We start from the raw sequence: 71872 nt of genomic DNA, 5'->3' as shown, positions 1-71872 counted from the left end.
ATTTTGCTATTAAGGAACGCTGATAACTTTCTAATATGGCGAAAATGTCCAACCTCAGCAAAACAGGGCCTGAGGGAGCACTCCGGGGCATGCATGGTAGGAAGCGTTAAACAGGCTCTCACCCGGACATCCATGGCGTTCTCCCCTACATATCTCTGCCTTATTATGCAAAGTGTGAGTAGCTGTCAGTAATACTTTACTAAGAGGGGATTCTACCTTTCTCTGGGTCTCAAAAAGTTCACTGTTGACTTTGGTGAAATGTTCATGTGTGTCACTGTTTCATGCCCCACCGTATAAATATATATAGGTTTTGTATGAATGATATATAAATGCTGTAGGCTGTTATGGGCACAGGAGCTTAACTCTGTGACAGTGCAGGCATGTGTCAACAGGAGTGTGTGTCATAGCTAGAAGGTTGGGTGTGTGTGTGTGTCAATGCCAGTGTGACAAGTTGTAATTTCTCAATGTCAGCCTCTGTGTATGTGTGTGCACATGAGCATGTGTGTGTGTATCAGTGAGCTGTGACGTTGAGGTTGTCAGGAGATGCGCTCCTGCGATTCTGACCTTTCCTCTGAATAGACAGATTATAACAACCTTTGATCAGTAAGGGGGAGGAGGAGGAGGAGGAAGAGAGAGAGAGAGAGAGAGAGAGAGAGAGAGAGAGAGAGAGAGAGAGAATGGGGAAGGTAAGTGGAGAGGAGGGGGGGATGGAGAGAGGGAAAGAGAGAAAGAGGCATATATAAATAAATAGAAGGATGGAGAGAGATGAAAGAATAAAGAAAGAGAGGGGTTGAGAGGGACAGAGATGGACAGATGGAGAGATAGAGAGAGGGAAAGAAGAGATTGAGGAAATGAGAGAGACAGACAGAGAGAGAGAGAGAGAGAGAGAGAGGGATGGACACAGGGGAGGTACAGATGATGAGAACGAGATGGACGATGACAGAGAGAGACTTCAGGCCTGGCTACAGGGGACATGAGCATCTCCTACTGCCCGCTTCACCTGTCACTCACATGCTCGTAGTGCTGCAGAGAGACCACACATGGAAGTGGCTGAATACAGTAGAGGAGAGGCTGTCTAGACTTGGATGCCATTATAATGGCATCCAGGTCTCTAATTTCTATAATGTGTCACTCTCTCTCTCTCTCTCCCCCTCTCTCTCTCTCTGCCCCCCCCCCTCTCTCTTTCTCTCTCCCTGTGTCCCCTCTCTTTCTTTCTCTCTCTCTCTCTCAATCCCTCTCTCACTCTCTCTGTCTTCCTCTGTCCTTCTCTCACTTGCAGAGAATAACAAGCCCTTCTGCTCTCTCTCTCTCTCTCGCTTCCTGTGTTTCCCCCCCCCTCTCTCTCTCAATCCCTCTCTTTCTCAAACCTCTATCTCACTTTCTGTCTTCCTCTGTCCCTCTCTCACTTGCAAGGAACAAGCCCTTCTGCTGTGTGCGATGCTTTTCCAGTAATGCAAAACAATGCAACTTATCCATGTCCCAATTTGAGCTCCAGCAGGCTCTCCCCGCTCTTTGCGTGAGTGTTTAAGCCGTACGCTGCGTTCTTATAGAGCACTGCTTACAAAATGGACCCTGGCCAAATGGATTCACACGGCCGTAGTGACGTCCCAGTGGTTATTCAGAATGAGCTTTGTGGGGTTGACTGATTGGTGAGTTCCTATGTGTGGGGCATTTCTGGAAATCCCTCTGCCATGCATATTATAGTGGATTTGAGAAGTTTCTAAGTGCAAGAATTTTTCCCTTGTTTGTGTTGATGCGCTGAACATTTGTGATGTGGAATTATGAATGAGTTGTATATAAGGAGGCTGGTGTTGGACCCAAATTGTCATTCATCTGATAAATGTGCGGTGGGGTTGGGCGAGTTATACACACAGTAAATGATTGAACAATGATCTCTCAGCTGAACATGACTCAGAGTACAGGGAAGTAGATGTGTGTGTGAAATTACATATTCAATATATCGCCGTAGGGGAATTCATGCATTGTGATTAGGTTGTGCATTTTCAATTTGCACTTTCATCTGGGTGGGAGATTCCAATGTTTCTCTTTTCATTTTCTATATTACAATGAGCCGGTTTATTACTGTGCACTTTACCAGACACCAAGGATGAATGTATTAAAGCATAAAAACATCAGAGACTTTTGCTCATTAAACTTTAAGACACCTCTCCTTTAATGTCTCCCCTCCCGCCCGTTGGGGGGTCTGTTACATCGCAGAGCCGATCATACAACGCACATTATATTCCACCGTTCAAATGTGGTGTCCATAACAAACCATAAAAAAGACCATAACATGCTAGGGGATGTTATTATTCTGCCGACCGCATCACATGAACGACATCTGCTGCATTAGATTGCTTTGGTCTGGGGAGAGTGTTCCCAAACACGCCCGAGGAAGGATTTGCGTTTGCTCTAGCTGTTACTTTGGATTTTCCTCTGCCTTATATTTTTGCAGTGTTTTTGGTTACATAAGGAGACACCTAACTAACAAACTTACTAACTAACTTACCTAATAACTAACTTACTAACTGACTAAGAAAGGTGAATGGGAGGGACGTTGCAGCCAGTGGCGTCACTAGGCTGTTTTATTTGGGGCTAAAGCCCCGGATTTTATTTAATTAGCCCCGAATAAAATTTTTGGCAAAAACAAATAAAAGAATGCAAGATTTATAAGTAGCCTAGACCTTCTAGATAGTCCTTCTGGCAAGAAAATAAACAGTTTAAAAACATAACCAGACTGTTTACCACCTCAAGTGCATTAACATATCCTATCCCCAGTCAGATCCATATATATATATATATATATATATATACATATATATATATATAAGTGCTGTGAAACGATTAAAATACTTAATCGCGATTAATCACACATTTTTTTCTATTCTAAATATCCCCTGATTTTGTGCTGCTAGCCTTTTAGTGAGGTCAGAGTGTTGAGAAGGACAGTAATAAAATATATTTGTAAGATGGACATAAGAAGAGAGACCCGCATTGAATTCAACCCGGTCCACTTGACATCGGGTAGGTGCATGACAGTGGTAGGCCTACCGTAAAACTTCAATAGCCCAGGCTTCTATTTGTTTCAATCACTGAACTTTCGAACAAAACTCTTGCAACAAAGATGGGAAATACTATAACATTTATTATTTAAACCAGGATGAATATTCCTACCGTACGTAGGCCTATACACATTACCAGGCTATTGAATAACGCCTACACACACACACACACACACACACACACACACACACACACACACACACACACACACACACACACACACACACACACACACACACACACACACACACGGTGGCGAAGTAGTAATTGGGAGAGTCGGGAGAATTCACGGTGGGCCGTTAACGTTCCGGGGCTGTAGGGCTGATTACTGCGGGATAACAATATTGCGTTTATAAATATAAATATAAATTATAAATATTGGGTTCCTTGCAGCGCCGTCCGGCAGCCTAAGCTGTGCGCCCGCAACCTCTCACTCACTCGAAAGACGCAACACTCACAAACTGTCAACGTCGCAACCAGGTCGATTTTGTCTAGAGGGGAGTAACTGAGCAGCCCCTCCCGAAGTGGTACATCCCAGGTGGGCCTTGAACTGCGATTGGTCAGAAAGACGTAACAGCTAATGAAAACATTGAACTCTCGTGCAGGCTCGAACAGAGTGACATACAAACACACACACACTTTTAAGGAGTTTTTCACCCGCTCCGTATCCTTGCTTGTGTAGCACTGTAAATCATTACAAGCAACTAGGGCTAGATTCTAGGTTCTAAGGAGCAGTATGTGACTGTAAGTTAGTAATGACACACCAAGACTGAAAGGTAAGTTTGTGGTTAACTGTGGTTAATTTATGTAGCAAAAAAATGGAGAATCCATACATCATTCGGCATATAAACCATGAAAAATAGAATAAAACAAATATGTAAAAAAAAAGAAGAAAGTATTTTCCTCTTTTGTTTCACTTTGGGTTGATTTACACCTATTTAGGTCAATAAAATATTTCCAACTTTGCACCTTTAAGTTGCTATTTGAATTATTATTGTATTTTTAGTTGACTCAATTTAAACTTTAATTGTATCTAAGTGGTGCAAATTTGAGATTGTAGTACTACTTTGTATTTACTTTAAACACCAAATACCCAGAGTTGCAATTGTAATACCCAATAAACAAAAAAAAATGCAAATAAAATAAAATACAACTTAGTCCATCAAGTAGAGGAAAAAAAAGAAAACTACACCAGCATTATCTGGGATCAATACACTTCAATTTCGAACATAGTATCTAATCAGTCCTTTTGTTAAATCCTTCACTTCACTTGAAGCTCCACTGTATGTTGCAGCCACTTTTGGAAAGTTAATTTGTCTTACCACACTCCTCAGTTATCCAAGAAAACAGGAGCATGGTCCTGCAGCATGAAGTGCTACAGCTCGCGATGATATCTTCAACAGGTAGACCGCCATCTTGTTTTCCTCGGTTCTGTTCCACCAAACGATCTCCTCCTCATAAAAAAAAAACCGTCCGAGTCTTCCAACGAATAACAACAGAGTCCCGTGGCATTGAAAAAAGTAACACAAAATCCTCCAAAAGAAAGATAAAAAAAAGTAATCCAGAATACTCCAAAAAGAAAGTCAAAAGTTATTAAAAAGCTTAACGCTCTTTAAAACCTTGCTTTGTTTTCGCTTTTCTTTATCCTCTTTTAAATCTGCTTTTCTCTTTTTTACTCCGTTTTCTGTCTGTGTCACTAGTCTTTTCGTAGCAAACTGCCCCGGTCAGTTTTTTTTCTTTTATTTCCTTCCGCTCGGTCGCTCACTCACTCGCAAGTGACGCTACACCGTTGTGATTGGTTGTCTACGGTTGCACTCGCTAAAGGGGTATTACACCAATTATATTATCACAAAGGTACAATATAACAACAATAACGGTTTTTACATTATAGCCATGTTTATAGTTTTTAAATTGTAGTTAACTTAATACAACATGCTATATTAGATTCCCACAATACATTTATTATTGTGTTTAACCTTTTATTTGTTTAGGTCAGTTAACCTGGGTTACACTTGCCCCAACAAGTTTGTGCGGCGGGCGTGTTGTTTTGTTTCCGGTGTAGCTAGATCCGGTATGGTGTTGTAGTTGTTGCTAGACAGCAGGTGAAAAAACTACAACGTTTGCCAAGCCAAAAGAGCGTTAATCGCGCGATAAAACAATTAACGCCGTAAAAATTGGTTTGCGTTAACGCCGTTAATAACACGTTAAACTGACAGCACTAATATATATATGTGTAAGGTCTGTCTCACTTGTATTTATTGCACTCTGAAATAACTTGAATGGAACTTTAAATGTTTAGGGATAAGCAGCACAGCAGTCAGGTTGCTATTTAAAGCTATAATAAGCTGCGTATTTTATTTATTTCAGTAAAGCATTATGAAAAGATTTACATGCACAATAATGCATAAAAGAAATAAATTTTCCCTCTGGGCTAAGCCCCGGATGTTTATGAAACCTAGAAACACCCCTGGTTGCAGCAGCAGAGGGCATTCTGGGTAGTTTTAGGAGCCACCTAGTTGATCATGGTGGAGCAGTATACTTGATTATGGTTGAGCAGGATAATGTCGGTAAGAAACATACTAACTAACTAACCTACTTAGTAACAAACTAACTGATTAAGAAAGGTGAATAGGAGGGACATTGCAGCAGAAGGAATTCTGTGTAGTTTTAGGAGCCACCGAGGTGATCATGGTGGAGCAGTATACTTTCAGAGCAATGAGCTGTTCATTTACTGTCAGCCTCAGAGGAGACAACAGGCAGCAGGCACCAATGAGAGAGCGGTATTTAAAGCTGAGCCCGGCCAATAGAGCATAATGGCAGGGGAAGGGCACATTACTCAGCTCCATAAGTGAGCAAGTAAACAGACAGGCCTATGGGTTCTTTTGGGCTCTTCTATGAAATTACGTAGATAACAAGAACAAAAGGGGAGAATGCTTTGATCGAGGTGCACAGTTTTCCAAGCATGAATTTGTGACTCATCTGATTAAATATTAGACGTTTTTTATGAATGTGACATTTAAAAAACAAATCTTCAGTAGGCTAATGTCAAGTGATGAAGTTGAATAATACAACTTAAATCTGCTAAATTTAATAACCCGACGGATCTGAAGTGATCCTCTCTAAATGCGGATCCCTCCATAATTGCTGCTTGATGCTTTGACACCGTCACATATAATGATCCTGTTATTCAGAATCATTTGGTCCCAGACCATCACTGCCATATCCTCAATCGATGTCTATATACGCACGCACAAACACACACACTCATAGAAAGACATACACATACTCTCTCTCTCTCTCTCTCTCTCTCTCTCTCTCTCTCTCTCTCTCTCTCTCTCTCTCTCTCACACTCACACACACACACACACACACACACCACACACACACACGTACACACTCTCATACACACACACACACACACACACAAACACAAGCCCACACTCACACCGACGGACTCTAAAGAAGTGTACTTACAACCCATCTGACAAAACTTCTGAATTCCGAGGTATAATGAGCGAGCAAAAACAAAAGCGCCGCGTTACGATCCGTGCATACTCCCGCACCATGGGTGCCTCATTAGCTCCGCGTGCGAGTCGGCGGCGGGGGAAATTGAGTGAATGATAATGAGGTGTGATGGAAGACTTTTTCTCGGATGGCACAGCGTGCTACGCGCGTGGCCCCGATGAAGACTCTGCCATGCGCTGCGTGCTTCTTCCACGCGACTTCAAGGCTGTTGGTAGAGCGGCAGTGAGGGGCTGAATCAGAGGAGCTGAATCATAGGAGCTGAATCAGAGGAGTGGATGCAGGAGCCGGCTTTGAGGCCATCTGGAGGAACCGAGGGGTGTTTTCAGTGCTCTGTTCTGTGGAGAGGATGTCTGGGTCTGCTTCTTCTCACTAAGTGCGTTCCTGTCACTGGTTATTCAGTGAATTTAAAGCTTCTATGTTGTTTGAGATGTTGGTTTATTGGTTGAACACACAGGTATTACACACCAGATTGACGTTTGAACGTTTTTTACGCTTTAATTTCAATGCTTCACTCTCCACAACGGTTGCCTCTACTTCAGTGTTAGTTACACAAGTACAACATTCCCCTCCTCCTCCTCCTCCTCCTATGGACCAGAACCAGAAGGTAAGGATGCTGTGGTACTGAGCCGCAGGTGTGGGGGTCTCCCGACAGGCCGGGGGGGTCAGCGGGACCACCGCCAGCCCATTCATCTGCATGTAAAATAAATAGATTGATGAGTGGGTGATGCCAAATTGTCACTCAGGCGGTACAATGTGAAATGACTGCCATTAGCGAGAGCTGAAATGAGCTGAATTGGAATAATCAAAATTGATGGCTCTGGTGTGCGACGATGAATGTCGTTTAAAAAGAGCGGGGGAATACGACGATAAGAGATATGGTTAAAAGCTCGTCAACACAGGGAGGAGGGGCCGTAACAGCCACACAGAATTAAAAAACCTTGCTTTATCATTTTAAACCATTTTTGGGGAGAATGTGAGGAGTAGGCAGCTGTTGGTTGACCTTGCTGCTAGAAGAGCCGCTGAAAGGAAATTCTGGTCATAAACCATTTTCATCGTTTTTCGCTGGTGTCGCAGTGTGTGTGGGACTGAAAGCAGATGGTTTAGGTCCATGATTGGATGAAAACACATAATGAACGTGATTAGTATGCGTGTTTCAGTTTGCAGTTGATTCTGCTCTATTCCAATATTCTGTTTAATTTGAGTGTGCGCTCGATGCACTCACTCTCTGCAATTTCCTGTCGTCGCCACCATCCCGGTTGAGCTTACCTCACGGTTATTCAAACATCAATCCTATAATAACCCGTGGTGACGTTACCATGGTGAAAGGTCTTTGACGTTGTGATTGGTGAACGAGGAGAGAGTAAAGAAGGGTTGGGAGTGAGTTGATTCCTCAGCCACAACCTCCCTTGTGTTCCTCATATCAAGGATTGTGCTTAAGCCTCGGCTGAGATGACACTGGACTGAAGCTCATTGTTTTCTGGCCGAATGCGAGCACATGCACATGCTTTTGTGTTCAGCCTCTTTATTCATCGTTACCAGAGTGTCGCAGACAGGTACTGACCTCCCTTTGGCTGAGCTAACATGGGCTCTACTGGTGTTTATACGTTCTGAGCTGTGAGACCAGCAGAGTTTGGGCTGGTCCCCAGTGGGAGCCAGGGCTCTGCTGGGCCGGGCGGACTGCAATACATCAGAGAGAGGGAGCTATTAGTCCCTGGTCTCTCTCTCTCTCTGTCTTCCTCCCTCGCTCTCTCTCTCTCTCTCTGTCTTCCTCCCTCTCTCTCGCTCTCGTTCTGTCTCTGTCTTCCTCCCTCAATCCCTCTCTCGCTCTCACTCTCTCTGTCTTCCTCTCTCTCGCTCTCTCTCCCTCTCTCTCGCTCTCTCTCCCTCTCTCACCCTTTCTCTCTCTGTCTTCCTCTGTCTCTCTCTCACTTTCAGAGAATAACAAGCCCTTTTGCTGTGTGTGATGCTTCCCCAGTAATGCCCAACAATGCAACTTATCCTTGTCCCAATTTGAGCTCAGACTCAGTTCTTTGTACGCGTGTTTATGCCGTACCCTGTGATTTTGAAGAACACTGCATACAGTAACTTTGAGTTACAATGGTCGTTATTATGCGTAAGGGCCCTCTTTTCAGCGGGCATTTTCATTAAAATGTTGCACTGGCTTGTGTATTGTTTGCTATGCATGGGAGGCCTGCCACTTTTAGAAGGGCAGCCTCAAGATTGTTAAGGACTAAGGGTACAGACGCTGGATTCTTATGAATTTTAAACGCATGCACACTCACACACGCACACACACTCACTCTCATACACACACACACACACACACAGCACCACACGTAGCCTCGCCAATCGCCAACAAGCAGTGTTTAGCCTGGCTGCAAACAAGACATCACCGCTCCATTTGTCTTGGCGGCGGAGACACAGCGGGCCACAACAGATGCATCCACGGCCACATCTAATTTCAACCCCTGTCTTCTGAAAGCCATTACGGCGAGGAGGTAATGACTGCCGGGAAACCATTAAGCCTTCTCCGCCAATGAACCAACATGAGCTGCAGCGTCTGGCACGCGGCATCGCTCCGCAACTGATAGAAGGAGGTTCGGCGATCAATTGGCGATGGTGCCTCCTGTGAAGCATGAGGATGTGCTCGAGCCAATCCGTGCCTCAATCTGGGGTCACCTGACCGCCCGATGGCTTGGGTCGCCACCCATTCAGAGGAAACCATGAGCCAAAGGGCCTAGACCTAAACCTAACCCTAACCCTAACCATGAGCCAGCAGGCTTAACCCTACCCCTAACCTAACCCTAACCCTAACCCTAACCATGAGCCAGAGGGCCTAGCTCTAGCCTTAACCATAACCCTAACCCTAGCCCTAATCCTAATCCTAACCCTAACCCTAATTCTAACCCTAACCCTAACCATAAACCTAACGATGAGCCAGAGGACCTAGCCCAGCCCTAACCATAACCCTAACCCTAGCCCTAATCCTAATCCTAATCCTAACCCTAACCCTAGCCCTAATCCTAACCCTAATTCTAACCCTAACCCTAATTCTAACCCTAACCCTAACCTCTTCCCCTTGCCCCCGTCTCGTCCGGTCACTTCACCCTGCAGGTGAAGCGTCCCTCCGCTCGTCTGCGTGTTTCAGGGACAGTGGAGATCTGTGTTTTAATCTGTAATATATCTACAGTACAGTGCTGTATTTGTGTGGATGACGTCCCTGTTGTGGTGCTCTCTCAGAGCGGTCGATCCACCGTCCATCCAGCTGGGGTCTGGCGACCTGACGCTGGGCTGGTGTCCGGGCTGCTGGGTATCAGCACCACGGACAGCAACAGGGGATGGGTTCAGACAGACGACACTACGAGGAGGACTCGCAACGTTTAAACTTTCCCCGTATAGAATAGCATTCAAATAATACCCTCCGGGAGAGAGAGAGAGAGAGAGAGAGAGAGAGAGAGAGAGAGACCACTGCGGCAAAGTTGTATCGGAAATTCTTTTGACCGCTATGTTGGCTGACGATTTTGGGATAAGCAGGGCCAATACTCCTGGAATAGTTGAGAATGTGTGTGTTCGGATCAATCTCAGCCCGAAGGGTCTGGGTTCCATCCCTGATGCCTTTGGGCATCCTTGACTAAATTGTGGTATGTGTACCCTTAAATCAGGAACACCACGATAACCTCCTATTCCTCATCAATCCATGTCTGGGAATCAATATCCCTGTGTTTTTCATGGATCCATCTTCCCCATGAAGTGGGGAATCATTTGATGCTGTCTAATCGCAAAATGGGTTGTCAATAAATGTGTCAACAAAACAGCATTTCTCACCAAGCTAACATTTCATGTTTCTGTTTCCTCACGACCCAGGCCCGATTGGTTGAACATTGTCATGGTAACCTGTGGTTTCTTTTACTGCACTTTGGGGTCCAGTCCCACCCACACCGGTGCTTGCTTCGGTCCAGTACGATTTTTATTGGTGATATATCAGATTAAAGTGAGCCTATTGGAGAGCTAATATACGAGACGCCACTATAACCAAAGGTATATGACTGGGCACTGGAGCACTCCCACCCCCAGGCAAAGCAAGGAAAACCATTGTTGATGATCTGCAACGAGAAGGACGCGTTCTGATTGGCCGAGAAGAGCTTTCAAGGTTATGTGGCTGCCATGCGGCAAAAAATGGACCTATATATCTCCAAAGAGTTCCAACAACACAACGGACGTTTACAATGCCGTGAGGTGCTCAATACGATCAAAGTTACCCATAAAACAACCTCTTTTATGGGGAAACTTTGACCTGAACAGCAGCAGCAGCCACATGCACAAAGTGTATACAACTCAACAGTGTGGCAATCTTTTGTCTGACGTTGTCGATATATAAGAAAATAATAATATAAGGTCCCGAGTTATTCATAGAATCTCTGAGACATACTTACAACAACAAAGATGCACATTTGATGCAATCCTTTGAATTCCAGCACCAACCGCCACAAAGACCCAGTTTACTTTCTGCTGTGCTCCATGAGATATAAATGCTGTGTTACAATGCCCCCCCCCCCATAAAATCTTTACATCTCTCTCTAAAGGTTTGTTGTGTGAATCCACAACATCCACACTGCAATTAACATTAGATTGCTGTAAACGTGCGCATTACTAACAACGCAACAACCGGCCCTGAACAAATACACCGTCTCTAGGGGTGAGGCTACTATTCTGTTCTGCGCGGTATTGAAGAATCCCTTAGGCGTACCTTCCAGCGTGGAGGAGACACACCACACAAAGCCAACCCACCAAATCCTTAGAAGCCATTCAAATCAGTAGAGTATACTCTATATAATGTATGTATTTATATGCTATCCAGGGACACAGGGTGAGTTTCCTGACTAGAAAGGCCTGTGTGGGAGAATGTTTGATGTGTTTCTGAGGACAGATAGCTTGTTTGCCGTGTTACTCCTGGGGGGAGCTACATGGGATCTGTGCCGGAGGCGGCAAAACTTTCCCCGTATAGAATAGTATGCAAATAATAAATCAAACAATGACACTGCAAAGACCACGTCACTGTTAAGCTGCCATTTAACTCCCCCCGGGAGAGAGGGAGAGAGAGAGAGAGAGAGAGAGAGAGAGAGAGAGAGAGAGAGCGAGCATAGAGCGAGTATGAAAGGGAAAGATAAAGATACAGAGATACAGAGAGAGAGAAAGACAGACAGAGAGACAGAGTGACAGAGAGAGCACAGAAAGAGAGAACGAAAGATAGAGAAGGAGAGAGAGACAGAGAGAAAGAGAGGGACACAGACAGAGAGAGAGAGAGGGAAAGACAGAGAGACACACACACAGATAGAGAGAGACAGGTAGAGAGACAAAGATATAGAAAGAGAGAGAGAGAGAGAGAGACACACACACACAGACAGAGAGAGCCAGGTAGAGAGACAAAGAGAGAGAGAGAGAGAGAGAGACAGGTAGAGAGAGAGAGAGGTACAGAGACACACAGAGAGAGAGCGAGAGAGAGACAGACACACACACACAGACAGAGAGAGACAGGTAGAGAGACAAAGAGAGAGAGAGATAGAGCGAGAGAGAGAGAGAAAGAGAGAGAGACAGACACCCACACAGACAGAGAGAGACAGGTAGAGAGACAAAGAGAGAGAGAAAGAGAGAGAGAGAGAGACAGGTAGAGAGACAGAGAGAGAGAGAGAGGTAGATAGACCGAGAGAGAGAGGTAGAGAGACCGAGAGAGCTAGAGAGAGAGAAACAGGTAGAGAGACAGAGAGACGTGTTCTGTGGGGGAGAGGGCTGCAGCCTATTTCTGGGGGTTTCTCAGTTTAACCTCATTAACAGCGCGCTGCGTCTACAGCTGCCAGGTGTTGCGTCCTCCGTAGCGCAGCGGTTCACACACGCTAATGCGAGGCATGTGGAGCAACAATGGCGGAGCCGCGACTCCTTCACAGACACAGCGAGGTGGGACTCAACCCAGGGAGGAGGCCCTGCTTGGTGGGACTCAACCCAGGGAGGAGGCCCTGCTTGGTGGGACTCAACCCAGGGAGAAGGCCCTGCTTGGTGGGACTCAACCCAGGGAGGAGGCCCTGCTTGGTGGGACTCAACCCAGGGAGAAGGCCCTGCTTGGTGGGACTCAACCCAGGGAGGAGGCCCTTCTTGGTGGGACTCAACCCAGGGAGGAGGCCCTGCTTGGTGGGACTCAACCCAGGGAGGAGGCCCTGCTTGGTGGGACTCAACCCAGGGAGAAGGCGTCATTGCCGTTGAAAGAAGAGGGAGCCACCATCGTGTTTGTGCCCACATTACATTACATTACATTACATTACTACAGTTCTGCAGCAGAGATGGAGAGCTGGACTCTCTCTGCGTGACCTTTGGGAGGCTGCCTTTATTTATTGGGGCGATATTTCAGCCTGCCGAGCGACACAGATGCAGGAACACACTGATCACAGCACACAGCACACAGCGCACAAACAACAGCACACAATAAACAATAAAGCCGGAGCAGTGGAACCTGAGGCCCCCCGTTGTCTCCAATCATTATTACCCAGTGTTCCTCCGGAGAGGGGGTTATTTCTCTGCCACGCATTGTGGAAAAACACCATTTGAGAGAGGAACAGTGAGGGACACAGGGCGGCCGGTGGAAGCCCCCTGCAGGCTTTCCAGCGGGCCGTGGTGATGTCCATTAATGTCTCGTCTGAAAATGCTTTTATTGTCTTTTTTATGCCTTTGAGTGGAGAGGGACATGAGTTGCAAAAGATCTGACATGATATGTAATATAGGACTGCGGTTGGGAATCGAACCTGCGTCGCTTCAAGGCGTTCCGCCTTGTCATCTGCTTCTAACTGGTTCTAGGCTTACTATACATGTATCAGAACCATGTAGAGGACACCATCTAACTGGTACTGAACCCATTATATCTAACTGGTACAGAACCCACTATACATGTATCAGAACCATATAGAGGACGCCATCTAACTGGTACTGAACCCACTATACATGGATCAGAACCATGTAGGGGACACCATCAAACTGGTACTGAACCCACTATACATGGATCAGAACCATGTAGGGGACACCATCAAACTGGTACTGAACCCACTATACATGGATCAGAACCATGTAGGGGACACCATCAAACTGGTACTGAACCCACTATACATGGATCAGAACCATGTAGGGGACACCATCAAACTGGTACTGAACCCACTATACATGGATCAGAACAATGTAAGGGACACCATCAAACTGGTACAGAACCCACTATACATGTATCAGAACCATATAGAGGACGCCATCTAACTGGTACTGAACCCACTATACATGGATCAGAACCATGTAGGGGACACCATCAAACTGGTACTGAAGCCACTATACATGGATCAGAACCATGTAGGGGACACCATCAAACTGGTACTGAACTCACTATACATGTATCAGAACCATATAGAGTTGTGCCTGTTTAGCATACTAGCCGTTTGAGCCTCTAAGCTGTCTGCTGTTGACCTGCGACTGAGCTGAGGTGTGCTGAAGCCTCTCTCTCTCTCTCTCTCTCTCTCTAGCCATCGAGCGGAGGAAACACTTTCTATACACGGGCAGAGGCAGAGCAAACAGCAGCCCAGACACCTTCTGTCCCCATTCTGTTTGTCTCCTTGTTTGTTTCTATCATGCATCCTTCGCCGTAACAGCTGCCACTCGGGCCACTCTCGCCATAAGTGGATGTACTCTATTGTAAGGAGAGGCTGTGTGAGTGTCCACACAATGACTGATTTCCATCTTGTATATCTGCTCTCTCTCTCTCTCTCTCTCTCTCTCTCGCTCTCTCTCTCTCTCTATCTCTCTCTCTCTCTCCCTCCCATCCAGTCTCCTGATGTCATTACCTCTTCTTTGTTTGTTATTGGTCAGGGCCTCCTGGATACTCGTCCCTCGGCCTGGTGAGATGATGTATTTGGTATTAATTTTATTGCACATCCTTCCTAATTCAATGAGGAGAACGGCGGACCGTCCGTAATGAAATGAGCGATGATCACCAGGTGGAAGAGTGTGTGTGTGTGTGTGTGTGTGTGTGTGTTTGTGTGTGTGTCTGTGTCTGTGTGTGAGTGAGATAGTGTGTGCGTGTGTGTGTGAGTGTGAGTGAGATACTGTGCTTGCGTGTGTCTGTGTGCGAGTATGTGTGTATGACTGAGATTGAGAGAGTATGTGTGTGTGTGTTTGTGTGTGTGTGCATGAGAGAGTGAGAGTGAGCCTGTGGGCGTGTGTGCATTGATGAGCGTGCGTGACAGAATATGTTTGTTTGCGAGTGAGTGCGAGAGAGTGTGTGTGTGTTTGCATGAGAGAGTGTGTGTGTGCATGAGAGAGAGAGAGTGTGTGTGGGGGGGTTTGTGTGTGTGTGTGTGTGTGTGTGTGTGTGTGTGTGTGTGTGTGTTGTGTGTGTGTGTGTTTGTGTGTGTGTGAAAGTTAGACAGAGTGTGTGTCTGGGGTGTGCGTGAGAGAGTGAGTGTGAGAGTGTGTTTGTATGCATGATAGAGAGTGTGTGTGGGGTGTGCATGAGAGAGAGAATGTGTGTGTGTGTGTGTGTGTGTGCGTTCGTGTGTGTATGTCATGGCTAATTCCATTGCATCCTTCTCCACTGGGCTCTCCATCTCTCCCTCAGAGCAACATTCTGTCTTTACTTCTCTCCTTCATCTCCTTCGCATTCTGCTCTTGTATTCGTCTGCAAGTCTAAAACAAGAATAGCGCAAATAATGTACACAATGTACCCCCCTACCAAGATGACCCCCAAGGCACAGAACAAAGCGGAAACTATTTTTAAAAGGAACGACCCACACAGTATATGATAATTTCAGCATTTATATATGTGCCTCAGATCTAGTTAAGACCAGGCTCTGCAGCAGGGTAGACAGAGAATGGATAAACAAATAAATAAATACATGCACTCGCGCTGTTACTTAAGAAGCAGGTTGGAATACAAAGGTAAATTTTTTGGGGAGCTGACGTACTATGCAGAGTGACGGGACATTTCAGGCAGTTGTCAACAAACAGCGAACCTTTTTTGCAGGTTGTGAAAAATGAATATGAACGTGTAGGGTATATACAGTCACTCTATTTATATTTTTGTTAAAGCTAAGAGGCCTATGAGCATCGCCGGGAGGTTTGCAGGCATAGGGCTAACGGTCGTGCGAGACTCGGTCAAATCTGAACGAACTTGCAATCGCTTCCCTTGTCTTCATTGTGTTAAACCAGCCAATAGCGCGGCAGTGGGAAAAGCCAGCTTGGTGATTGGCGCCAGTAAAAGCGGATCGGAAACAGGAAGAATTGTATTGCTTCTCTCCAGCTCCTGCTGCAGGGCGAATTCAAATCGCCGGTAGAACGGGTACCCAGTCGAATCAATAATGTTAATATGCAATTAAATTAGAAGTTGTTTGCTTCTAAAGCAAAAAAATACGAGTAAGGTCAAAGGAAGTTAGATTCAATACAGTTATAGTAAATGTTAAATAACACTAAATGGCCTAAGAGCATAGCTTCATTGACAGTTGGAGTATAGCCTCTGTGACCAATACGGTGCCAAGACACAGAGAACACATTTCTGTCATAAATTATAGCAAAAAGATATTTAATTAATGTCATAGGCCTGTGCTTTTCATTTTGAAATTGTGAATTTGCGGAGTAGGCCAAGTGAGTGATTATCGCCGTCGGCTCCGTCTAGATTAATGTGTAATTTAGGGGAATTACTGGGAGCAGGCGGGAGAGAGAGAGGGGGGGGGGGGGAGAGAGAGAGAAAGAGAGAGAGAGATAGAAGGAGAGAGAGAGGAGAGAGAAAGATATAGAGGAGGAGAAAGAGAGAGAGAGATAGAGAGGGAGGGAGAGAGAGAGAGAGAGAGAGAGAGAGAGAGAGAGCGAGAGAGAGAGCTCATTATACCTGAGATAGAATCGATTCAAAATGACCCACGTAGAACAGATGTGTCTGGCCTGCCTGGCGGACACTGGTGGTCCTCTGACTGCGGTCGCATCCCTTCAACAGGCATCTCCGCTGATTGGCCCTCGGGGGAGCTAACATGACATCTGGAGCATGTGCTCGACAATGAACTTAATGTCATTTATTTGTGTCACACATGCTATTATGCACAATGATTCAAAATGTGGTATTCACACACACACACACACACACACACACACACACACACACACACACACACACACACACACACACACACACACACACACACACACACACACACACAAAGAAATTCCAGGCATTAAGTAAATCCAAACCAGCACCAACATTGTTAAGTGCGCAGTGATTCAACGGTGGGGCATTAGTATGCTTACGCCATCTACTGGCTGGTTTTGTTTCTTCACGCCAATAAGTAGTCCGGGGAGGGGGAGGGGGTTGCAGCATGGGCCGAGTGTCAGATTCCAAGACCGCTGATGACGGATCCAGCAAGACTATGTTATAGCAAAACAAATCCGATTTGTGGGACTACATAGCGGCCCACAATGCACTGCACCAAAAGTGTGTGTGTGTGTGTGTGTGTGTGTGTGTGTGTGTGTGTGTGTGTGTGTGTGTGTGTGTGTGTCACGGTGTGCTCACTGATTTACCAACATATAGAGTTGGCGGAGTCCTCCTCGACCATCAGTCAGTCCGACGTCTGTGTCTTAAGCCGCCTCTTCATTGATTCGTGTCCGCATGTTCACAGCCCAGCCGTCAAAGGAAGCGTATCCTTGTTTTTCACTTCGACATGTACGGCTGACGTGTTCATTGGTCTCAAAGGATACAAACCGATATATCAGTAAAGGCGGATCAGAGCTTCCTCCACACCTCCTCAGGAGAAGCGCCTCGAAAACGCGGGTCTGAATATGAGCTGTGGTTATTAAGGGTCGGTTGTTTATTTCCTGAGCAGAGACGCGCTGCTGAAGAAGCGGGGTTTCATCAGAGAGGGAAAGTGTTCGACGTCACATGAATGTTAATGTTTGCACTTTGATGAGTTAGCGTTCAGTTTCCATCAATAACATCTGTGTTTGCTGTTGCATTTCTTTTTTTTAATTTGTTGTTGTTCTGAGATAGTTTTTGTATGTGTGTGCATGCGGGAGAGAGTGAGAGTGAGCCTATGTCCGTGTGTGTGCATTGATGAGCGCGCGTGACAGAAAGTGTGTTTGCATGAGAGAGTGTGTGCTTGTGCGTGAGAGAGCGTGTCGGGTGTGCGAGAGAGAGAGAGAGTGTGTGTGTGTGTGTGTGTGTGTGATATGACACCATCATATCATAATATCCATTCAATTATTTTCATTATTTGTATCGATTTCAAAACACTGCTTTTAGAAAAATACTTTTAATAAATGCTTACAATTCACATATGTATTATTCAAACTAGAGTACCTTTCAGGGGCCTAGAGGGTCATCAGTCTTATTGTGGCTGAGAACAAAAACACAAAGTAATATTCCCACAAGGGAATGCGAGACACCATAATAAATAGTATAATTGAGACTTCAGGCTTGGAATGAATAGAAAGTACCATAGAGGTTGTAATAATCATCATTTCACTGGGATTGCTAAGGCATATTTCAGCAAGAGAAAGAGAGACACACAAACAAACAAACTAATGTATATCATCTTTCTCATCCAAATATCCCAGTTGTGGCTGATACGTTTTGTAATATCCGTTCAGGGCGGTGGGGGAGATAAAGTGCTCAGTGGCTGATTGTCATCATTTGGAGGCAAAAGGAGGACATTTTGTCCTTCATTTCACAGTGATAGTTCCTTAAAAAGATAATAAAAGTACCTTTTGAGGGATACCGTAAACATGGCAACAGTAGCACGTTTTGGTCCAGCAGGATTACACACAAATCTAGTTTAGATTGAATTCTACATCATAAAAGTGTTTTGCAACTTCTATACTAAAAGTGGCCTTTGCTCGTTACTTTTAAAACGTTATCCAGGGAGGAATCAGCCAGCCTTGACAATATGTCATACAATTCTTAGCACGGTAAGTCATGGACTTAATTCGGTACAAGGCCTCTTCAATGGGTCCACATGAAAGAGGAAAGGCAGAATAGTGTTAGAGCTGAACTCAATATCTGTACTCTTCACACAGCGACGCAACGTAGACAGACCCTGGCCCATCTATGGCGGTGGCTGCGTGCTGACAGAGGGGGAGGGAATCGTCCCGCTGTATGTAACAGTCGAGCCGATGCCTCCCAGGGCTCTGCTGGGGGCCTCCCAGCCAGGGCTCCACAGAGGCGTGGCCCATGCTGAACGGCTCCAGGGTTAAGGGGTCCGCCACTGTGGCGAGCCCGACTCCGGTCGCGGGGCTCCCCTGGTGCAGCAGAGCCATTTCACCGGGCTGGGAACACTGGGAGACTGTGGTTCCGGTTCCGGTTCCGGCGCAGGGAATGGTGCAGGCCTCCCGTGGGTCCTCAGCTTCCAGCTCCTTCAGGAGGCTGTCGAACACGCTGTCGTCCAGAACCAGCTCGTGCTGCTTGAAAGGCTGAGCTGCTGCTGCTGCTGCTGCTGCCGGGAGAGAGGGATTCTCCGGCCAGTGCCGGACCTCCGTCTCCGAGCCCTGATCCCGACCGGGAACGCCGTACAGGTCGAAGCTGTTGGCAAGGGAGGAGATCTGCTGGGCCAGGATGCTGATCTCGGCGTGCTCCCAGTCGCAGTCGTACTGGAACGAGCCGAGCGACGTGGGCGAGGGGGACGGCGTGAGCAGGCCGGGCGGGACGTGATGCGTCTGGAAGGCGCTGCCCCCTGGTGGCAGCTCCAGGAGGGCCAGGTCCGCCTGGTCCAGGGTGTAGAAGTCTTCCGGGCCGCCCAGCATATCAGGCAGGGAGAGGCAGTCCGGGACCAGGCGGGCGCCGGCCGCACAGCCTGCCCCGGACCTGTAGCGGGGCGATAAGCGGAGCTCCGCGAGGGGGGATGTGGTCACGCCGAGAGAGTCCCCTTCGAAGGCCCGCGGGGAGGCTGCGTCGAGGGGGCCGTAGGGGGACACGCGGGGGAGCAGGCCCCGGCTGTCGAGGTACGGGTAATAGGAGGGCGAGCTCTCTGGGGAGGAGGCTGATGGATCAGAGCAGCCGTGTAAATCCATTAGGAAGTCACAGCCCAGCTCCTCGCTGCCCAGGGAGCCGTTGGAGGGGGTTGGGCTGTACGGCGGGGTGAACCGCAGAAGGCTGTCTCCCATGGTGACGGTCGGGGCGTCGGGGCCGGCGCGGGGGGAGGAGGAGACGCACGCCACGCGGCGTACGTCTCGTCCCCCCCCCCCGCCCTCCGCCCAGCGCCTCGTCTTGGCGGCGGGCTCCTCGCCCCGGCTGGCGGAGCCGCTCTGCCGTTTGAAGCCCCGCGCCGGGCTGCGGCGCCGGCTCCGAGGCTGGGGGACGTCCACCGCTTGTGGGGGGCAGAGTTCTGCCTCGGCTAACGACCGCCCGGAGGTATTGCTCTGGATCTTCTTTACGAGATAGAAAGCCTCGCTCTCGCTGGGGAAGAGGGAGAGAGCGGAGAGAGAGGAGAGGGGGCAGAGGAGCAGTTTAATATTTTATTAACTTGGATTTTATACAGCGATGTTAAAATATATACAGGAATGAAATGTGAGTGTCTCAGCAGAATGTGCATGGGTGCACGTTTAGGAGGACGGGTGAGGGCGTTGTCTGCACCGGGGTTCTTACCTGATGATGTGGTTGGTGCAGTGGATGCTCTGGCTGTCGCCCTGGTTGGTGGCCCGGGTGTACACCCACGTCCAGGACAGATCCTTGTGCTGGAGCCTCAACACCATCTCCACCTCGCCGCCGTCATCTGCCTCCACTGAACCCCCCACAGAAAAGCCCTCATGGTTAGTTTCAGGATAAACCAAGATTTAAGAGCAGCTGTGACTTTAACAAACATGAACTTGGCTATAAATGTTTGATGAGAAACCGCATGTTTTCTGAGCCGCTCTCACACACACCTAAACTCAGATGGGCGTCTACAGCCCTCTTCAGGTCTTGGGGGTGGAGACCAGCGTACCAGGAACGTCCGGACATCTCCTCCGCCGTGTAGCCCAGATAACAAACAACGCTGTCAAAAGAAAGAGAAGGAGCGGTCATCAACCAAGTATATCGCATCGCCGCACAGGGCAAGTCATAAACAACATTCGGATAAAAAAAACATTAAAAAATAAAAGCGTTAGGATGATATTACCTGTCGGAGACGTGAGTGAAGCTCAGATCCGGTTTGTGGACACTGCTGAAGTAGGGGCCAAGGGGCCCCGTCTCGGGGCCCTGAACGCGGTCCACTGTGGGGGTGCAGAGGGCCACGAAGAGGCGCTCCCCCCCGGACGAGGACTCCGTAGGGACAGGGAGGGAGGGAGACCTGGAAGGTGATTGGAAGCAGCCTCTGACGAGCATGGAGCGGCAGTGGCCATATTTGAGCCGGAACACCTTGGTGGTCTGCATGCAACATACGAAGCTCCTCTCTGGAAACGGAGAAAGCGAAGCAGACAGGGGGTCAGGGTGGAGGTCGGTGGGTTTCGGAATGCGATTGTTTTTCCGGCGTGAAAGGACGGATGCTGTAATGAAACACGGCGGTGTGATTGTTTCGTTACCTGTCGACGAGCTGTTGTCAGACTCCAGCTGAGCCTTGACTGTGTCGACGTCGGAGCGCTCAATCATGTCGTAGACCGTGTCTCCCTGAAGAACGTCCACCTAAGAAGACACGCGGGTGTTATCGCAATGAACTGACCTGAACCCATCGGTGATGAAAGACCCTCTCAAGGGGAGCACAGAAGCGAGTTCCACCGGAGAAAGTTTGAAAGTCAAGTGAACTTATTTTAATTAGTCTCACCATAGAGTGGCCCAGATATTCAGCTACATTTTCCGAAACGTAGACCAGCTTCCCCTGGGCGCCGAGCACCAGGATGAAGCCGTGCAGGGCTGGCAGGAAGGTCTCGTAGGGGGGAGTGGAGTCAGGACCCTGTCTGACCGGCAAACCTGAAGGGGTGACAAGAGACACTCACTTATTAACTTACACACACACTGGATCACTGGATCTCTCTCTCTCTCTCTCTCTCTCTCCCTCTCCTTCCCTCCCTCTCTCTCTCTCTCTCTCCCTCTCCCTTCCTCTCTCCCTCTCTCTCTCTCTCTCTCTCTCTCTCTCTCTCTCACACACACTCAAACTCGCACACAGACAAATTGCATCTTTGCTATCAGCTTTGGTCTTGCGTGTGTGTGTGTGTGTGTGTGTGTGTACGTATGCGTGTGTGCGTGTGTGTGTGTCCTGAGCTGGTGCATACTTAACTCAAGCTAACCTTTTTATGTAGCATCGTAACAACACTCATGTCAAATATCGAGTGTATATCATACATAGCGTGCGTGTGTGTTTGTTTGTGCGTGTGCATGTTATATAACTAGTGTATTTCGTACAAAGCGCCTGTGTGTGGGCGTGCGTGTGAGTGTGTGTGTCTGTGTCTGCGTCTGCGTCAGTGTGTGCGTGTGTGTGTGTGTGTTTCGGGACTCACCCTGGAGCACCACGGACTTCCTGATGTAGGTGCAGATGGCCGCCATGGAGTGCAGGTAGGAGAGGCGCTCCCGCTCCTCCCGGGGCAGGGGCAGCAGGGCCCGCATGCTCCGGATCTCCGCGTTCAGGAGGTCCCGACGCACCTTGGACGCCCCCTTGGTGGACCGGGCGGACCTGCGGGGAACCATGGCGACGGTGAGGGTGAGGACGGGGACGACGATGGTTTATGGAAGCGCGACGCACTGAACCTCCTCTGTGGTCGGCAGGGTAAAACTAGGCCGCTGTCTGTCCGTCCGGTCTCTCACAGAGAGGTCTCGGCCCTCTCAGAAGAGGGAGCCCGATAGCCGGGGCCTATCGAGTATGAAAGGGATGTAGGATATCAAGGGTTCCTATGGAAACGGCTGATTTCAAGAGCTCGCCATCTCTGTGGCAGAGGAGAGAGAGAGAGAGCGAGAACACTCGTGTTTGTGTGTGTGTGTGTGTGTGTGTGTGTGTGTGTGTGTGTGTGTGTGATCAGTGTCAGTGTTGGCTCAATGTGAGATACTGTGTGTTTTATAGTCGCAAGAGGTGGGTGTGGGCGTCTAGTGGGGGGGGGACATGCACGTCATCAAAACACACACAGAGACAGAAAGTGCCGCATAAGGACAGCGATATATCCATTGCATTTACGTTGTTTGAGAACCACATTTCAGCAGGTTGAAAAAGCCATACTGTCGATGGAGGTATTTCATGATTAGCTTAAATGTTTTTTGGGGGTTTATGCATGCACCGCAATAACATTAAAGCAAATATATATATACCCTATAAGCAACTTTTAAACATTTGGAATTTAAATGGTGGTCATTTTAATTATGGTAAATCAAAGCAGGTCTTTAACCAAACTTTTATGAACCGTTTGGAAGACCTCTAGGGGACGTGTATAAACAAGTACTGACCTGGATGTCTTGCAGGCTCCGTTGCTGATGTCTTCAGAAGACTGGTGCATGGAGCAGGGAGAGCTGAGGTGACTTTTGCAGAAGTCGCACCAAACAGTCATTTTCGCGGCAAATTGAAAACCTACAACCTACAAAATAATTTACCGGTTAGAAAATGTGTACTTTTGTAAAAAATAAATAAATGATAACGCATAATAAACGTATGCATAACTTTTAATTCCTGAATTCTTTTTGACTGATCATTTAGAAAATACGAAAACAATAAAAAAATATCAAAAAGGATTTGCTATGTGTCAAAATGAAAATGAAGAAACGAGAGAGCGAGAGTGAATCCCAGTGGGGCCACGCCAGTACGACCAGTGACCTACCTTGTGCGGGGCTCTCGGTGATTGTGTGTCAGGTCCCGGGTCCCTCTCCTTTATATAGCAGCCCAGCTCCAGATTAACCCCCATGCCTTTGTTTAAACTCGGGCAGTGGGTTAGAAAGAAACACGGGGGTACTGTTACTTGTTGTGACGCGATGATAAACGACGGGGGGTCGGTGGATTTGGTTACACGCGCGCTCCCCAAATGAAGGGTGCCGCACCAAAACAAGGGCGTCACGAACCACGCCGGGCCGCTCAATGAGTCTCGACGACACAGATTGATTAGCCTATTCAAAGTACTTGCGTCTGCGACTCTCGACGTCTCCTCGACGTCAAAATGGGCTAGACTACTTATAGTCGGCTGCCAAAGGGTATACAAATTATTAATTAATAAGCCTAATATACTGTTATCGTATATTTATTGACTTTTTTGAAAAAAAACAACAACAACCTGTTGCAAAAAACAGTTTATTGTGCAAAAAAACATACTTGCAACTTTACCATTCGCTTCTCTCCATCACTGCCAGATATCAATTATTGGTGGTTCCTGAATTGATTTTTAAATGTCAACGAATGTGTACAGTTGCCGAAATACGGCTCATCTTACCCCACTCTCCACTATATTATATTATATTATATTATATTATGTAATATTATATTATAATATTTTATTTTATTGATACATAATTAGGCTATACCTATGAACCATCGTTTATTGTATGGTATTTCATTGTAACTCATCCATGCGTTATGGTGTAGGATTTAATTTAATTAATAATCTCCATCCCCAAAAAGTCTCGTCAGTTTGCATCATGGACATCATGCAATTAAAGATTGCAAACGAGGGGGCGTCGCTCTCTAATTACTGTGCCATCTGAGAGGGGGCGTCGGTCTCTGAAAGAAGCGTGACTCGCCTCCACGACGATTCCTCAAATCCGTTATCGTAAGATTTGATTACAACCTCTTGACACCGATAACTAACTAGCCAGACTGGTGGCTTTCGCTAACACCTTTCCAACATCACGCCGGTCTATGGTGTAATATCATCGAGGATAAAGGAGATGGGGAAACTGCAGGACTTCAATCCCAGTGGAGCGTCATTAGAAAGTGACGCCGTGGCAGACGGAAAGTTCGTGACTGCAAAATAATCTCAGCCAAATGAGAATAATGAGGGAACCATTTGATTTACCTCCAGCGGGCTTCAATTGATGCTGGCTGACTTGTCAGTCATTCACACCTCATTTTGAAAGAGTCTGCAAGTACATAGAAAGCTTGACTTGGAAACCTGAATGATTTCACATGGCACACAGGCCAACTATAAAACAACATCTGCGTGTCTATTAGTGAAAAAATCAGGCCATTTTAATCTCCTGATAAAAAAAAATTGATGTCCATAGTGTTATGTTTTTTTTTTTAAATATTATTCGAATTCCTCTAGGCAGGGGCGTAGGAATGAGTTTAACATTGGGGGGACACATATCGGAAACCTGACAGATCCGTTAATGGTTTGAACAGAAATATGTCATAAATTAACTACACTGAAAAAATTCACAAATATATTTTATTCTACTAAAAAGATACATTTGTAAATGTAAAGGAAAACACATTTTGAATGGCAGTAATGAACTGATAAATATCAAATCAATTCTTTAATTGCACGCTCAATCATCCAGTTTTTTAGAATAAGAAGTGGTGACAAGACGCTGTGTTGCGCTTTCAAAATAAAATAAAATGTTTCTCCCCCCGGTATAATTTTTAGGTGGGACAAATGCGCCTGTCTCCAATATTGGAGGGGATACGTCCCCCCCGTCCCCCCTGGTTCCTACGCCCTTGCCTCTAGGGATATGCTACTCCCCGGACAGCAAGTGCTTCCTCAGGCCTCCCTCTCCTCTAAAACACTCAGGCAGCGCCCGGGACAGCAGAACTAGAACTTGGGCCTGGATATAAGATAGTGCTTGAAGCCAAAACAAATCACTTTGAACAAATCCTCAGTCTCGTTCTCAATGGCCCCTGGGTGGTTCCGTTCCTCCTGAGAGCCGTGGGGGGAAATTAGAGAGCGATTTGGGGCTGAGCGACTCTCTGCATTAGCGCCTGCAGTAGGCTGACCCCTGGGATGGCCCCCCCCCACCCCCCGATCCCCCGTCCGAGGGACCCCCCCATCAGAGGGGCTCCACCGGGTTCCCCCAGCCACCATACTTCCTGGGGCAGGGTGTCTCTCGCCTGCTCCTCTCGGGGGGCTGACCCTGCTCCGTCTCGGCCCTGCACTTAACGCCACTGATAAAGGCTGGCTTTATAGCGGAGGGTTGCTGACGGACAGGAACACACTGGTCCTCCCTCCGCACACACACACACACACACACACACACACACAAACACGGTGCAGTTTAGGGTGAGACTCTTTCTATTGACGAGACCTCTGCAGCACGCGTCGCCTGGTGAGGCTGTCTGTTGGGTCGGGGGGTAAAGTGGTGGCGGTGGTGGTGAGTGGGTACCCCCCTGGCCCTATACCGGGGTGGTGAGACGTTCCCACTTGAGGGGCTGACAGGGTCACCAGACAGGCTGGCTGGCGGGCGCGCTGAGGGGTTTCAAGGCCAGTTCAGACGACGACGATGGGCTTGGTCCCAGAGAGGGCCTTCACCTTCACGGCCCACACGTTTACATCCAGGGCTTACAGCAGGCGGCATCTATCCAAGGCGACTTAGAATAAGTACGTTTGTCTTAAGAAATAAACAATATATCCCTGTCGGTACAGTAAGGATGTTCATAGAGACAAGTGCCAAGCATTTACAATCGCTAGGTTTACCCATTCCCCAAAGATGGCTAGGATAAGACGCTGCACAATGCTAAGTACTGTTTTTAAATGCCAGGATTTAAAACATACAATAAATGTGTGAGAGGGGTCTTTTTAGGAGAGTAAGGGAGGATATGATATAACTGCAAACTGTCAGGACAATAAAATGGGACTGACTTGCAAATACTGTAAAGGAAACGAATGGAAACAGAGGATTGATCATCTTAGAACTTCCATTTGAAAAGAAAAAAGAAAATTAATGCTTAATTTTATAATAATTGTGTCCAGATTAACCCAGCCGAGCAGAAGTGACAGAACCGTGAAACATAACTGCGGTTCTGCCATATTTGATGTGCTGCCTCACCTGGGCCCCGTCCATCACGGATCACCGGGAACAAGGTTTGGTGATGAAATCCTTCTGGGAGAATTCCCTCTTCAAAGGTCAGTGTACTGCGCCGGCAGGCCGACCCACTTTACACAAGATGGGCAGCCGGCCTCCGGTTTATGCTGGGTGTCAGTGGATCCACTAACAAAGCAACGTGCTCTGCAGTGCTCTCTGAGATAGAGGCAGCTCCTCCGGCACTCGTCCTCTCCCCAGGGTTGAGCTCAGTTTGTGTCCTGGTCTGCTGTTTAGGTGCCTGAGCAATTTGGAAGTTCTTTTGTGATGTTACCATAACTTACATTTAGCAGACGCTTTCATTCAAAGTGACTTACAAGAAGTACATTTGTCAGAAGGAGAAACAATATATTGCTGAAGATACATTAAGGATGTTCATAGAAACAAGTACCAAGCATCAGTAATTTCTAGGTTAACCTATTCGTGAACACAAGTCACCATGTGTAATATTTAAGATACATTCCACACTAGGAAAAAAGCAAATGCCGGGAAGCAAATCAGAGTTGAGCTTTATTATTTATATTACTTTACAGCATATTGCACAGGGTTTTACCTTGGCAGAATTCCTTCGTTAGTGTAAAAAGAAAGCTTGCAGGACTGTAACGACCGCACCTGATTGCCAATATTCAATACTTTTTTTAATGTGATTCTTTTAACAATCCTGTGGTTTGCGTTGTTGGCCTGTACACGTCCTAATTAGTAGGCTTCAAACCAAGGAACGGCATGACATCTCCCCAACGTACCAGTGTTAAGGGACAGTCCTGTATGAGTGAGCGCACCGTGGCATGTGATCTGTCTTGATGAAGGGACTCTCGCTTGGAAAGCAATTCCTTGTAAAATCAATTTGCCATGAGCACATTTAGCAATTTTACATTTATTTAGGTGATGTGAGGCCCAGGCAGTATACTGGGCCAACTGGCAAAGCATGAGTGGTCCCCAGGTGGTTGTAAAAACATCAGACTCCAGCCTGCTTTGACCATTCGCCGACATTGCAATAGGTGAGTAAATTAGGCTAGTTAATGTTAATTAAGCCCATTGATCTGAAATCTATTGATCTGAAATCTCCACAACTCAGAGGATCAAGGGATTACCTAGAGCACTTCCTAATTGGCTTTAACGTTTCCTTCTTGGAGTTAAGGCCCCATTATTTCCTATTATTATTATTAATATTCCTGATGTGTATTTGCCTGTAGCCAAAAACCACAACCCCTTAAACACATTCAAACCATCTGCACCAGATATGACAAGAACAGTCCTCTAATAGAATATTTTTGTTTTGTTATGCCCATCGTCATTCCGTGTCACATCAACGGTTAGACTTGGGTTTGTCTACGAGAAGAATCAACGTCTGACAGGCATCCACGTAGCTGCACGGTGCACGCCACACGCGACAGAGGTCCCTGTGACGCAGGACTGTGGGGATCGAGACCCTCAGAGTCACATTGGCACTGCTGGTCTGTAAATAAAAAAAAAACGTTCATCGATCGTCTTGACATTGCTCCATGGACGAATCCAGCACTCACGCCCCGGTATCTTCGTTGGCAAAAAACCAGCATTTATAATCCTTTCCCACGCGGGGCCGACCAAGCCTGGGTCTATTGGTGACTGTCCACGAGTGTTTAGATCACACGACGGCGGCATTGCTTGGGAGAGACAGAATGGTTAACGCAGACAGACGCACATAGACATGGACACAAGCAGAACGTTATGGCGGTACTCATTCGCCCGATTAGTGACTTGAATTGCTTTTCGATCCGGGCTGGACGTCATACTTTGTAGTGACATTGGCTACGGTTTCTAACGATCACACTACTTGGAACACAAAAGGTGTAATTAAATAACAGGCAAGACGAGAAGGATCTTCTCAATGGCTCAATTAACATGAAAACTAACCTGAACAAGTATGAAAACCTGAATAAAAGCCTGTGTACCTCTCCAGGCTTTACATGAAAGAGCTGAACCGTGTTCTGGTTCGTACTGCGGGCCACAGGGGGTATGGTTCGACTCACTAGGATTGTCTTTAGTAGTGGGGAGGACATTACGTTATGCAGGATGATCTGCACGCGTAGGGACACAATAGGCTAACTGGGCCAGGAGGGGCTGGTACCAGCAGGCATTGGCAGCGAAAACACAGAGAAAATGACGCAAAATCAACAACACAGGCGAACGTCCCTGATCTTGGCTTGGCATGAGCAAGTGGAGATATTACCGAGTGCGAGTCGGCATTCACTGACTGTATATAGTTGCACGCAGCCACTCCCTCCCTCTCTCTCTCTCCCCTCTCGTTTGGCACAAGAAAACAAAGATGTTGGAGTAAGGGTGTACCCAATTGGGCCGTTAAATTGGCATCACCTGGACGCCCCGAAAGAATACTTGGAATAGACCACGGCTGAACGCTCTCAAGCACAACAAATGATTCTGTTTTCTGCGTGCCGCCAAGGGAGGCAGACGGGTTTGATTGATTACAAAGCAGCCCATCTTGTGAAAGTATACCCTTGCCATGCACAAGCCTGGCAGTTTGAGATCTGTCTTTGCTAGAAACAAGAAGGAAGGAAGGAAGCCCAGTGGACGGCTCTAACATCTCTCCCACTGCCTTACCGCGGCGCAATTTAGTTTCTGAATTTTATCACAGAGGCTGATTTTCCAGGCCGGCACGTTTCATATTCAGTCCGATGGTAAGCTGCTTGGGTTAGACGCGATTCCTTTAAGGTGTTTCAGTGAACAATGTGAACAAAGTGAACAATGTAAGACAGTGAGATCGGAACGATGGACTCCAAATCCACCTTTTGACATTCAGTTAATGAGTGAGGTGCCTGCTTCACATTTGTTCCTCCTATGAAAAGAAAAAAAAAAAAATCAAAAGAACGTTGCGGTGGCATTTTGAACGCCGCCATCCACCCCTCTGCAGAGATGAGAGGTTAGTACAGGAGACCTTTAGGTTGGACTTTTCTTCGTGTGCTTGTGGAGAAGTCAAGGATTATCATAGGCTTGATTGGATCTCTACAGAGACCGGAGGAGATGGGGGAGGAGGTGGTTTGAACCGAGTTCTCAGAAGTACCCTTGAGGAGAAACCCTTAAAAAAAATCATTTTTTTAGCAGATGTGTTTCTAATTCTTCCAAAACAAGGATTCTTTCATTCATTTTCTTTTTTTCATCCTTGAGCTCGTCTTGTTTGTTTGTGTAGAAAAAATAAACAAGAAGAAAAAAATAGTTTGGAGAGGAAGGAGAGTTCAGCTGTAACTTGCAGAGAGGAAAATCCAATGTGGAAAATAACTCCAGTCTCGAACCAAAGTTCTTGAGTAATAACGACGGCAGAATTCCACCGCTCGAGCCCCGGTTGATTGCTAAGGTGTCCCAGGGTCCTGGAGGGCAGAAGGCGGTCTGGGGTCTGCTCCGTGACGGCAGCTCTCAGCCATGAGAGGAGAAGATTGGCCTGCTGATGTTGCTGTTGGTTGTCATGGCAGCCAGCTCCCATCTACAGAGAAGAGAAAGAAGAGGTAGGGTTAGCGGCCGTCCGTGGAGCGTTTGTCGTTTGTCCAGCTCAAGCAGGGAACACATCCAGGTAGGTCCCCACAGTCTCTGTGGGGACCTACCTGGGCACCGTGGGACTCCAGTACAGACCGTGGCTTCATTACACGAGGCTGGTGCTGGCATTTAACTGCGCTAATGTAGGGAAACGATGGGATGAAAAGTCACCACTGATATGTAGGGATTGAGAAAATAATGATGAAGACAGGTCAGCGAGAGGTTTCCTCGAAATTAAATGGACAGAATTCAGTGATCGTGGCCTGACCTTTGGAAGTGGTTAGGTCTTTAATTAAAAGGGGTCTCGTCGAACGACTCTTAATGAAACGTGCAAGGGACGATCAGACATTTGTTTCCCAACCAGATGCTAATGAAACGAAAGCTTCAATAGTGCAGAGCTTTCCACTCCCACTCAACCTGTGAGCGTGCATCTCAGCGCGCGTGCGTGTGCGTGTGTGTGGGTCTCTCAGTGTGTGCGTGCGTGTGTGTGTGTGCCAGCGACAGTGAGCGAGTAGGCAGAGCGATTGGCGGGTCCCCGCGGTAACCCAAGAACCAGGAGCGCGGACTGAAAAGCAGCTCTAGTGCCGACCTGATGGGGGGGGGGGGTCAGAGGTCAGGCCTCACGCTGTTATCACTGGCTCTGGTTTCACACTGCCTCCCTCTCTCTCTCTTGCTCGCTCGCTCCAGCGCTGTGTGTGCGTTGTCAGAGTGTGTGGTGCTGAGAGGGGGCCATGAGGGGCAAGGGGAGTCAACGAGACCCTCACTGACCCCCCTGCCCCCCTCTAAAAGCCTCTTAGGGTTAGAAACACAACTGCCAGGGCCGGAGAGGACGCTGTGCAAGGTGGCAGAGCCGCCGTGTCGGAGCGGGGAGGAGCAGAGGGGGGGGCCGGGGAACGTCGTATCGAGTGGCCTCAGGGCGTCATGCGACAACCCACCCCCCCTCCGCGCGTAAACATGGAGCGCACACGCGCACACACAGACACACAGACACACACAGGAGGGTCAGCTGTGAAGGCAATTTCTGCAACTTGGGGAGTTTGTTCTAAGGGTTGCTTGTGTCTCCCTGGGACTGGGGGCTGGATAGTGGGGGTACCAGGCCCGCTGAACAGAACTCGGCCTGGCCACAAATGCGTTGGTTCTGAATCGGGCTGAACAGGGGTATTATGTTCATTCACGTAACACCTAGTTGGATATTACCATGGTCACTTACAATATTGCTTTTTTTTCCAGAGATCTAGAAATGTGTTAAATGTGATAATGAATCCATAAATAAATGAGTGTAATTATATTGTTTATGTTTAAAATCTGAAGAGTAACCTCCAGTATATGAACGTGAGTCAGAGGTATTAGGAAATATAACAACATGTAATTGAGAGCTTAGGGACAAAAAGCTGTTTACGTCTGAGGGAATGGTTGTTAAATACTCTCCAAACGCTCTCAGCCCGAGGGCCAGCGATGTGCAGGCTGGGCCAGCAGTAAGACACCTGATTCTCAAGCTTAAATGCACTCTTATTGAACAGCGTTGAATTTGCCCCGTTGTGCTGGAACGAATCCAAGACCAGCAAACACACGGCTGCCGGCCATTTCCTTATGGTTATGTCATGCTACTGGATGTGGGATGATGTGATGTTTAAGTCATGCTAGTGGTTGGTTATTCTAGTGGATGTGATGGTTATGCTAGTGGATGTGATGCTAGGCTAGTGGATGTGATGCTAGGCTAGTGGATGTGATGCTAGGCCAGTGGATGTGATGCTAGGCTAGTGGACGTGAAGCTAGGCTAGTGGACGTGAAGCTATGCCGGTTGACGTGAAGCTATGCCGGTAGATGTGATGCTATGCTGGTGGATGTGATGCTAGGCTGGTGGATGTGATGCTATGCTGGTGGATGTGATGCTAGGCTGGTGGATGTGATGCTATGCTGGTGGATGTGATGCTATGCCGGTGGATGTAATGCTAGGCTGGTGGATGTGATGCTAGGCTGGTGGATGTGATGCTATGCTGGTGGATGTGATGCTAGGCTGGTGGATGTGATGCTAGGCTGGTGGATGTGATGCTCATGCTGGTGGATGTGATGCTATGCTGGTGGATGTGATGCTATTCTGGTGGATGTGATGCTATGCTGGTGGATGTGATGCTAGTGGCTGTTGGAGGAGGTGTCTGACCTGATGTCATGGGGGAGCCCCGACTGCTCCAGACTGTAGTGAATTACTGCCATCTTGCATAATGTCTTCAGATTAGGGCCTGGAAGAGGAAGAGGTCAAGAAGAAGAGAAAAATAAAGATGAAGAATATTAAATCACAGAACAAAAGAGGGCATCTATAAATACAGTGGCGGCTGAGTCCGGTCAGGTTGCTAACGAGAAGGAGACAGCTCATTAGGGCTGGAATGGTCTGCTTGATAGGAACAGCATGCTCTTCTTATTGTAGATCTCTCACACACACACACACACACACACACACACACACACCCCGACCCACACACAAACACACGAGAACATACGCACACAAGAACGTATACACACCCACACAAGAACATATACATACACCCACCCAAGCACAAACACACACCCAAGAACCTATACAAAAACAACATACACCAACACAAACACTCGCAGAAGGACATATATACACACGCACACACCCACACAACATGCATGCACACACTTCTTTTTACAAATTTCGCACCACAAGACTTTTCCATCAATTAAAAACATGCAGAATGACAGTGTCTCCCCTTGAGCTCTTATCCACGTGAGCAGCAGCTCTGTGACCCTACACCTGCACCATAAGGTGGGCTCCCCCCAGGGGGTAGAGGGTGGCAGGCAGGCGACCGCCACGCTGCACTGAGCACCGTGGGGGGGGGGGGGGGGGGGAGAGTACAGCCACGGCCAGCTATACGTGCTCTGTGTGTCACTTCCCTTTGATTTATTTATTTTCCCCCAGGACACACACACACACACAGTGTGTGTGTCTGACCGGCCCTCCACGCACTCCGCCCTGACAGGATACGGCTCTATTTGGAGCGTTCTGAGGGGAGGGAGGAGGAGGAGGAGGAGGAGGAAACCGGGCCAAGGCCAGGCCCGCTAAGCCGGGGGAGGGATGAGACAGCTTGGTACCACGGGAGACCGGAGCAGCGACTGGGACATAAGTAATGGAGGACGCTGAACACTAATTATGCCTTATATATATTTCAGTTATGAACCGCTTATTTTTAGCTTCAGAGTAAAGGGGAGGGTTGGATTCGGACACTGTTTCAGACAGTGGAAGGAGAAAGTATATATGGACCCAAAGTGAAAGACCGCCATCCTCCTCCACCAATGTCCAACCCAGAAACACTCCCGGTTATTGGATTGTTTCAGTCTAAAGTCTACGTCAGACATATACTTAAGGGGTTTAGATTCAATACAGCTATTTTATTTAAAAGACGGTGGACTTGGCATTATAAATAACAATGTCGCATTCTGGCAAGGTACCTTTAGACTAAAAATATACTTAATTTAATTCGCCCCAAAAATGCATGGAAGTGAAATGAAGTACATTTACATTTTGCAAACACTTTTATCCAAAGCAACTTACAATAAGTACATTTGTCAGAAGAAAGAGAAAATGTTTGTATATCTCTGTCGGTACAGTAAGGATGTTCATAGAACCACTTGTATAAACAATTAAATAAAAACATGAAATTGTTGAGGAATGCACACATGACTGGGGGGGGGGGGGGGGGTGGGGGGGGGGGGGGAGGGGGGTGGATGAGCAGCACGAAGCAGAGCAGACGAGCAGTACTCACTGAAGTCCAGGATGTACAGGTCTGAGTGATCCATGAGGTTAAATTCATCCCCCATCCCCTGCTCCGGACAGGGGCTGGAACAAAAGAGGGGTTTGAGACGGGGAGGCGGGGGTCAGAGAGCTGTCACTCCACGGAGGTAAACACAGAGATGTGGCACACACCGAGCAAATTGCATTCGCTCCCCGGGTGTAAGGCCACGCCAGGAAGTACACTCTGACCTCCTCCTTCTACTTCCTGTGTGACTTCCTGGTGCATTAGCGGGACTCTTATCATGGTTGATGAGAGGGTCGAACTCCGCAGAAAACTTTATATACAAGACGAAGAGGCTGCTGACAGAACAATGATGCATGTAAAGAGCTGGTTTAAAGGCGAGGAACGAATGGATTGTGTGTTCATCGTCGGTACTTAAAGTATTAAGCAGGATTAACAACGACACCAAAGAGGGAATCACCTGCTACGTCCTATGATCAAAGAGGGACCCACAAAGAACTCAATAACGCTTCTCGAATACCTTCCTTCCTTTGGGCATACAATACATTAATCTCTCCAAGTACAACAGGAGCCCCGGCAATCGAGACGTCGGAGGGGGGGGGGGACCGCTAGACAATAATGATCAGCATAATATAGTGGTCTGGTCTGGCCTGCTTATCAGGCCCCCGCCATACATTAGCCCAACAGGAAGTGGAGCGCCACACTGAGACGGCAAGCTGGCCTCTGCAGATAGCCCCACTCCCTCAGACAGCGCTATCACTGCACATCTGTTTCCTGCTCGTCCTACACACACACACACACACATGAAAGCACACACACACACACACACACACACACACACACACACACACACACACAAAAGTGCACATCCAAACACAGACACACACACACAAAAGCATGAACACACACACACACACACACACACACAGACACACACCTGTCTCCCAGCTTGTTGCAGCCTGGCATGATCAATTAGACATCTTAACTTGCTCATATCTCAAACATCCGTCTCTCTAACCAACTGTTCCCTTCTGTCCGCTCCACATCGCTTTGCATCAGAGCTAGACACGAGAACAACCAGCCCCCCAGAGCAGCAGTGACGCACCACCAGGTGTTTTCCAGATGCAGCGGGCAGAATTGAAACCTGTCTGGATTAAGGGACAATGCATAGTCGTCATGGGCGTGTAATACCCAGTGGGCCACTTTAATATACACTGTTGCCCTCGAACAAACCGTTAAGAGCGAGTGGAGCCCATGGAGCATCACTGAGGAATAACTTAGCCAGCTGGACCAGGGTCCCCGGGGAATACATTGGGGCGTTGCAATTTGTTCTCCTAAATTGGCAAGTCCAGGGGACGGCATGGCCAGTAAAAGAGGAATGCTGACCTGTATGAGGAATGTGATCATCGCCCCTCAGACAACGGCAGGTACAGACTGCCAGAAGCAAAGTGCCATACATTTACATCTTACTTTACACCAACATAGAGGAAGCCATTAATATATATATACCAAATTTACCATAACATAAAAGTCCTACAGTTTTTAACTTGCAAATGTGCTTCTTAAATCAATTGACCTCTTGGGCTCTACTCCTATCACCAATATGTGTTGATCTTCATTTTAAGGCTTTATCCATCATTGTGTTTTGAAGGTTTCTTACATCTTATTCAATCTTCTATTTCTAACATTAACTAATGTTTGTTGCTGCAAAAAGAACAATAGAGTCTCTCTCTCCCCCCCCCCCCCCCCCAACCCTCCTTCCCTCCCTCCCCCCTCTCTCTCCCAAACCCATCTCTTGCACAAACTCTTCCTCCAGCTTCCGTCTCATCCCCAGCCAATCTGTGCCCCGCTCTCTCCCCGGTGGAGTCCGTGGCCGCGCCACGGCCTGCGTGTTCAGGATGTTGTAAGGGCTTTACGTGGCTAATCTGGCCTAAACAAACACGGCCGTGCCTTAAAGCGGCCCGGAGAGCCGCAGAGCACGAGCTCGGCGGTCCCGTGGGGGCCAGCTGGGGAAGTCATTACACCCCCCCCCCCCCCTCACCCAACACACACACACACACACACACACACACACACACACACACACACACACACACACACACACACACACACACACACACACACACACACACACACACACACACACACACACACACACACACACACGACTCTGCTGCTAACCCCAGGAGGTGATGCACCCAGGTTTACATCGGGAGCCTTTTACAGAACCCTCCCCCCCACCCCTCCATTACCCTCTGGGGCAACAACAATCCCCTCCTCCTCCTCCTCCTACCCCCCCACCACGCACATACATCAACAACATTGTCGTGTCTCCTAGTGTGTACTGAACAGCATGCGCTCTGAGTTCACTTTATTCACCTTATTACTACAGTGCTGTACAAAACAAACATTTTGGTTATTCATTTCCAAACACGTTCCTCTATCCAGGTGAATAATTTTTTTTAGTGGGTGATAAAAATGTCAAGCTCATCATCGAACAAGCCACGTTACTCCTCAGAAAAAGAAAAACACAATTTCATAAGAATCTCCACGGTCAAGGAATGTAAAAAGCCTGTTCAAAGTGACACTGGAATAGGCTGTAATGAATGAATGCATTTGTGCATGTTTACCCAAGGTTCTGGATGGCTGGTATGGCCCTTTAATGGAGGGTGGCCTCTGATCCCCTAATATCCTCCTAAGGACACGGGTGCTTTGTAAAGACAACAAGAGCTACGCGACCGCCAAACACCTAGCCGGGGTTTATTATCACAGCCCAAGGAAGAAGAACGAATCAAATAAGCAAATTAAGCCTTGAACCGCTGTTGAGGGCTGTTCAGGGATGCCACGCGCCACACTGTTGAAACACACTGAATCCCGGTCTCTTGGGGAGCGGGGATGGTTAAACAGGACAAATGTGAACAGGTGAACTAATCTGTTCTGGTTCTACCACCACACGTTTTTCTTTCGTGCCCAAACTCATAAAACACACAACCACAAACAGAACCACCTTTTATATCAGCAGTGACACTATCAGCAGTGACACTTGCTGTAGCTTCATCTGAAGAGGCTGATTTCTTCCAAGTCAAACGACTCATCGTTTGACTTGTCGCCCTGATTTTGACTCTTAGAAGAGCGATGCCTTTGTAGCAAAACAACAAAAGAAGAGATGAGAGGGTCTATACTTAGCATCAGTGCAACAATAATGCTTCCCCTTTGAGTAACGACTATATAGTTAGCGTCCTCAAAGAGCTCACTGCGGAGGCAATACAACTCCCGCAGTAGTTAGCCAAGCCCTGATGTGTAAAGGAAAGTCAGATAAGACGGGAGATGCTTGAACAGGATCAACAGAGGAGAGGAGGGTGGCGTCTCGCAGGACGAGCCCCAGAGTGGGTCTGGGGTGCGAGATCCAGCAGGAATGTAAGCCGGGCGTCACGCGCCATCGACCCCTTCCGGAAGACAGGAGGTAGGGGGCATTAAGAGATGGACCAGGAACATCGTGAGCAGCAAGGCCGACCGGCCAGTGCGTCCGGGGGGGGCGGGAACGACCCCCGGGTGCGACGTCATCTGGAGGCCCTGGTGTTTTAATAGGGTCACTTTGTTACACGATCAGCAAAGTATCATTAGGTGTGAGTCCGCCCCTCCCCCCCTGCATCTCCACTCTGAGTAGAGGAGGGGGGGGGGGGGTGGCAATGACACCCATCCCCCCACTAAAATAACACTGGGTGATGTTTTAAACAACGCTTAATGAACGTGCTGTGTGTGTGCCCCCCCGCACCAACCCACCCCATAGCCTGCTGTCACTGTCGCTGGTCTGCACACGTCACACCCCCCATCTCCTCATACCCCAGTGCGGCCTGAAATAAACCCTTATAGCAAAGCACTAAACCGCCGACCCTAAAACTAAACGAGGGAGCGGCAATGAGCCTGGGAAACGGTCTAAAAGGACCCCCCCAGTGTCTCCAGGAATTTCCAGCCGCTGCACCCAACAACTTCCCCCTGTAAACGCTCTCCCCGCCGTAACGCAAATGTGTCGAGCAAAACAAAAATAAAAGGCGGGTCATCGAGCAGGACGACGCACTCCCCGGTCCAGACAGACGGCGTCGGACGGGGCCCTTCAACCGCTTCATTAAGTCGTCCCCGATGTTCTACTTCCTGTCCCCCTCTTCACTTCCTGTCGAGTGTCCCCGGGGCCCTTCGTCGCCGACAGGAACTCATCGCACGCTACAACTTCCTGAGGAGAGTGGTATCTGCGGGGCCCAGACGCGGGCATCAAACAGCTCCTGAAATAAAAACCTTTTCAAGCAACGGTACCACGGAGCACTGATGTGTGAATCACTGAAGTCCTCCGTGGTTAATTGCCCGGGGATATTGTTGAACGAGTGCTCATCCATGACGACAGGAGGAAGACAACGGTTGAATAAAAGGGGGACACTGATTGATTCAATTATTCTTGTGCCGTTCGCAGCCTCGCCAGGGTTGATTAACATGCAAGGAAATGCTAATAAAAATTCATGGTTTTAATATTCACTTGCTTTAACCGAGATAATCTGACATGGCTCAATCATGAAAGGATTGAATGGTGTTCAGTAGTCACACTTCTAGGGGACACAGAGGATCCGAGTCCACTATTTAGTAATATCCCCACAAGTCATTCCAAACCTTGTGGGCCAACAGGGAACATTTGCAGCTCTTGTTTCAGACAGACAGATGCATGCATTCCATCCCTTGCTGTAATATCAGCAGTCGCACCTAGTCTCACCTAGTTATCTGTGCCCCCTCCTGTGCAGCGACTGGGCGGTGGATTAAGACCTGCAGTGGAGCAGACTCTAAGCTCCACGTAGGCCTAGACATGAGCCAACACTGGCTCTCCCAGAGAGAGAAAGAGAGAGAGGCCTGGCTGCAGATTAGGCCCGAGAAGACAGGAGGTAGCTGCCGGGAATCTGCGTCTCAGATTGCATTCCCCGGCATTCTCCGTGCAGCGGGAGCACGTCGCGAGAGGAAAGCATAAGCGAAACCATCAACTGCCAAAATTTAATAATGAGATGACTCATGCATTTGGTTTTCAGGGCCGCGGTTGTGAAGGCAAATCTGAAAGTGTCCGTCCACCGAACCGCCACTGCATCAACACCTCTGAAGGCAATTTCCCTGGGAGCCGGCGTGTTGCTTGTTTAGACTTAAAGGGGGGCCTTGGTCAGCCACCCAGGAGAGAAAGTTCCACAAAGAAACTTCTACCGATTGCTTCCATCGAGAATACATAACTCAGAAACTATGTTCAGAAAGTGGAGCGGCAGCACAGCGACGCTTCCTACATTTATAAACCGAGGTCGTCCTGAGCCTGGGTGGTGTCCTCACCTAGAACAAAGTCCTTCAACAACAAGCGATTGTTCCACCAAGCCCCCCCCCCCCCCCCCCCCCCCCCACACACACACACACACTTCAAAAACGCGACATGCGTTTGCTCGGTTACTCCCTGGCCTGAGGTTTTCTGTGATATCGAATAGCAATCTGGCTTTGTGTTAAGATAAGATGAGATATGGTTAGATTACACTTTGTTGTTAGATTGCACAGAAATATGAAAAGGGGTGTGTGTGTGTGTGTGTGTGTGTGTGTGTGTGTGGGGGGGGGGGGGGGGGGGGGGGGGGGGGTTGTCGTTCAACAATCATCAACATCAACACACAAGCCACATATGTATGTTTGTTCTGCGTCAAGATGACATATAAAGCACTGGTCCGAGCACGGTCCCTCTTGTCAGTGGGTTACCCTTGGCAACCCCAGGCGTCACCGGGACAGGCTGTTTATTTGAGCCTCTGTGTACCTCTGGGCCCTTTGACACCTGAACGTATACAGGCTGACGTCAGGTTAAGGAGGTTCAAGATGCAGATGAGATACTATCGGCCGCGTGTCTTTGAAGAGTAAATCACAGCCGACCGGCCCGCCCCTGGGGTCCGGACCTCGCCACGTGCGGGGCGCCCTGTATCCTGCCCGGGTCAACTCTGCTGTTTGACAGGTTGTGCCTCAGGTGTAACACACGCACAACCACTGATAAGCCTGTGTGTGTGGGCGCAACACACACACACACACACACTTCAACAAGGCTTCAAAACACACACTTCAACAAGGGTCCCACACACACACATTGTGATTCTACGTTACACATTATAATAATAATAATAATAATAATAATATCTAACCAGGAAGTGCAACACACACACACACACACACACACACACCAGAATAAATACAAAACAATAGGAACAGGCAGATTGACTCTCCTTAAACAAGCCCAGGCAAAGAACCACTGAATACAGAGTAGAGGTGTGAACACAGCTCTGCGTCGAGTGCAGTGGATTCATTGACAGGCGAGAAAATACAGTGCTGGTAGATTAGCGCTGCCCGGGCCGTGTTGTGTTTGGTCTAACCTTTGAACCGTCAGGCTAAACAGCGATAATATACCACGCTCTTGCCAGCTGGACTACCATAACACCGGGCCAACGAGCCACTGATAAGGCGCTATATGGTCGTGTAGGGGGCTCTGTGGACGCTCGTGACCCTAGCGTACCACCTCACCAGCGCTCGGATTCAGGGACCGCCATAACTCGATCAGGCCCTTGGCTGATCTGAACGCAGACGTGTGAGAAAAGTGTGAGGTTTCACACTGATTAAATATCAGGCCTCGGCCGGGTGCGTTAGACACCAGGGCGGTAGGTCTGGCTGTTTTGGCTACGAAGAGGATTACCCCCTATGTGGTCCACCTCAGACTCTAGGGGACACGGCAAAGCCTAGCCCTCCCCCCCCCCACCCTAAATAGTCACTACCTGCAGTCTCCACTCCCCTGTTGCATGGGGATTACATGAACGGGGGGGGCTCAAGCAAGTCCACAAACAGCCAGAATGTGTGCGACTAGCTTGCATGAGGTCCGGTGGACAGGGGGAACACAGAGAATCCTGCGTGAGCGAGTGTTTTGACAGGGCTGACTGCAGTCCAGTGAGAGTCTAGTGCTGTTGGACAACAGACTGTCAGCGACACCGTAGCAGAGAGACGCACCATTCTTTCTTGCAGTGCGCAGCCTTCCAGCACACACCATTATACAGCCCAATTATCGAACCCAATTAGACGCTGAACGAAGCCAAGTGAATCGTGACCCGTGATTATTGACGCAGGCACTTATGAACCACATAAACACGTGGCGCATCTGCTCACTGTAGCGGCGTTTACATTCAACACTACACTCAGCGCTTCCCTCTTGATATTTGTCGTTTGAGGGTTTCACGCTACATAATCATCCTCAGAAAAATTGAGAATGACAAAGGAGACATAATTGCCTGCAATAATTATATTTATATATAATAATAAGGGTACAATTCTTATTCATTCGTAAAGTATTGTAGCTGTGGTCCTGGAAGGGACTTGTGTTGTGTGGCTTACTGTGGGTTTAATGCTTCATCAGAGCACCACCACCACCACCACCACCACCACGGGATGAGGCAGGGAGGGTCAGGATCTTGGGGGCTTTGGTAAGAGCAGACTCATTGCTCAGTGTCTGAGGGAAACAGAGGAGGAATGAACAGGACCTCCGTTTGGGGGATTAGATAAGGGGCCACGCTCTCACCAGGGGACTGTGTGCCGCGGAGAGGAGATGATTACATGGCAAAGCGGCCCTTTTGGCATCGCGGGTAATGAAATTTAAAAAGGCAGGGAGAGAAAAACCTCTCCCTAATACGTTTAACAGTCAGAGTTGAGCCTTGGAGCGGCTGCATTACGGCCGGCGAAACACTATCCGCCAGTCATACTCATGTATAAAGTCGACTGGCTTTGGTAGCATTGAAATAACTGAATAACTGAGAGAGACTGAATAAAGCAGAGGTATTAAAAGGTCTGATGTGAATAATTTAGTCGCATTTCGGGAAACAGATAAGGCAAAAATGGAATATAATATTCATCAATATGTTTTAATTAGTGTGTAATCGCATGAAAATAAGAATTTAGTTTTCGTTACCTACAAATGAAGGTCTCTCTTTTATAGCTACATAGAGGGACCTCTTCCACAAGACTGCCCTGTTTCTACAGCAGCCAAGAACTGCTGTAGAGAGGACGCGGTTTTAAACATAATTGCCATTTCTCTTGTAAGCTACAACCTGTGGTATAACCCAATAGCTATAACCTAATAGGCTATGGTTTTACGGACTGAACACAATTGATGAATCGATCAAGGAACCTCATCACTTGACTCTTGGCTAGTCGATGTTGTTGCTGACGATTTTTAAGTACTACTGGCTCCTTACAGATCAGTACAGGCCACCGTAGCTTGGTGGTACGGTAAACAATCCTACAAACTTCTCCTTTAAGAGCAGCAGTATTCGATTTTGTAATCAACAAAAAAAAGCCAATCAGAGCAAGGCTGGGGGGCCTGCTATTTTAAAATTAATTCCTGTGTTCTGCTTCCAGCATACTAATTGGCCACCGTTCTGGACCCAGCCACACCAGCCTCCCCACTGCTAAACACGCATTATTTCACCAGCCCTGGGTCATTATGTGAACGTGTGCTGCGGTACACAGCCAGGAGGGAATGCTAACAGGAGACTGGGGGACTGCATGCACTTAACTCGACATTTATTAGTGGTCTTAATGAGCGAATCACCCGGCAGCAGGGAGGGAGGCCAAAAAGGAGTGCGTTTTTAAAGAATATAGTATCCTCCTTAGCTGGTGAGTGAGTGGAAGCACGAGTGACTCGGAGACAGTGTGTTGAGGGGACCCTGTGTCTCCTCAGCAGGCAGGTGAAGGTCAGTGCAGGTGGAGTCACTCATGCTTGGCTCGTCCTTCATGGGGCAGTGAGCAGGTCCCTGCAAATGAGTGTACCAGAGGGGCTGGGGGTGGGGGGTGGAAGGGGGTTAGGGGGGGTCAGGCTGCCCTCCGTGAGAGGGCGGGAGAGAGCGCGATCCCCGAGGTCATAAATCAGTGAAAGGGCAGAATTTCACGCCTATCTGCAGCCCAGCAGGGGTGTTTACACTGGTGTAAGTGGCACTGAATAGACTGTCACAAATGTCCAGTGTCTTTCTTGCGCGCGCATGAACGTGCACGCACAGAGACACACACCTAAGAACATGCACACCACACTGATAAACTGGACTAATTAACTATTGCAAACATGCAAAAGTGTGGGCAGTGTCCAACATAAACATCATCAAGGGTTCCCTTGAACCCGGCTGGTCAATGAAGACATTAGGATCTGGGTCAATCTCTGAGCAAAGATAATATATGATTTAAATGTTTTATTTACGATTGCCACTCGTTAAATAAAACTCCACAATTGCCCTCTTCACTTGGCAATCACATAAAACCTGAAAAGGGGAGGACAGGAATTCCAATTGTATTTTCCTTGAATTTTCTTCAGTCAGACAATAAATTATCAGCCACCAAATTCCTGCGGCTAAAACAAATATCGCCCAGCGGGAATAAGGATGGACCGAGTGGTTCTGCTGTGCATCAGAGTGAAGGGCCGGCCCCCTCAGGAAAACATCAAGCTATCAATTTAGACACCATTTCCTGGACGGCCTCAGTGCCGTGCGGAGCAGTGCCGTAAAGAACACAAGCCAGATGTCTGGTGGGTAACTCAACCAAGGGCAGTGCCAGCGTTCGTCAGTTTCATTGAGACAGATACAAATAAGGCTTGAGACTTTTTAATTAGCTTGGCCCCGCACGCAGAAAGAAACACAAAGAGGGTTCTGTTACCATGGACATGGTGTTCTTATAGAGTAACTGAATAAAGGACACTGTACGGACTGAAGCTGTGTCGGCGGACTAAATAGAATACTTTTGATTCTTTTCTTTTAATGAGGAAGTTCGTTCTTACCAGTGGGGGAGGTGTACCCCAGGCCTACGCATGGCTAAGGCTGTTCCTGTGTGTGTAAGAGGCTTATGTGTGTCCCTAGGTAAACAACAACAACCACACACCAGTCCACTGGAGACTACATACAGGAGGGCTGGCTGTGTGGGTTGACTGCCAGGGATCCCAAGGGCAGGATGGTGTACAGTGGACAGGAAACAAAGTCTTACCGTGGACACAGAGTGGCAAGAGGTGTGCTGGACAAGCCCTCACTTCCTCAACGACTCAGTTAAAACAACAGCAGTTAAAGAACACCCCCCCAAACCCGCCGCCCTACTGTTAACCTAATAAACCCCAGCTCAGCGCCATTAGCGCTCGTAAACATAGCAGACCGTCCACCCGTCACAGAATAAAATACAAAGAAGCATTCTACTTTTTTGTCTTCAAATACCTTCATTAACTTGACCCCGTAGCATTAAAAAAACGTTCAATCCAGGAACACTTTTAAAGCCAAAACACAGTGAATTTGCATATTGGATTATGTGCGAGGACAATAAGTGCAGGCAAAGCCAAAAATCAATGACGGGGGTCTGCATAATGTATTTTAAAACGATGAATCAGTATTTGCTTTGTGGCTCGCGTGCTTTTTTTTTAAGAAAGTGACTCAGTCGGTGCCGTAGTGTTTTCCTGCGTACAGACGGCTCCATCCATCCATCCTAGCCCCCCCCTCCCTCCCGGGTCTATCTGCTGGGGACGGGACTCCAGGACTCCTGTGAGAGAGTCCTGGCCTAATCCCAGGGAGAGGACCCTGGGATCCGAGCCCTGCCACCCGCAGTCATAAGCAAACAAACACCTCCCTCCCCTGCCCCTCTCTGCAGAGCAGCGCTTTCATCGGTTCCTGCTAACTAAAGTGGCAAATTTTTCACTCTTGTGTAAAAAGATTGAACCTCAAGCAGCATTATTTATTCTGCAGAGAGTTTCAAATTGGGGAAACGCTGTCATGAACTTCTCAGGGTGATTTATGCATGGAAATCACCCTCATAAATGAGCGTTCTTACTCTCTCCGCTTAAAGGTCAATGTAAAAATATGCTCCACGATAACGAGGGGGTGTGCTGGATGGGCCCCGACATGGATGTGCTGAGGCAGAACAGCTCCTGGGGCGAGCCGCACGTCTTGTGTATTACAGCGCCGCGCTCCCTGAGCCCCGCTACCCAGCGGAGCGGGAGACGCGGCGCGGGCCCCCGCAAAAGGGGCCGGGGCCCTCGAGGGGCCCGATGATGGCTGAGAGAAACGCCGAGGCTCAGGGGGAACCCTTATCCACAGACCCCCTCATCCGTGCTATCAGGTTGGCTCGGCGGGGGGGGGGGGGGGGGGCTCGAGTGATAACGCCGTCCTGATAACAGTAGCCCCCGGCTCTCAGCCATGATTTGGGTCCATGCTTACTGCGCTAACTATCTCGTTACAATACCGGCTACTGGTCTATCAGAGGACCGTCCCCAGGCTGATATCATCTGATCAGCAGCCAATCAACCCCCCCCCCCCCCCCCCCTCTGTCTCCCCCACCCAGAGCTACCGTCTTACAGCCCGGGCTAGAGATAGCGCAGGCTGCCGTCTACAGCGGCGGAGTCTTCTCAGGCCATGGTGAAAGGACACTTGGTACACGCAGTTAAAACTACACAGGATGTTGCGTTCCTCCTCAGCCTTTGTGCTTTATGGAGACACTACCGTCATCATGGCCGTAGTGCCAGATAAGATCTGAGAGGTTAATGGCCTGGAAAACATGGGGTGGCAAAACGGCTGTGCTCTGGTTCGGCTTTCACTCCCGTGTGCGAGATGGAAATGTGAGTTTCTTTTGGGGGTAAAACCGCAGCAGACTCCTCCAAAAGTGATAACAAAACATAAATTAATAAATATATGGCCTGTTAAGCCCTTTGAGACTGTACCTGTGATTAAGGGCTATACAAATAAAATTGAAAAAAATGCATCATACAAATTGGTGAACTTTGAACGTGTTGCTCTGTTACAAAAAACATGATTGGTTGGTCATTAAGGAGGATTGTTTACGGTTAAGAGGACCGAGTGGTTTTCGACTTGGTCCAAATGTCTCTCTCACCTGGTACCTCCGAAGAGCACGATGCGGTCTCCCACCATGCAGCAGCACTGTCTCCTGCGCGGACACGGGCCTTTCCCCCTGGGCTCCACCTTCTTCCAGGAGAAGCCCTCTGTGGTTCAAGGAGAGAGACTCAGAATGAGAGCCGAGCATGAATATGACCTCCGACACAACACTGACACCATAGCCTAGGCCTGCACTGGTCACGTTGTGGCGAGGGTTCACTCAACAGCTCTGGTAGCTGTCAAGGCCTATACATAAAATACTGACCAACCCCCAGCGCTGAAGCCAAACAACTCATCGTTGAGCATTTTATGAACCTGTTCCCATTTGCTATCGAGCCTCCAGTTCATTGAGCGTTGTTGTTAAATCACCTCTTAAAGAACATCGGACCCCAAGGATAGAGGGACCGATTGTTGTGTAGATGAACAACCCCCGTCCTCCCCCTCCCTTCCATTTCAGCTGGAGTATGAGTGACGACGTGCGCATCTCTCTCATAAGTTCCATTACGGCTGAAGCACTCCACACGCCTCTGTGGCATCATTTCATCGCTATGGAAACAGTCCGTGTGGTTCGATGGGGGAACGCCGCGAGAGAGCTGCCTCCATCTGGTGGACGGCTTTTAACGTGCCGACAGCCACTGGTTAGATGTATGCATGCGTCGGGGGTATGCATTACAGCTGTTTGAAAAAAAGAAAAAATTAGGGCAATAAGCTTCCAATGTGAGCACAGGTGCACAACGAGGGGAACTAAATTGCTCATTTAGTGTGAAATTAATGCCAAACTCTTTATAACCAGGCAGGCACAAACGGCCTGGTCCTTTGCACCGCAGCCCAATGTGGGGCAGCTGGCTCAAGAGTGCTCATTACTGGGCCGCGACACAAAGAGTTTGGTCACCAGCGGTCCACAGGACTCCACGGCTAAAGAAGGGAAACTAACTTTAACAAAACTGCGGGGGCGTTCGTCAAAGCACAAAACTGTATGTTCAGCTTCGTATCATAGCAACTAAACTGAATAGGGCCGTTTCATAAGTTTCCACCCCAGCCAATGCGGTGGACTTATCGTCGGCGCAGGTGGCTGAGCTGCTTGCAAATATGCTTCAGGCATCCGCCCGGCATAATGACTTATAATGAAGAATTATGGGATGTGAGTGCGGAGTGTTTTTCTCCTTATCCCATTTCCAAATAGTTTGACCTTCGGCAATGTTTTTTTTTTTTTTATCCCTTCAAAATAAAAGTTGTACATTTTGATTTTAAAATATACGGGCTGACACCAGTAATCCCACGTCAAGGGATTTGCTCAACTCCATACTGCCAAGAACGAGGCCTCAGAGACAAGAGAGAGATCCACATCCCCTCTGGCAACACAGGACATCTGCACTCCTTCTGCATAACTCAAACAAACTCACATAAAAACAACAACAGACACATAGGCAGCTGCAGCCAGCCAATTTGATGAGGGTGACAGCGATGCAAAAATGCAGGAACAGGGATGAGGGGAGGTGGCACTCTGCTGAAGCAGGAGGGAGGAAACTGGGTCAAGCCGGTACCAGCACCAGCAGGCTTGGGGGGTATCTCTGCACATAGTCATCACAAACTCCGGCACAGAGGGGGGGGAACAGGGAAGGAATCTCAGTGTAATAGCCAAAAGGGAAGATGAGATTAGCGGCAGCAGCAGCAGTGAGAGGTAGCATCAGAACTAAAGTTCTGATACCAGTATCAGAAATTCCTCCGATACTGCCTACAATGCAGTGCAAAGACGAAGAACATCACAAACACGTGCGGTGTCATGCTGCGTTCATTAATGGTCGGCGGTAGAAAGTCGGAATGGCGTGGAACAATCCGGCATGTTCCGTAAACAGTGAGTCTCACCTGGGTTGAACTTCCAGAGGTCACTGAAGTGCCGGTCCAGACGAGCGTTGTAGCCCCCGAATATGAACAGCTCTCCATTGTAGGAAACTAAATGGAAACACAGGGATGGAAAGACTTGAGCTCCTTGGCTTTGTACCGCATGGCTTTGGATGGGTGCATAGAAGAGAGAGGACTTGTTGGAGGACACGATGAGAAGGAGGAGATCTTGAGAATAAAATTGAATGAGAAGAATGAGTCGCTTCTTCAAATGCTATATAGAAGACGCCATGGAGTCTGAAAGGGTCTACGTGTGTGTGTGTTAATGTAAGTGTGTGTGTTACAATTTGTGTGTTTGAGTGTGCGTGTTTTATAGATTGTGTAGCGTCTGTGTGTCTTTGTCTGTCCATGTGTGTCCGCTTATGTGACCGTCTGTGACCGTTTGGATGATTGTCCTTGAGTGTGTGAGTGTCTGTGTGTGTGTATGTTTGTGTCAGTGTGTGTGAGTGTCTGTATGCGTGTGAGTGAGTGTCCGTGTGTGCGAGTGTCCGTGAGTGCGAGTGTCCTTCTGTGTGTGAGTGTCTGTGAGTGTCCCTGTCTGTGTGTGTCCGTGCGTGCGGGTGTCCTTCTGTGTGTGAGTGTCTGTGAGTGTCCCTGTCTGTGTGTGTCCGTGCGTGCGGGTGTCCTTGTATGCGTGTCTCTCCCACTTACACGCTGAATGACTCCTGCGTCCTTCAGGCAGCGGCTGGGCAGAGGGGCTGCTCAGCCAGCAGTTGGTCTCGGTGTCAAACACTTTGATCTTGTTGCAGTAGATCTCGTTGTTGGAGTGGAAGGGGCCAAAGCGGTCTGCTCGCCCCCCAAATACAAACATCTTTGTTCCGATGATGGTGGCCGAGTGGAAGTCTCTCCAGCGTGCTGGAGCGCCCTGCAGGGGACAGCAGTACAACTATAGATACACAGTGCCCTCTGGTGGATCATGAGTGTAAATACAAGGGATTTGTCAAATGTTAGGGTTTACGATGGGTATGTCCCTTACGGCCCATTTCCCGGACGTTTGTTGACTAGTCCAGGCAAACGAACCAGTTAGCAGTTGTCTATTTTTGGAAGTTAAAATCTAAATAATCATCCTAAATTAATATTAGTCTTGGAGGAAGAAGGAACGTGGTTCGATTTTTTCCCCCGCCCCTTCTGATTTATTTGATCAATCCACTCAGGATACCGAGGGCAAGCGAGCCTATCTTCGCTCCAACTCGATAAAAAGGTTAAGACGCAAGTAAATAAAATCTGTTGGCTTGCGGTTTCTTTACGGTGAGACAGAGTGAATTCATTGACATTTCTGCGATGCCCGGCCGGAGCGCCGCGTTGTGTGCACAGCCTCGCAGTTCACCCCTTCAGCGGGGGGCACGTGGTCGTTCACACCGACGTGGTTATTGTCATGTATCTAGGCCTAATTATAACGCGGCATTTCAATGAAGGCATGAAAAGACTGAGCGCACCTGACCCTGACTGCAGACAAACAGACGGACAGACGGGCGGACGGGGGTTGATTGGCGGCTGGTCAGATGATATGCCTGGTGACGGTCTTTTGATTGACTAGTAGCCCGTAGAGAACGAGTTTGTTGGTGCCGTGACTGGCCGCTGTTATAATTATGAGATTAAATGAAATTATTAGACTGATGATTCTATGTTTTGGAAAACGACATGCACTTCATTCAAAAATGCCTATTTCTAGCAATAGTGCACATATCTCATATCAACAGAAGAGAAAAAAAAAAACGTTAAACTGACTAGTATTCAACTACTGGCAAGCGCAATAACGACTAGTCAACAAGTCGACAAACATCATCATGAACATCATCATGAACATCATCATGACCATCTCTAGTTTACGATTACGTGGTTAAAATAAGAATGCAATGCAAGATAAACCTTCCTGGATACAAACTTCTCTAGGGCTCCTCCTCAAACGACACATTTAGCCCACTCTGAATAGCAGCCTGGTAAAAAGTGGTTTAACACTTGGGAGCCAAGGGCGTTTTTTGAATGCAACGGGTATTTAGCCATGGAACAGCCCTTTCACGTGCCTTCAAATCCGGCCAGAACGTGTTGCCAAATCCTGTTCGGCGTAAGGGCTCTTTAACTTCAGGAGTACTGCGATAGGAAATGTACCTTTGTAATGCAGTCAGGCAGGCAAGCCCACTCTGCCTACTTTATGATGCCTACTTTATAGCATGCAGGCATCTAGATTAGATTGCACGACTTGGAGAAAACAAAAAAGTATGAGTAGTGTTCTATATTGAAAGAGTTTTTATTTTTCTGTATGTCTTATATGATGTTGCGACTATGTGCTCCAAATCAATGCTTGATTTTAAAGAACACAGAGACAGAGACGTTGTTTTGCATAGGAAATCTGAATCCACCACCACATATAAACAACCTAATAATACTACATCTGTCCATGGGCCGGATCCAGAGCCCGATCTTTCTACAGCCAGAATACAGTAATCCGCTTGACGAAAAAAATAATTTTGTCAGATCTAAAACTAAATCCAGGAAGGAAGAAGAATGTACGGTTGAGGGAACCATACATCTATGTATTTTTCCACTAATCATCATGTGATCGTTCATCTCGTTACCTAAAAGGGGAGGGAGCATAATCCCCGGCTGGGCTTTGGGTTCTTGGCCGTCTCCCAGATCGCTGCATTACTGCGAAGTGCCTCCGGCCTCGTGGTGCGACCACTGACCACGTCTGTAGCAGTCCGCTGGCTGCGGTCGAAGGACTCCCAAGCCTGCAGCTGATTGATGGGAACCCGACACGTTGCGATTCCCTCCTAGCAATGACTGTTGTGTTGTGTGAAAAGACTTTTAGGAACGCCAGTGCCCTCGGGCTAAGCTTAACGCGAAGTGGCTTCACTTCACTACCACCACAAGTGACTTTGAGATCATTAGAACCACCGTCTACTGTAGGGATCCCAGAGCAGGGGCTCTTAACCACTAGTCCTGAAGGACATTTACCTCTGCTCCTGGAGGACATGTATCTGAATTCACTGCATTGGATTAGATCAAATCTTTAACTAGAGATGTTCCGATACCAGTTTTGCAGTCCCAATACAGATTCCTGAACTTGGGTAACGGCCGATACAGAGTATACAGGTATATATACGTTTGTCCGACTTGGTAGCTTGAACGCACGTAGGTCGGAGATTACGTGTTTTCCATTCTGACTTTACACCTCTGCCTTTTAGGCAGTATCGGAGGAATTTCCGACACTAGTATCGGTATCAGAACCACTCTATCTTTAACCCCAACTACATCCGTGTTGGTGACTCACTCTGGCGTTGATTAAGGTCCAGATCATGGAGGTGGTGTCCAGCTTGTGAATGTCATTGGAGAAGCAGTCCGCCTAGGGGAAACAAGAAGAGTGGGGCTATTAAACTAAATAAGACCGTGGGGGGGGGGGGGGGGGGGGGTGGTGTAGAGAGGGATAAGGCAGTAAACTGACCAGCTGCTCGTATCCTCCAAATATATACATGGCCATCCCCAGGATGCAGGCAGAGTGGCCGTCCCTCGCCCCGGGAATGGTCCCTGAGATCTTGGGTGTGAACCATCTGTGGGTGTCTGGGGACCACAGATTAAAGGCGTTACGCGAGTGGAGAGGCATCTCGCCGGTTAACCAGATGTGTCCTTAAAGTCGTAAAACAGAGCAGCAATCTTAATTTGTGTCAGGCGGAAGCACATTTCAACAGCCTGCGGCGGAACCGACTAGGGGTGAAAAACACCTGCGTCCTCCTGCAATCCCATTTCAAACGCCGACCACGACATCAAGCAGGTGTCTGGGACGGTTGGACCAGACGCCGCCGCGCACACACACCAAAGGGGCACAGGGTGCAGGTTAGGGGTACTTACTGACGTCGAATGCATAGAGCACATTGCAGGCGCCCTCTGTGTCGTTCCGCCCCCCCCAGATGTAGATGGTGTCTTCCAGCAGCACAGCTGTGTGACCGTAGCGCATGTAGGGCCCCTCACGCGTGTGCTCTCTCCCTGCAGTCCTCACTGGGGGCAGCTTCATCCAGCGCAGGGACACTGGGTGTGCACAGAGTGGAGGACAGAGACAAACATCAAGACAGCTTTCTTAAACACATGAACTAACTGTAGTGGGGTTGGTTTGTTTCAGGAGGCACAGCAGGTTGACTTGTAACCTGAAGGTTGCTAGTTCGATCCCCAGGTCCTCCTAGCTAGAGTGTCGAGGTGTCTCTGAGCAAGGCACCTAACCCTAACTGCTCCTGACGAGCTGGCTGTAGCTTGGGTAGTTGACTCCACCGTCGGTGTTTGAATGGTTGAAACGTTGTTAGTGGCTTTGGATAAAAGCGTCGGCTAAATGCCCTAAATGTAAATTCAAATACACATGAACTACAGTGGCCACAACACCAGCCCTTAAAGACACCACCGTTTTCTTGTGTCACAGCCAATGAACAAGGTTGCTTTCATTAGTTAAAAAGAATTTTGTGCGTCATGTCTTGGGCATTATACTGGGGGCGAGCAGGGGGGGGGCAACCCGATTGCTAAAGCATAAAAGTCTCTTTTGTTCTGGTAAGAATAACATTGCAGGGGTGGGGCAGATGACCCAGGTAGTAAGTAGACGCTATGTTGCATAAGCCCTCACAAAGCAAGCACAAACTGACAGTTAAGGGAAACCGGTTTATCCAGTTAAATAAACTTTTTGCATTTTGATGAGACGTACTAGTATTGTTAACAACTTCTTTACTTCCGAGTTGTGTTTTACAGGTAAATCAAACTCACGGCGCAGGTGTCTTGCCTGAATTACTATGAGCTTACAAAATAGAAAGGCTTGGAGAACGGATCCAACATAACATGGGTACATTACAAAAGGTAAATGTAATTATATATAGCTATAGCTTATTCAAAAATGTACATAAAATCAATCCATTTTTCTTTTACTTAAAAAAAATAAATAAGTAAAATGCTACTGTTTCTGTAGAGGGAAAAAAGAAACCTTTTTTTTTCAAGATATTTCCATTTCAATATTTAAAAAAATTCAGGTAGCAGGAAGGTTGGAGTTGGTTGGGGAAAGTTGAAAAACAAAGTTCATGAAATGAAACAGGTCTTGGCAAAGAAAGTGAGCAAGCAGGCTATCTACCATGCTAGTAATGTCCTCAACACCTGCTAAATAGTGTAACATTATGCAAGGCTGAGGGCGTATGTGGAGGGTTGTAGGGTTGGGGATTAGTGAGTACTCGCCATTTCAGAGAAGAAACAATTCGGGGGACTACAAGACTTTTGTATAGGTAATGAAAAAAAACATGACCACAGGGTATCAATAAATATCTTAACGCACATACTCCATAGTTTAATCAGTAGTGTAGTGTTAATGTGAGATCTATATTTATATCAATCTACACAGAGAGAGAGAGAGTATTGTATAAGGCTGTAATACATCATACATAAGGCTACACAGTTCAATACTGCAACGAATCAAGCTAATAGTGTATCATTTAAATAGTGGGTATGTGGAATAATTCCACCCTCGCTGCTGCGTGGACCATACAAGAAGCTCGGAGCCACTCACCGGAGTTGAACACGTGTACGTCTATCTGCCTGAGCGTCTCGTAGTCTTCTCCGGAGCAGTAGCCCCCGAAGGAGTACACCTTGTGGCCGACCGCCACGGCGGCATGGTTGACTCTCCGCGGCCCTCCTTCCAGGTGCACCGTCCAGCGCAACATCCCCAGGAGCAAGCACCTCTGTGCCCGAGACACTCCCTTAGACCATCACCGTCTGGCCTTCCCGGACTCCATGGAGACACATTCACGGTCAAGACCCTGGGTGCACAAATCACACACTGTAGGAGGCTGTGAGTGAAGGGCTGGCTCTGTGTGTGTGGGAGAATCGTGGAACTGATGCCAGAGAAAGGGAGATTAGGTGGGATGCCAAAGGGTAGCGTTTTGTTCTCTGGGGGTATGATTGACTGAGCTCTGCTAGTGCTGACAGCCCCTTGTACTATCGGAGCGGGTAGAGTATTTTAGGAGGTGATTAGAACCACACCTATCACTCGGCTCTGTCTTCTGTCTTTGCTGCCGCTTTATCCCCTCCCCTCTTGCATTGCGAACGCCCTATAATTAGAAAGTCCAAAACACAAACCCCTCCACGACGTCAATAAGACATGGAAATGTTTCTGCTATCTTCACGTCAAACTGATTAACCAATTACTGCGTGGCTCGAGAAGGAAACTTTTGTACAGGTCTATACAAAACGAGCACAGGCGGTCTAGTGTTGATGCTCGGTTCTGCTGAGCAGCAGATCACACTGAGCCAACGTCACCCTGACCTCTAGCCTTCAGTTTGCCATTCAATATAGACCCTCAGAGGACCACTAGCAGCCCGGTCTATTTCCAGACAGCGGCACATCATCTCTGAGGACGGAGTCATGCACCACAGAACCAACCCTCCGGTGTACCAACTCCTGGGTCGATGCAACTAGTAAACCAAGGACGGACATGTGGATGTGTTGTCCAGGGGCGCCCAGGTGGCTCACCGGATAGAACGCGTTCCAAAAGGCTCAGCCCTGATCGCAGCGACCCGGGTTCGATTCCTGCACGTGGTCCTTTGCTGCATGTCCTCCCCTCTCTCCCATACCTTCCTGTCTGACTCTACAATAAAAAGGATAAAACCTTCAAAAATAAAATCGTAAAAAATAAAATGATGTGTTGGCCATGCATCTAACCTCCTGTGTGAACCTCCTAGAAGAGTGCTGTCTGCTGGCTGCTCGTAAATGGACACCGCTGCTGTCTGGTGGATGAAGCCAGAGACAGCTTGATGACAGCTAGGGAGACACGTATTCCACGCTGCTCGTTCTCCACACTACTATGATGGTGTCTTCATAAATGACAGGGTAACGTGGAGGAGAGGAGACCCGTGTTCCACGCAACTCCTCGAACACCGTCACACTACTATTATGGTCACTTCATAAACCCGACCAACACGTTGACAAACAACGTGCAGACATGACGCATCATGACTGTCAACTATGAACACCAACATACCACAACACTGTAAAAAAAAAAAACAGTCTCGGACACCAGCATAGTGGTGTGTATAAAACGTGTCGACTCGCCACTTCAACTTTCCTCAATGGGAAGGCGACGCTAGCACAGGCTAACGTCAATAGCTAGTCTCCACTAGCTTAGCTACACGTCAAATGAACACAAGCGGACTGACACGTTCACACACACCCCTCGAACGTGCTCTAGCGGTACACACAATGATATCCATGTGACTGACAAAGCACTGTGACAATAAAAGTAAATTACCATACGATACAGTCGGCGTCGCGGTGGTTGCAAGCCAGTGTTAGCTAAATCAGGAGCGATGCCGCGCCAGTCTTCGCCTGGCCCTGGTGACGTAGCGGCGGGAACGCCCACAACGGTCGCCATCGCTGATTGGCTGCTCGATCACAACGAGCGCCCTCACTGATTGGCTGCGCGCCCAAAACGAGCGCCCTCGCTGGTTGGCTGTGGACCCGCGTTGCAAAATATCAGCTTTAAAGTTTGGAATATATAATATTAATTATAACTTTTCGGTAACAATGAAGTGTCATAGGTTATTTGTGATCAACTCGTTCGATATCGATATTGTAGAACAAATAATTTTTTGTGAGATTTTTTTTGTAGCAAGATGTGAGCTACCGATTTCTATCGAAATGTATTAAAAAAATCAGAAAATACTAAAAATGCCAAGTTTAGACCTGCTGGAAGGGGTTTTCCCCTCTTGTTTACTATGTAATGTAAGCCACGTGGGCCAGAGAGTTTCACCTTAAAGACAACGCCACTCCCTACCGCCAACACTCGCCCGTCGATGCATAACGCCATGAGCAGCGGTAGAGGGCAGTGTGCTATACATTATAGAATCTCACCATCATCACGTTGGGCACTTTCTGATGCCCAACCACCGCCGCTTCTCTCTCATCCTGCTTTCAAAGAAGGAGCCCTTTTTACCAGGCAATCACAGATTCACCGTGGAATAATTATAGGCCTACTCAAGCATATTTAAGATATAAAGCAGGGGCCCCCTCACAGAGCATAATTCACCCAGGGCCCAGAAAGTGGGTGCTAATATAAAGGATGTAGTGATTCGATGGCAAAACCTAACAATAAATGTACAAACAGATAAACAATCTTTATTTTCTCGTTTCCTTTTGCTCTTGTCGTTCGTCACACCAACACGTCCTCTCACCATGCAGAAAGGCCTCTGCGGGATCAATGAGGTTTTTTCGATTTATTTTTGGCCTTCGTTTTATTAGACTTCTAATTTAATACACTGACACACTGACACGATCTTTTGGTGGTACGTTTTCCCACACTGCACTAAAAAAACATTTTATTGATTCATGATGTAGTTTACAGCGCTTGTAAATACACCTTCTATTGCCTCCCTTCGGTGTACGTCAGGAGAGAGAGCGCACCAGTGAAGTGACATATCCAAGCTGCTCGGGGAATCTTTCCCACCCCCTGGACTTGGAAAGATATTTTTATATCAACTACAGGCATACAATTATACTTAGACATTTTTGGTGTGTTCAACAATGTGCAACATAGCTCACTTTTTATTTACTTATTTGATTGACTTTTAGTGTTTGTCCATTTTGTTCTTTGTCAATTTACTATAATGTTGACTATTCTTCACATTAATTCGACTTACTCCACTGTCCTGCTGTTGTTATATGACGCATCATGCATTTTGACGGCTTGCATAAACTTCAAATTACAAAAGGGTAGGAGGGGGGTGGGGTTGGGGTTGAGAATGATCATCTATCTCTGAAATGTGAGTGTCTGACTGTAGGAGCAGAGAGCTAAATGGATTAGGTCCTGCGGTCCTCCGCGGACACATTACAGCTGCCCAGGATATGCCTGTAAGGCTCCTCAGGTCTGGTCAACTAAGAGGCTGGCTCTCATTGATTCATTGTGTGTGTGTGTGTCTGTGTGTGTGTGTGTGTGTGTGTGTGTGTGTGTGTGTGTGTGTGTGTGTGTGTGTGTGTGTGTGTGTGTGTGTGTGCGTGCGTGTGCGTGTGCGTGTGCGTGTGTATAGGCATTCCGCTCACATGCCAGCTGCAGGTCATGCACAATGGGGAGATTGTGTTTGCGGCTGCCCAAAACGACAGCTGTGCCGATGTGGCTGCCCATTGGCCGACGCTGGTACAGCACATAGATCACAGCCACCACAGAAGTGCTCGTTTGGGAAAATGAAGATGGACAGTCGGAATACTAGACTGCAGTAAAGTCAGGCAGCATAGTTTGAAGATCAAGAAAAAAAATACTAAAGTTGTTGGCACTGCAAAAATGTTTCATGAAGGAACGAGCGAAAGAGCTTCTATGTTTGGTTAGTTTAGGAGTGGTTAGTTTTGGAGTAGTGTTACATAATGTTTATAATGCACCCACCTCCTTTTAGAACAGTTGATATAAAGCATACTTCATGGTGTTTTAGTAAAGAAAGATTAACAATAAAGACTACAAAAATAAATTAGGCCTGTGTTGAATAACGACACAACACAAGGTGGCCATTATCTATTTACAATGCACTCTGCAACATGTTTTTATGGTCATGTTCAAATGAATGGATCACATTCACGTTCTTTTTCACCAAACAATTATTTTTAGCATAAAGAGTTTATGGTCTGATAAGATATTTTCCTGTATAAATGCAAAAGTTCTGAAATAAGGAGAAGCTTTCAAGCTTCCTCACTGAGAGACAAAAACCATCCTAAGCGTACTTTCAACGAAAGTCATCAATATTATCAACACAATGAAAGCCTCCCGGTCTGCAGCAAAGAGGAAGCTAATACCAGCTCAAGGAAAAGTCGGATTATCTTTTAGGCTTGGAAAACAACAGCGTCATCACAGCCCACCTGTTAGCCCACGCATACATCGCCCGACCCTCCTACGACCGCTGAGCGACGTTTGGACACATTAGCAGGGCAGGGTGTATTCTCAAACTTTATGGCTCAGCGACATGTGGCGTCTGTCTGTTGTTACTCGTGACAGCGGGAACAGGAGTTACCCAACTGCGGCATTAGTGCGGAGAGTCGAAAAACAACTGCAAGCACCAACTGTTGTTCTGTGCTTCAGGGGGTAGGCTCAGTGATGGAAGAGCTTTGCAATGCTTTGTGGCAAAGCAAAAGTACAGGCCCTGCGTTGGAATGGCACATTTGGTTAACCTATCCCTTCCCCATTGCATATAAAACCTCTTAAGTGTTGTTATAATGGACAGTAAAATGAACCCAGAGGCGAAATAAACCAATAAATATATAGGGAGCATTTTTGCTTCATGTATTATTTTCTCTTTTGAGCTGAGTTTCTTTGCCCATGTTGATGATTTCATCATTACATTTAAAAAAAGAATTTGAGTCTAAAACGATATCCCTGCTATTCTCCAAGTGTGTATGCTCGCCCTTACATGGTTGATTGCTTAATGGTACCAACCTTTATATTACTAGATGGTTTCTGTGTCTAATCTTGGCTTTAACTGCCTATTTCCATTATGCAGTCCCACAGTGGGTTACAGAAGTAGTAGCACTTCAACAAACCGGGCCCCAGTTACAGTGTACCTGTGTATGTTAATCCAACCCGTAACATAACTCTAGCTTTTGTGTGTTCTCACTGACAAAATGCCAATTCCTACAAAATAGTTTAAAAAACGTTAAAAAAAAGTAAAGGTCAGCACAGAGGGGAGATATTCCCTGGATGATCAAAACCTTAATTCGACTTCCGCTGAATTAGGTCAACAGTATTAAACCATCCAGGATGATGATGTCATAGAGCATGATCTAACTCTGTGGCAAGTTGACTGAATCATACATTTTTTCCTTTAATTTGCTGCTATTAAATGAACAGAGCCTCTCTCTTTGGGTTTCTCGAGGAAGAGGATTCGGCCTTGGGTTAATTTACACACACACACACACACACACACACACACACACACACACACTCACACACACACACACACACACACACACACACAAACACACACACACACACACACACACACACACATACAGTGATTTCTGATTGGATTTGCCCCAGCAACAGCCCTGTTACCACTGATGGTCTTCCAGCCCCAGATGGGACACTGAATGTTTAAGGGACATTGTAATTGAATGACTACTGTTCAGAATGTAATTCAGCATATGACACAACACAAAACACACAAAATCAGTTAGCTCTCTATTCATAATGCAACGGTTAGTTTGAGTTTCACTTCTCCAAATAACCAAATAGATTACGTAACAAACTCCAACCTGTTGCATCTATCAATGCGTCAGTCCACAGTGAATGCAGTCAAGCCTGTACAACTACTGACATCACCAGCCTCTCTAGTTTCTGTACACAAGCCCATTTTTCCCATCATATATGCCTTGGAACGATAGTACCTGTCCCTTAGAGCTCAAGTCAAGACACGAATGTTCTGCTACCATATTGATGCCGTCATTCCAAACAGCCTTCACTCTGGAATAATGAAGCACATTTTACTTGTTGTGCAATCCGTTACACTGCAAGCCCCACCGTGTGGGCTACGCTCACTGAGATTGCATGGGCCTCTCTGGATTGACTGCAACAGAGGAGACAACTGGCGTCACGTCATCATCCGAACCACTTTAATTATGCGGCTCACTTTCTATTTTCTGCCCCGAGGGCGCCCCACCTCGTCCTGTTCTCTTCAAACATCGGAGACAGTTGCTGAACAGACTGGAGGGGCTGGAAATTTCCACCTGTCCCTTGTAGACTCAACTGTTATCCCTCATGCCGTCTGGAGAGATGTAGGCCTGCCCCTCCTCCTCCCCCCCCCGCCTCCTCCTCCCACTCCTCCACCTCCTCCTCCCCCTCCCCCTCCTTGCCCTCGTCCTCGTCCTCCCCCCCTCCTCCTTCTCCTCCTCCTCTTCATCTTCATCATCCTCATCCTCCACCCTCGTCCTCCTCCTCATCATCCTCCCTCTCCCCCTCCTTCTCCCTCCCCTCCTTCTCCCTCTCCTCCTTCTCCCTCTCCTCCTCTTCCCTCTCCTCCCCACTCCTCCTCCCCCTCCCCCCTCCCTCTGCTCCTCCCCATCCTTATCCCTCTCCTCCCTCTCCTCCTCCTCCCACTCCTCCACCTCCTCCTCGTCCTCCCCCTCCCCCTCCTTGCCCTCGTCCTCGTCCTCCCCCTCCTTCTCCCTCTCCTCCTCCTCCCTCTCCTCCTCCTCCCCCCTCCTCCTCCTCCCCCTCCCTCTCCTCCTCCCCCTCATTCTCCCTCTCCTCCTCCTCCCTCTCCCCTCCTTCTCCCTCTCTTCCCTCTCCTCCTCCTCCCTCTCCTCCTCCTCCCCCCTCCTCCTCCTCCTTCTCCTCCCTCTCCCCTCCTTCTCCTCCTCCTCTTCCCTCTCCTCCTCCTCCCTCTCCTCCTCCTCCCCCCTCCTCCTCCTCCTTCTCCTCCCTCCATCAAAGGCACAATCTTGTAACGTCATCCAAATGGTGTTCATGGTGAACTCTATTCCTTCTTTAAAGAGTCTTCTGTCCTGGCATGCTGCTGGAGACACATCAGAGCCCTGTTCATGATTTATGGTTCGATACCCATTAATAATGATGATTTAATTACCCTTGAATTACTCATACATGAGTGGGCTTTGTGGACACAACTTTAATTACGTCATTTTGGGTGTTTTCTCTGGTAATGAGGTGTGCTCAATTAATTTGGATAATAAAAATTAAAACGTTTGGATTTCTTATATAATTCAATCTACTTTTATAATAATAGGACACATATTGGAAATTCATTTTACTCTTTTTGTTCAAACTCATCTCTTTAAAATCATATATAAACAAGACGTTTACTTCAAAATGGATTTCCTACGTAAAGTATCAACTCAAGAGAAATTACATCATTATTCCTGATAGTATAACTTGTAATGTCTCATCATATTCAATATACCAGTGATGTGAATTTCCTCCTGATTGGTGTTAGTAATGAGATCAACTCTACCCATGGCAGCAAACCTGGATATGAGTAGAGAACACATGACTCAGGGACATTTAGATTTGCCAACTTTTAATGTGAAACAACATGCCAACACCTTTCATGGCAAAGCAAAGAACATTTGCTTTTGTCTTTCCCGCTTTCTTATCTTCTGACAAATGTACTAACTGCAAGTCGCTTTTGAAAAAAAGGCCTGCTATATGCCCTAAATGTTAATGTTTGATGTAGGACATGTGAAAATAAAAAGCTAAAATATTTTATTATATACGACGGAGAACACTACCAACTGAATAAAATAATGAACCAAATACATTTATGAGATCAATCTTCCACAATAAAGGTCTTACATTCTTAAGAAAGTTATAAAAAAAAGTAACGATTCATAATCGTATTCATTTAAAAAATAATTTAACCTCAAAAATGTGAGGCGTTCATTTCCTTTCGCCTGCTTTTCCTCTTCAAAATAAAACAGTGACTACCTCACTATGACCCGATTCACTTAGCAGCCCTGAGCGGACGGAGAGACGGATGAAGAGCTTAACACAGAGCAACAACGCCGCTGCGCCGACCGTTGAACACGACCACTTCCTCCACGAGAGGAGTAAATCACAGGCCCTTAAAGCAGCACAGCAGTAAAAACACAAATAAAAGGCCCGCGGGATCGGGGCTGGACACAGGGTACAGGGGTCAGATGTTAAACCGCCCTCTCAGGGTGATTGATACTTTAAGAGAGGACAGAAATAAGGCATTCCTGGGTTTTTTCACTCTTTGATAGGTGGAAATTGTTTCCTGCTGCTGGAACGCATTTACCACGTGAAGTGGTGATGTCACATGACGGAATGACCTCATCCACGCATAGGGCCTGATTGCCACCTGAGGCTGACTTGTGATTGCTCTCGCCGCGGCCCTCGTCCTTACACAGAGGGCCTTTATAGTACAGTACGGTGACGATGGGACTTTTCCATGGTTGAGGTCAGAGCGGTTTCAAAGCAGAGGAAATGGTGGCGAATTAACTCAATGCGGTACAATTTTGGCTTTATTACTCTCGAGTTAATCTGTGCATTGTTACGTTTGTTCAACTTCAGAGCGTTTAGGTACAGAGTTAATTGATAGTTTGGATTACAGGTTTTTAGAAATAAAAATACAATTTTAATATTGCTTTTCAACCTCAATCTAATTCATCAATTGGACTTGTGAGAACACTTTACTGATTATAGTTAAAACAACTGCATTTTAGGCACAATCCATACCCTTTTGGGTTAATCATCACAGCAGTGCATCATTTGCCTCTTTGTCTTATGACTAACTTTGTCAATTGTTGCTGCTTGCCTCATCTTGTCCTGTTCCTCTTTTGTTTTTGCATCTCACATATTGACGGTCTGACACGTTGTTTTATAGTCGATGAAGTCATCCGAAAATTGTCTGGGGCTCTTTGTGGGTTAGGCGATAAGACACTGGATCTGTGAGCGCGCAGGGCTCCGACCATGCCACCTTGTGAGTGTGCGAACACGTCAGCGGAGAAGCATGCACTTTTATTAGCTCTATTAACCTGAGGTGGGCCTCACCTCAGGGCGCCAGGGTTCACTCGATACCAAGTCATTGATAAAATTGTTTGATAAATATGACTCTGACAAGAGGACGAGATGCCAAGGAGTGTTGAATAATACATGAGCACCGTCAAGGGGCGTGCTGAATACTTTGTTAACGCCAACCAATTTCAAATGCATCCTGTGGCTGAATCTACAAACGTCATGGATGGTTAATGTATATATTTTTTTTTTCTGCCACAAATCATGAACTTGGTTGTGTATCATTTTAGTGAGAGCATCACAGCTCACTTATTAAGTTAATTTTGGAGTTCTGAATCATTGTTGTAAATTATATGGAGTCTGATGTCAGACAAATGTCAGACATTTCCCATTTTACTAGTGTTATTGATGTTTCAGTGATTCTTAGAGCATAACGAAACACTCTTCTCCATACCACTTAAGCTATGTGGTCATGTTTTCTGTTTACAGGTTTGACAAAAAAATAACATTTTAAGATGCCTCTCTCTGTTTCATCTTCACCAGACCAGATACATCCCCACCAGACCACCTAACCCTAAAATGATGCATTTAACAGTAAAAAGGTAACCTAATACAAAACCAAACATTCTTTCAGTATGACATCCCTCGCATCTGTCATCTTACAGAGCTCTAAATGTTTTCTTATCTGTCGAAACCTGCGGTGAAACTTGACCACCGAGACATTTCCGTGACAGGTACAAGGTGAAGTGTACATATACACAAACCCCTCGACCACTCTACCCCACTCTCCCCCTCTCCGCTATCACTTTCTTTTCACACGGCAGTATGACTTCATACCCCCCTCAAACACAATCACTCACACACGCAGGCACACACACACACACACACACAAAAACACACACACATGCACACACAAACACTCACACACACGCGCGCACACACACTCACACACACACACGCACACATACACAAACACACACACTCACAAAAGACTCACTGCACCGTGCAAACTGCCGTGACGATAAACCCAACACCCCTGCCACGGCCATCCAGCAAGGCAGCGAGCAGCAGACAGTCCTTGTTCTCAAAGAAAGCACCCGGTTTCGGTTATCATGTTGGGAGGCGGTGATTTCATCATTCACCAGGCCAGAGCACTGGCTATCTGTGCCAGCCATCTTCAAAGATTCACAGAATAAAAGAAGGATGACATGCATACAGGTTTAGGGGTTGAGCTCAAGGTCGTAAATGACATCATCATTTTTAAGGGATGCGGGCAGCTGGGTGATATGTGAGGGGATGATGCAGGGCCTCGGTGGAGAGTGGTACTGGCCCTCTCTCTCTCTCTCTCTCTCTCTCTCTCTTCCTCTCTCTTCCTCTCTCTCTCTTCCTCTCTCTCTCTCTCTCTTCCTCTCTCTCTTCCTCTCTCTCCCTCTCTTTCCCTCTCTCTAGCTCTCTCGGGGGTCAAACAACATCAGGAAGGTGTTACGGTAGCTTAATCCGCCTAGCATGGCAGCGGGGCAACACACCTGGTTCGAATCGGTTTGCACGGCAAACAATCCGCTCTTTTCTAAATGTTTAAGTAGTGAGCGATAAAAAAAAAAAAGCTCAAACACACAGGCTCTTGTGGCCCCCTGGGATTAAGCTCTCCTTTAGGGGCCGCGTCACAGTGTCTAACATCTTACAACGTCACTCACCAGACTCAAGACTCAAAAGACTCAAGACCCACTTGTTCAGAGATCACCTGGACTCTGCATAGCCTTACCCCCCATACCCCCAAACACCCCTCTTACGCACTTATTGTATGTTGTACGTCCTGGCACTTAATGCACGCACTTATTGTATAATGTACGTCCTTGCACTTAAAAATAGTACTTACTTCACCATTGTGTAGTGTCTTGTCCTAGCTATCCATTTTGTATACAGGGAATGGGTTAACCTAAAAATTGTTAGTGCTTGGCACTTCTTTCTATGAACATCCTTACTGTACCGACAGCGATATATTATTGTTTCTCTTTCTTCTGACAAATGCACTTATTGTAAGTCGCTTTGGATAAAAGCGTCTGCTAAAATGCCCTGAATGTAAATGTATCTTACCTCGAGGAACTAAGTGTTATAATAGTTTCAGTAAATTGTCACATAATAATTGCAATCGGTAAGGCTAAGTAATCTTGCCGAAAATGTCCAGTCACTGGAGAAATTGTGCTGAGATGATAAGGAAATTCTAAATAGTTTACTCATTACGAATAGTTCAGTGGCGTGTAAGTCGAAGCAGCTGCACACAGGGCGCTGGACTGGATGCTTTTGAATATAAATACTGCCTAACATTTCGGACAGGGTGTTATGCATTTCACACACGGTAATTTTTACCTCATATGAGTGATGTGTGTGTTTTGCTGCGGATACGCAGGGCTAACACACAAAAATGCTAACTTTTGATTGTTTTGGCGTAACGAAATCGTTACAGGACAAAATATTGTTACAAACGACGTCTGCACTGTCAGAATAGCAGACATCCTGAAGACTTTACACTTGGAACTTTTTAAGCTTGTCCAACAGAAAGGGAGATAGTGGAGATGGATGCCTGGCCAAATCCCTTTGAGCTTTAACTCTCCCCCCCTCCCCCCCGCCCCTCTCCCCCGCACACCGCGCCCCCCTCTGCCTTTAATACAAGCCATGCCTGAGTCAAATCTTTCCCTCGTTTCCACCTGCAACGAATGAAAGGCCTGTCTTACATGACTTCATCGTCAGCCATGTTGATGGAACGGCCAAGTGGATCAGCGCTGGGACGCTGCGTTCTGCCGCCACACTGTTGGTCGTCGATTCTACTTCAAACACTAAAGTGACCATAAACCTCTGGGGCTGCGTGGACTTACAGTCGACTTAACTCTCAAATGTATTTCATTGTTATTTTTCTGATGTTTAATGTGGCTTTTGTTGTCGCTGGACAAACTGTTATACAACATGTTATACAACATGTTTTTAATCAGAGAACTGATTACGATAAACTCTATTGGGCTCGTCAGAGAGGGCTGTGTTAAGGGAATGTAGTTCAGAATGCATCATGGGATCCTTTGTAGGCGTTCCTCCAGCCTCATTGAGAGGACTCACAAGAGTTGTAGCACTGTTAAAACCATGCCAACCAAAACTGCTTTTCAACAAAGAAACTAAGTGGCAGTTTCAAACATTGTCTTCCTATAATGACAAATCATTTCACGTTTCATTTCTAAACAACAAGCAACACTTAACTTACCGCCCTCACAAAAACGACCATTCCAGCTCCTATGCTTCCAAAGTGGAGTCATTGCAATGTCGTCAAGATCTCCGAGCCCTGCACAGGACTGCACCTGTGAGTTTGACAGCCACACGTCGCATTGGTCGTGCTGTGCAGATGGGTGAGGGTAAATGGGTCCAGGGAGCAGCTGACGAGAGCACCACCACGCAGCCGGCAGGCCAGGGGTGAGTCTCAGGCCGGCAAGGTAGGAACCGACCGCTCCTTTTTAGGAAAATGGAAAACACCTCACTGTAGGGAGGCAGATTCTCTTGTCTCCTCAAAGCAAAATATCCTAATTGATGTCTATGGTACTATGTGTACAGGGGCGTAGGAATGAGTTTAACATTGGGGGGGACACATAGTGGAAACCTGACAGATCCGGTATAATTTTTAGGTGGGACAAATGCGCCTGTCTCCGATATTGGAGGGGACATGTCCCCTCCGTCCCCCCCGGTTCCTACGCCCTTGGGTGTGTATGTGTGTGTGGGGGTGTGTGTGGGTATGCGTGTGTGTGGGTATGGGTTTGGGTGTGTTGGGGGTTGAGTGGAGGGTTTGGTTGGGTGGGGGTTGGTATTGCCACCATCAGTTTGTGTTATCGGCCTGCCTTGCATGCGTCGTCGCAGACTGTTTGTGTGTGTGTGTGTGTGTGTGTGTTTGTGTGTGTGTGTGTGTGTGTGTATGTGTGTGTATGTTTGGGGGGGGTGGGGGGTTGTTAAAGAGCCTATATTCCAGTCAGCTGCATCCTGGGTGTGTGTTTGGGTGTGTGTGTGTGTGTGTGTGTGTGTGTGTGTGTGTGTGTGTGTGTGTGTGTGTGTGTGTGTGGGGGGGGGGGGGGTTTGAGGGGCCTGTGTTCCAGTCAGCTGCATCGTGGGTGACAACTGTCTCATCGGTGGGGGGCCGGCTCTCCAGCCTGCCCCCAGAGCACAGACCTCAACGGGACTCACTCACAACCAACCGTAGCCCCCGGTCCACACTGCTGCGCCAAGCCCTGGAAGACCTGGTCCTCTCAAACGGCTGCTTCTAACGTGGAACCGTTTGGCTGGGAGCGAGAGACACCTCAGTGCTTATCGACAATCTGTCCCTGTTCCTGAACAAGAAGGTAAGGAAGAGGCTGTGTGTGTGTGTGTGGGGTGTGTGTGTGTCTGCGTGTGTGTGTGCTTGTTTGCGTGTGTGTGTGTGTGTGTATGTGTGTGAGCAATCCAAATGCACACGACTTAGTGTGTGGGTGTGTGCGTGTGCGTGTGTGTGTGTGCGTTTGTTTGCGTGTGTGTATTTGTGCAATCCAAATGCACACGACTTAGTCTGTGTGTGCGTGTGTGTGTGCGTTTGTGTGAGTGTGTGTGCATGGTTGTGTGTGAAGGAGGGTGTTAGGTTGAGAATATGACCTCACAGCACCTCGACATTACCTCATGGTGTGACTGAGAGGGTCTGACAGGCTGCTCTCTCTGCCTCCATGACGGCCTTATTTTGGGCAGCTTTTCTGTTCAGGTTCAGAGAGGAAGCTTTGACAGCCAGACTTCCACCCCCCACCCTCCCTCTCTCACTCTCACTCTCACTCTTACCTTTCTCTGTGTGCTGTCTGGAGAGGGAGAGAGAGTGAGAGACAGAGAGAGAGAGAGAGAGCGAGACAGAGAGTGAGAGAGAGAGGGAGAGAGGGAGAGAGAGAGAGAGAGAGAGAGAGGTAGAGGGAGAATTTGTGAGGCAGAGAGAGAGAATAAAAGAGGAGAAGGAATGGTGTGTGAGGCGGTGAGCGAAAAAAAAAAGAGTGAAAGAATGAAGGATCATCAAAGAATGACAGAGAGGGAGGGAGAAAGAGAGAGAGAGAGAGAGAGAGAGAGAGAGAGCGAGAGAGCGAGGTGGTGACTTCATTACCATTCTTGAACAAAACCTCCCCCTTTCCTCCCCTCCTTTCTGCTTATGTTTTTCCTTTTTTCCCCTCCCTCCCTCCCTCCCCCTCCCTCCCTCCTTCCCTCCCTCCCTCCCTCCCCTCTCCCAGGCAGCATGCCAGTGTTCATCCTGCTCAGGTCCCTGGTCGTGCGGCTTCTCAGTAGCAAGCTCGCGGGCTCCCTGGTCCAGTACCTCCGCCGGACCCTGACCACTGGCGCCTCCCACATCGCCGCGGCCCTGCAACACGTCTGGGACCGGCTTCGATCCCAGGAGTCCAAGGAGGCCATCCTCGGCTGCGTGCTGTGCATTCTCAACATGCACAAGAAGGTGGAGACCTGAGGACACACTCCATCCCGCCAGCCGCCCGGTACCTCCTGTCTTCTCCTCCTCCTCCTCCTCCTCCTCCTCCTCCTCAACAGCGTCTCTGTTTTCCTCTCTCTCTCTCTCTACTTTGTCTGCTGCATAGTAAGAGAGAGAGAGAGAGAGAGAGAGAGAGAGAGAGAGGGGAGTGTGTGGCAGAGAAAAGCGAGAGAGAGAACGAGGAGGGAGGAGAGAGCCGCGGAACAGATGTGACAAGACTTTTTTTCACACCTCTCGTTTTGGGGACTTTACAATCTACGTTTTTTTTGCCGCGCGCGTGTGTGTGTGAGTCTTTTCGTTTTTTTTCTCTTTTTCCTGACGTTTTTCTTAAATTATCCTCACACCGGCCCGACGACCATGTCGGAGAGCATCGCGAGGAAGGTCCAGCCCTTCACCATCGGCACCAAGCTGTCCGCCCCGGCGGTGCCCAAGAGCCCCGACTTCACGCCACAGAGCTTCCACCTCCGTCCCCTACACCACCACCCTCAACACCGCCTCCGTCACCAACACCACCAAAGCACCAACAAGAGCCTGGACAACCGCACGCCGGCCTCCTGCAACCTCAACGACAACGCCCCCCTCTACCTCAGCCTCTCTCAGGGGTCCCAGGCGTCCCAGGCCGGCCACGGACCCCTCACTGTCTCGGTCCTGCCCCCCACTGTGAGGCAGACCGGGAGCCTGAAACAAGCGGTGGTGCTGGCGGTGGCAGTCCAGCCGGCTGTGGTGGACATGGCAGAGGAGGACCAGTTGAACCAGAACGTTCTGGGTGCTACTACTACTACTACTACTACTACTGCTGCTACTGGGAGCGCTACGTCCACCACCTCGACCACGGCCGTGTCGCGGTCCATCAAGAAGATCACCATCTCGGGCAGCAGGGAGAGCAGCCTGGAGTCACAGGCAGCCAGTAGGCTCCTCGCTCAGGGGTCGGGTAAACCCTCGCCCGGCCAGAACACCAACAACAACAACAATAACAACAAGATCACAGCCACGGCCGGAGCAGAGGCTCCACTACCTGCTATTGTGGGGGTGAGCTGTGAGAATAAGCCCGGTTCTCACTTTAAGGTAACCTGGCATTATTTATCTATGTGATTCTTTAAAGCCTTTTGATTTTTTATAACCCTTTGATTTTGACATTAAACGTGGTTCTTAGAGGTTGAATGAAAAAAAATCGATTTGGCAAATATTCACAACAAAGCGTTATGTCACATAATATGTATAATTGTGATGTTATGAAAAGTGAAGCATAGGCTATGTTGTCATGGATTTGGGCGCTGTTTTCCATACTGAGTAGATTAGACGTCTCTGTGTAGAATCCGTTACACGTGTGCTAAGTAGTTACAGTTTGTATTAAAGTTTATTGCAACATTCTTTCACTTACTTTTACATATCTTGCATATCTAGAAGAAGGCTGAAATACCCACTGACATGTGGTTAAATAGAGCATCACAGATCGAACTTCATTGTAGTATTACATTGTAAGGAGTTTTCCTTTATCCGTTCAAATAAATCTGTTCAATGATTTCCGAATGTTATTTCGCGAAAGTAATATTCCAGGCTTTTATCGAAGGCATTTATTGGGTGTCTCGCGTCGTTGCTTAAACACGCGTTGAGAGCGACGCGTTACAGGAGCACTGTGGACAGAGGCGCTCCTTAAATACATGAAGTTAAGACCTTATTCTGGCTCCTGAACACAAGGTAATCACAGGCGTTAAGGAACGAAAAGCAGAGAGGATAGCTCTTCCGTGACCGTGCACTTTGTCTGCCGTTTTAAACATATTATAATCTATTCCATAAGCAAAACAGCTGATTGTATTTGTTTACATTCGGTAGAATCAACGGAACGCAGCATGGGTCCGTTCTCATTTTTATCTATACATCGCAGATTCTTGGTAAATCATTTCTAAGTCTTGTGTGTTGCAGGTCTTACTTAGAAAGGACCGAGTCGCTGAAGCCCAGACCGTTAAAGAACAGACCACATTACAAGTGAAGAGTGACAGTGCTGCTCTGCAGGTAGGCCCAACTCTTTCTTCCTAGGGGGCTTGTATATGATATAGATTATATTAAGGCTTCTGTGATGTTGTAGCCTGTTTTCATTGAGACCCATTAGGCTAATAAATTATCATCTTAAATAGAATGCTCTTAATTATTTTATTGCTTACACTTTTTTTTTGGCAGAAATGTCTATGTAAAAACTGACATTTCAAATTAAAGACCAAAAGTGTTTTTCATTCTTTTAAAGGCTATTACTCAAGCCTGTGAGTAGACTTTACTCTGACTCGAGTGAACAGGATTGTATTTCTGTCTCTCGATATTATAAAACAAGACTCTGGGCTGAGACAGGGTTCACTCCAGTTCACTGGAAAACATGAGGTCAGGGGAACACGTTAACAATAGAAAGGCTTGATGAGATTACGCTTCTTAGAAAGACAGGCCATAAAACCACCAATTCCCTTCTTAAAGAAGTACAAGACACACGGTGAAGCTCTACATTATATCTCCAAATAATCCCTTAAAAGTGAGTGTTGTTTCTCTCAACGTCTCAAAGACCACACAAACAGCAACGTTTTAACTGTAGCCGAGCATTTCCCAGAAGACACCGTGTTTACCAATACGTTTAGCCAATAAACACATCACTTAGGGTCCGTCCGGTACAGTTTCCTGTCATTTGCCCAGATGTTTCCTGACTGCAAGGGCAACTCGACAGTTCCAGTCCGTGACAGATGTGTCCCTACTAACTACGGTTTTGTTTAGAACAGCCTGGGGGCACATGTCACGTATGTTTATAATGTCTCTTTGATGGCATAGAGGGTGCATTTAACGTTTTCAACGGGTGATTTACTATAACCTGCCCTGTAAGCTGATTACTGTATGGCTATGCCCCGTATTGCCTCACGAACTGTGTGTTGAATTACCGGTAATTAGGGGAGCTATTGAAAGAGAATCCTTTGGTACACAGCTGCCTTTTCTTCTCTTGACTGAGTTGCATTCGATTTAATGACCCAGATCAAACTCTCAGTAGCCTTTGCCTTTGGGCTGCCACAGGTGACCTCAGTTCCCCGGCCCCGGTCGCCCAGGAGCGAGTTCAAGAGGGGAGAGAGCCAGCAGCGGCAGCCTCCGAGCCTACACAGCAACGGGCCCTTGCCCGTCGTATCCCACAGTGACTGCTTTACCCAGCGGAACGCTCTCTTCAACCAGGAGATCCTCCAGGTAAACCCAAAAGTCAACTGCTCCTGAGCTAGTGCGGGGAGCTAGGAGTTTAGCGTCAGTTGGTCAGCAAGCGAGAGCTAGCGCTCGGTTTTTCTACAGGTTTGCGGTCAAATTTCTTTCGGCTGACCTCATCCACACATATGTGCATATCGTTAAGCAGTTGACGGACTCGTCGGAATCACTTCCTTTCTTATCAGATAGGGAGTTTTTGCATAAAAGCAAATTTGTATTGAAACCATCAACAGTGTCCAGCGATCTCCCATCCTGCTTTGCTTCAGCCAAGAGGGGGGAGAACACTAACAAACATGTTGAGCTGCTGGGATGTAATCAGAATGGATACAGCCTGTCCCAGGACCCCGGAGGGGCAGCAGGGCTGGGGAGGGGAGAAGAAATATGTACTGCTTCTTATTTTGTGTCCCAGCGGGAACTGTATGAGCCCTGTTAGGTCAGAGGGGAAGGGAGAGGGGGAGGGACCGAGCGAGAGAGAGAGAGAGAGGGGAAAGTAGAGAGAGAAGGAGAGAGGGGCAGAGAGAGAGGGACAGGGGGAGGGAGAGAGAGAAGGAAGGAGGGCTGGGAGAGAAAGAGAAAGAGAAAGGAGGGGAGGGAAGGACTGAGGGGGAGGAGGGGAGGGAAGGAGGGAGAGAGGAAGCGAGAGAGAGGCAGGGGAAGGGAGAGAGAGAAGGAGGGAGGGACTGGGAGACAGAGAAAGAGGGAGGAGGGGAGGGAGGGAGAAAGGGGAAGGGAGGGAGGGAGTGAAAGCAAGAGAGAGGGAGGGAGGAAGCGAGAGAGTTAGGGGGAGAAGGAGGGAGAAAAAAAACTGCCACAAGTGAAGCAATTATTTGGAGATGAGATCATGGTTTGGCTCCATCTCTTCACGCCTATGGCCCAGAGAGACCAACCCAAGCAGCACAACTGGCTGTGTTATCTCATCGTGGGTCCACCCCAGCCAGCGAGGACATATTTCAGTGAAGCTCGGCGGTG

General features: G+C 47.7%; 3 protein-coding genes across 5 annotated transcripts in view; 1 reads left to right on the top strand and 2 right to left on the bottom strand.

Moving 5' to 3' along the window:
* Positions 1-18642: 18642 nt before the first annotated feature.
* On the bottom strand, positions 18643-22243 carry npas4l (neuronal PAS domain protein 4 like; the record flags this gene model as incomplete). The annotated part of the gene is made up of 7 exons (XM_079729048.1): positions 18643-20041; positions 20231-20366; positions 20509-20618; positions 20742-21015; positions 21145-21244; positions 21384-21529; positions 22057-22243. The coding sequence occupies 7 exons, from the start codon at positions 22241-22243 to the stop codon at positions 18643-18645; spliced, it is 2352 nt and encodes a 783-aa protein (XP_079585174.1).
* A 4802-nt stretch (positions 22244-27045) lies between these two features.
* On the bottom strand, positions 27046-55023 carry klhdc3 (kelch domain containing 3). 3 transcript variants are annotated; one of them, XM_079730578.1, is made up of 13 exons: positions 54949-54974; positions 54363-54427; positions 54174-54288; positions 53212-53461; positions 51531-51707; positions 51127-51242; positions 50956-51027; positions 48336-48549; positions 47649-47735; positions 45781-45889; positions 33853-33926; positions 32229-32307; positions 27046-30017 (listed from the first exon to the last, which is right to left on the bottom strand). In XM_079730578.1, exons 4-13 carry the CDS (start codon positions 53363-53365, stop codon positions 29951-29953), a joined length of 1149 nt encoding a protein of 382 aa, XP_079586704.1. In that variant the 5' UTR covers positions 53366-53461; positions 54174-54288; positions 54363-54427; positions 54949-54974; the 3' UTR covers positions 27046-29950. The 3 variants fall into 3 exon arrangements, with proteins under 3 accessions (XP_079586704.1, XP_079586705.1, XP_079586703.1); XM_079730579.1 differs by lacking the exon at positions 54363-54427 and having other exon boundaries at positions 54949-55023; XM_079730577.1 differs by lacking the exons at positions 54174-54288; positions 54363-54427 and having other exon boundaries at positions 54949-55018.
* A 13015-nt stretch (positions 55024-68038) lies between these two features.
* Positions 68039-71872, top strand: part of mymx (myomixer) — a gene marked incomplete at its 5' end in the record, with an annotated part of 38057 nt that continues 34223 nt past the window's right edge. The window contains 3 exons of the mRNA XM_079729047.1: positions 68039-68746; positions 69605-69694; positions 70727-70891. Coding sequence (XP_079585173.1) covers positions 68039-68746; positions 69605-69694; positions 70727-70891 — 963 coding nt within the window. The remainder of the gene's footprint in view (positions 68747-69604; positions 69695-70726; positions 70892-71872) is intronic.

This window comes from Pollachius pollachius, assembly GCF_949987615.1.
Source record: "Pollachius pollachius genome assembly, chromosome: 2".
Classification (NCBI taxonomy): Eukaryota; Metazoa; Chordata; class Actinopteri; order Gadiformes; family Gadidae; genus Pollachius; species Pollachius pollachius.
Note: the sequence above shows the minus strand (reverse complement) of the source record. Positions and strands in the feature narration are given on the sequence as shown.

Excerpts from the sequence above, each read along its gene's own strand:
- klhdc3 (XM_079730579.1), bottom strand. The coding sequence starts at position 53,365 with ATGTTGCGCTGGACGGTGCACCTGGAAGGAGGGCCGCGGAGAGTCAAC. Across the intron at positions 33,927-45,780 it reads GTGCTCTTCGGAGGTACCAG|CCCCTGTCCGGAGCAGGGGA; the intron begins GTGAGAGAGACA and ends CTTTTGTTCCAG. Across the intron at positions 32,308-33,852 it reads CCTGTACATCCTGGACTTCA|GCCCTAATCTGAAGACATTA; the intron begins GTGAGTACTGCT and ends TTCCTCTTCCAG.